This window comes from Zingiber officinale, chromosome 4A, assembly GCF_018446385.1.
Source record: "Zingiber officinale cultivar Zhangliang chromosome 4A, Zo_v1.1, whole genome shotgun sequence".
Lineage (NCBI taxonomy): Eukaryota > Viridiplantae > Streptophyta > Magnoliopsida > Zingiberales > Zingiberaceae > Zingiber > Zingiber officinale.
In genome coordinates, this window is record NC_055992.1 from 106717130 (window position 1) to 106789218 (window position 72089).

The following is a 72089-nucleotide window of genomic DNA, read 5'->3' on the forward strand; positions in this document are numbered from 1 at the left end:
ATGGATTAGGAAAAAGTAATAATGAATCATTATGGTTACAAAATGAGTGGAATGTGCTATTGACTTAGGTGAATCGAGGTTCATAGTTGAATTAGAGTTTTTTCCTAATTAAGTTAGGTTTCGGTTTAGCTAGTGTCGTTTATGAAATTAGCTAAATTGTACATTATGTAATTTACAGGACTGTAATTCGAGACGAGTACTTCGACGTGGAGATTGTTTAGCTCAGTCTACAGTTAAGGCGGGTATTTCTTACTTTGTCTCCTTAGTTCTTTGAACTTAGTGCATGAGCTATTTTTGGATAAGGATTGTTACCTTGACTCCACTCTTGTTTTCTTGCGCTTGATACTTCCACACAAATCTTTGAGTTATTCGTTTCCATATCTATACAGTCTCTTGTTGTTGTCCATGATCAGTAGCAGATACTAGATACCATATTTGTATGTTTTGACTGTTGCTTATTTATGTACTATATTGAGCATGCTGGCTTCATGTAGCATACCTGTTTCTGTTTATATATATATGATGACTGTTGCATTGTTCGCATCATGTCATTGCATGCATCACCGATCCTCGGCACCCTAGTGGTGAGACGGTGATGGCTTGGGCCGCACGCTCGCACTCGGTCATTCGTGTGAGTGGTAGCTGGAGTACGAGCAACAGGGACCCGTCGCAGATGTAGCTAGTTAGCTACTATGCAACTGTCCCCTCGGCCACTTGTGTGAGTGGTAGCTGGAGTGGTGTACAGTCTGTCACTGACCCGGCCTCTCGACCATACAGGGGTCATGGTGCAGGGAGGTGGGCGGGAGTGACCATCTGTGCATACGCTGTTGTTATTATATTTGTTTTGGCTGCTGTTGTTTATACTTGCTGTTATTGTTGCTTATTTATGCTGCTGTTAGTAGCTTACGCTGTCGTTGCTAGTTTATACTGCGGTTGTATCCTATGCTGACATGCTTTCTTATGATGAGATATATATTCGTTGTAGGAGTTTAGACACTGGTTATTTATTGGTAATTTGGATATACCTTACCTATTACCTTGTAGTTAATAGCAGTACAGTAGCAGATCTGCGCTACTTTAACTTTCTATTGTTAGCCTAGGATATGGCTTCAGGTATGAACATTTATGTGAACATCTTGGTAGAATCTGCTATTTCTTTTATGAGACTGTATACTCTTGGCTCACTTTCTAGTTACATGTTATGATCATGCACTATCCCTTTCCTTACCCGCTGAGTTCCAATACTCACCACCCCGCAAAATGGTTTTCTTTCGTAGGTAGATGAGTCATGGATGCTTGGAGAGATGCCGGCTGCCAGTCCTGGGTCCTACGTCACACTCGAGGATTGATTTTGGTTTATTCCTCCTTACTTGCATTTCATATTCGATGAATTTGGTATTGTGAGAATTATGTTTTGATACTTGTTTGTGGACTTGGTATTTGTGATATTTTGGTAACTTTGCAATTTGTGGGTTTTTCTTCGTTTTCTTTCCGCTGTGCTTATTTTATTTTTTTGTTTCAGCCGTGTGGGCTGTTGTATTATGCTATATGTTTTATTCATTTATGTCCAGCCGGGTAGGCTGTGTATATCAACTGCGTGGTTATGTTATTTCTATTTTGCATATATATTCCAGCTTAGTGTTGCTGATGTATATTTTGTATGTAGTAATGTTTCATATTGTCCGCCGTACAGGGGAGGTGCTGTCGAAATTTCTTCGGACAGGGACTCCTCTGGGGCATGACAATTCAGTGGTATCAGAGCCCAGGTTGCGAAGCCTATTTATATGTTTCAGATTTTTGCGATTTGTTTGTCGCATTGTGGATTTTCAAGTTAATCTGATACCAATTTAGTGGTGTCAGAGCCGGTTTCGTGATCTGGATTTTCGACGTTGGGTTGTGTGTTTTTGGAATTTCGATCTGGTTCGTTCTATGATGTTCGGTTTTACGATTGTTTGTTTTTCCTTGTAAGTTGATCCCACGATGGGACTCTCGAGTTGTGGGACCAGGCAGCGGCAGATATCTCCGAGCTATAGGATGTAAGTGGTATATTGCTAAAACATTTTCCTTACATACTTATTATTAACAGGAATGGCACGAAAAGGGTCGACTGCTATGAATCACCGTGGACAAGGTCGACCACGAAAACAACCCACGGTATCGATGGGTCCCGAACCTGCTGGCCAAGAGACGGAGGTTACAGGAAACCCGAATGAGGTTGATTCAGGTAGCAGTGATCGGAATCCTCCCACCTCTACTAGGGAGCATGAGTTACGGACGCCGGGAGCACCACCTTCTATACCTGCTCCAGACACTACTGGTTGGGTGATGGATAGAGCCCGAATACCCTTGTTGGCGAAGTCTGTGAAGGATCGAACTACGCTGTTCCATGGGGGTGCCGACCCTTGGGCGGCTCGTAGCTGGTTGAAGAACTTGGAGGGTACATTTTGGTACATGAAGTGTACAGATGAAGAGAAGGTGGAGTTGGCTGCATATCATCTCCGGGATCAAGCCGTCACTTGGTGGGACATGCAGAAGTCGATCTTTGGGGAACAACGTATCACGTGGCAGATGTACCGGGAGGCATTTGAGAGACAGTATTTTCCGGTTACATTTTGTCTAGCCCGTCGTCAAGAGTTTCTGAACCTCAAGCAAGGTGACCGTTCTGTGATGGAGTATAATGCAGAATTCAGTAGACTGGCTGAGTTCTGTCCTCATCTGGTGGCTCAGGATTATGATCGGATGCATCAGTTTACTCAAGGACTTGCGGCATACATACGACTCAAGATGTCCGGATTTCCCGGTAGTTCTTATCGAGAGGTTTTAGATCGGGCGTTATTCATTGAGATGACTCAGCAACAGGTGAATCTGGAAAAAGGTAATAATAAACAAGTGACACAGAAGAAGGAGAAAAGAGGACAGAGCTCACAGGTTACTTCAGGAGGGTCCTCTCCACCTCAGAAGACAAGGCGAACCTCGGATGGGGGTTCTCGTTCCTCTCAACGAGACCGGAAGAACAACTTCGGAGGGATCACGTGTTTTCAGTGTGGCTCCAAAAGTCATACCAGGAATGATTGCCCGTTGGATCACGCTATATGCTTCTATTGTAAGCTTCCAGGGCACGAGAGTCGGGGTTGCCCTATGAAGGCTCAGTTAGAGACGACTAAAGATACCACTCAGGGAGGGCGATCCACCCAGCCACGACAGCAGAAAGGACCTCCAAGGACTCAGAACGCTTCATATCAGCCGCAACTGCCGGGACCCCAGGGAAAAGTATACCATATCCAGAGTCAGGAGTATCCAGTGATGCCAACGACCACGCAGTACTCGACCGCGGCGTCCCCTTATCAGACGTATCCGATACAGCAAGATCCTGCACTTCCATTTCAGCCTTATTCGGCATTCCAGCCACAGACTCAGCCTCAGTACCCGCAGCAGCAGCAGGGTGACGCTCCTCCGATTCCACGTCAGCCTACTTTAAGGATGCCACCATCGAGTGCAGAGGTGGGACGAGGTTATGCCGTCACACGGGAGGAGGCACAGCGGGCTGAGGGATTGGACTTCCGAGGTATTAACCACTTTAAACATGTTGTGTAGATCTATTGATAGATACTGGTAGTTCTCATTCGTTCATCTCTCGGGTATCTTTGGATAAGATTAGGGGTCCCCTACACGCTAGACACATGAGTTGACAGTATCTGTACCATCTAAAGGGGTACTTATTAGTAGTCAAGAAGTCAAAGAATGTTCTGTGGACTTAGTTGGTCAGACACTGGTGATGGATCTATAGGTGGGGTTTGACCTCATACTAAGCTTAGAGTGGATGGCTATAAAACATGTCATTTGTGGTTTAACGTGGTTAGGTAGTAAATTTGGGGACCAAATTTTTATTAGTGGGGGAGAATGTAAAATACGGTGCCTAAATAATAATTAAATAATAAGGTTTAATGGATGAATAATTTTAACAGAATTATTAGGAATTTTTAAAAATTTTCTGGGATTTAATTGGAGCTCGTATGGCGTAATCAAAGGGGATACATTACTGGGCTCGAGAAAAGTCCGTTTAGAATACCCAGAGCTGGGAGTTAATTGAGAAACAGGTCTAGGACTTAATCAAATTTCCCTAAGTTATAAAAGGGAGAATTTCCCTTTGCCCTAAACCCCCCGACACGGCGCCAACTCCTTCCCGAGACTTCACCGCGCGACCTCCCTCACCCTCGAGCCTTCACCTTCGTCGACCTCTTCCTCTCTCAAGCCACAGCCGCCGATCTCTCCTCCTCACGCGATCTCCTCACCTCGCGACACCACAACCGACGATTTTCCCTCTCGAGCCACAGCTGCCTGCCCTAATCCTTTCCCCGCCGCCGACTTCTCCCGATTACCCTTGCGAGTTCCTGTGCACAGCCGGGACTTCTTCTTCCTCGAGCTATAGCCGCTGCTTCTCCGTGCACCAGCATCACGACACCAGCCGATCTCCCTCACGCGGGCACCACAGCTTGCGATCTCACCCTCAGCCGAAGTCGCGGCCGCCGATTCTCTCCAAGTCGTGCCCTAACCAAACCAGCAAGTAGATTCCCTTCGTAAGTATGATCCTTTAACATACTTTTGTTGGCATTTCTGTTGGGGTTTGGATTGGATGTTGTTCTTGCTTTGTAATGGTTCCGGATTCCAGTGTAGAATTGAAGGAGGTGATTGAGAATTGACTTTGGGTTCTTGACTGGTGATGGTCTCGGGTTACAGGGCAATTTTGGTGAATTGATGATTGGGCTCTTGTTCGGAGGATTGTGATGCAGTTTGTGTTGCTGGTTTTTCTGTGTTTACAGATTTCGGACAGAATTTGTTAGGTGGGTTGTGGTTTTGCTGCTGTGTAGGTTCTTTGATTATGCAGGGAAATGGATTAGGAAAAAGTAATAATGAATCATTATGGTTACAAAATGAGTGGAATGTGCTATTGACTTAGGTGAATCGAGGTTCATAGTTGAATTAGAGTTTTTTCCTAATTAAGTTAGGTTTCGGTTTAGCTAGTGTCGTTTATGAAATTAGCTAAATTGTACATTATGTAATTTACAGGACTGTAATTCGAGACGAGTACTTCGACGTGGAGATTGTTTAGCTCAGTCTACAGTTAAGGCGGGTATTTCTTACTTTGTCTCCTTAGTTCTTTGAACTTAGTGCATGAGCTATTTTTGGATAAGGATTGTTACCTTGACTCCACTCTTGTTTTCTTGCGCTTGATACTTCCACACAAATCTTTGAGTTATTCGTTTCCATATCTATACAGTCTCTTGTTGTTGTCCATGATCAGTAGCAGATACTAGATACCATATTTGTATGTTTTGACTGTTGCTTATTTATGTACTATATTGAGCATGCTGGCTTCATGTAGCATACCTGTTTCTGTTTATATATATATGATGACTGTTGCATTGTTCGCATCATGTCATTGCATGCATGCCGCATCCTCGGCCACTCGAGAGAGTGGTAGCTGGAGTTGATGCCGCTTGTCCTGTCGTGCCGCACTCGGCCACTCGTGTGAGTGGTAGCTGGAGTACGAGCAGCAGGGACCCCGTCGCAGATGTAGCTAGTTAGCTACTATGCAACTGTCCCCTCGGCCACTCGTGTGAGTGGTAGCTGGAGTGGTGTACAGTCTGTCACTGACCCGGCCTCTCGACCATACAGGGGTCATGGTGCAGAGAGGTGGGCGGGAGTGACCATCCGTGCATACGCTGTTGTTATTATATTTGTTTTGGCTGCTGCTGTCTATATATGCTGTTATTGCTTGCTTATTTATGCTGCTGTTAGTAGCTTACGCTGTCGTTGCTAGTTTATACTGCGGTTGTATCCTATGCTGACATGCTTTCTTATGATGAGATATATATTCGTTGTAGGAGTTTAGACACTGGTTATTTATTGGTAATTTGGATATACCTTACCTATTACCTTGTAGTTAATAGCAGTACAGTAGCAGATCTGCGCTACTTTAACTTTCTATTGTTAGCCTAGGATATGGCTTCAGGTATGAACATTTATGTGAACATCTTGGTAGAATCTGCTATTTCTTTTATGAGACTGTATACTCTTGGCTCACTTTCTAGTTACATGTTATGATCATGCACTATCCCTTTCCTTACCCGCTGAGTTCCAATACTCACCACCCCGCAAAATGGTTTTCTTTCGCCAGGTAACAGGTAGATGAGTCATGGATGCTTGGAGAGATGCCGGCTGCCAGTCCTGGGTCCTACGTCACACTCGAGGATTGATTTTGGTTTATTCCTCCTTACTTGCATTTCATATTCGATGAATTTGGTATTGTGAGAATTATGTTTTGATACTTGTTTGTGGACTTGGTATTTGTGATATTTTGGTAACTTTGCAATTTGTGGGTTTTTCTTCGTTTTCTTTCCGCTGTGCTTATTTTATTTTTTTGTTTCAGCCGTGTGGGCTGTTGTATTATGCTATATGTTTTATTCATTTATGTCCAGCCGGGTAGGCTGTGTATATCAACTGCGTGGTTATGTTATTTCTATTTTGCATATATATTCCAGCTTAGTGTTGCTGATGTATATTTTGTATGTAGTAATGTTTCATATTGTCCGCCGTACAGGGGAGGTGCTGTCGAAATTTCTTCGGACAGGGACTCCTCTGGGGCATGACACTCTCCCCCCTCCGCTGATAGCTAAAATGTCTGAGCCACCCTATCTGTCATTTGTTGCTATATAAAAATATAATATCCAATTTGATTAGTATTACTAAATACTAATCAAGATAGAAATGAACAAATGTAATAAAGTTAATTTTACATGTAGAGTCTGAGATCGAGAATCAACAAATGATTCATCTTTCTTCTTATAGGTCTTGAGAAAGACCTCCATACATATAGGCTGTCGACCAAGCTCGCGTTCCTACATACAAAATAATTTGGGATAAAATTATACAAGTTTGGTAATAAATATAAAATTTGTTATAAAATATAACTTTAAATTATACTCACCAGATCCATGGCATGCTCAACAATGGATCTGGAGCCTGATGTATATTGAACGATTTCGGTGCTTGGGTCATCTGGCTCTATATTTTTATTTGTTTTTGCCTTTTCAGTATTTGTTTGCCACCTTTCCATGCACTCCATATTACCTCAGAAACATATATAGGCCTAGTGCCATTCTTTCTCATATAGTACATATGATCTCTGTAAAGTTTGACACAGTAAGTATTCCATGTAGTTTTAAATTATTTTTCTTGCTTGTCCACTTATATATATCTTTTCTGTAATTATAAGTTAAACATTTAGTTTAAGGATAACTATATTATAGAATACCAAATATATAAAATTTATTTATCACAAATTTATTATAATAAAACAGCTCCATCTCCTAGTCTACATGCCTCAATGTAGTACTAGAAGCGCATACACGTTCCTTGAATTTTTCCATGATATAGGTGGCAACTTGGTGGTCATCTAGAGTGAACTTGCATGAAATAATATTAAGGTATGAGAAATATATTATAAATGAAGTCATATATGAACTTGAATTATTAATAAGAAAAACTACTTACTAGTCCTCAACAACTCGAAGAATCTTATAGCCACGGGGTGCTACAGCCTATTGTTCTACCATAATGATATATACAAAATAACATTACAACACATAATAATAAAGTTTAAAAACCTGATAATATAAATATAAAATAATATGGAAGCATAACTTACTTGATGAACAATAATAATAATATTTACTCATCAATAACATTTGACTAATCAATATTAACAGTTTCTATGTCATCATCGCTAGATGAGCTTAGTTCAACTTCATCCTCATTGTTGGACATCTCTCCATCATATATCTCTTTGTAAGTGACATTAACATCTACAAGTAATTGAGAAATAGATTGAAATTGTAAATCAACTGAATGTCTCTCCACTTTATCATTCTGAAAATGCATCATGATTTTGAGCAATGATTGTATTCGGTATATCTATGGTCGAGCAAGGCTTGATTTGACAAACAGACAACCATTCACTATATCTTCTTCTCTTCGTAGGATATTCAAGATAGAAAACTTGACCCACTTGTACCCTGAAAATGAAAGGTTCAAACTTATTAAATCTTTGATTTGCATTAACCTCAACTAATTTATAATTTGGATATATTTTGGTACCTAGTCTTGGGGTCGGATCATACCATGAACATTTGAACAACACATACCTCTTTAAAGGTAATGCAGGATATTTAATCTCTATAATTTTGTTAAGTCTATCATAGTAATCAAACTCAGTGTTATTGTTGTCTATAGATCCTTTGACGTAAACACTAGACTTATAGGTTAATCTCTGTGAATCTCATTGTGTCACGTGGAATTTAAGGTCATTAATATAGTAACCAGAGTACACCTTTATTTTACAAAGGGATCTTGATGCAATATTCATTATCCTATCATCTTGCACATTTGATATTCTATGGTCTTTCAGCTATAAAAATAGTTATGATATAAATTAGGACACTTCTTAATAGACATAAACTAAAAAATTTCATAAATTCTCTAACTTATATATATTTGAAAACATAATGTAAATTTGGTCTCTAACTTTGCAGTTACCTTACTTGCACCAATTGATGGATTTTGTAGATATAGTTGTTGTCCGTACAAGATGGGAAAAAAGGTAATTATATAAAAATTGGGATATCAAACAAAATAATTAAATGGAGGATAAATGTTTGATTAGAGAAGTTAACTTCTTTATGTATGGTTTGACCTCTTCCCAGTTTAAGAGTATGTATGTTTTTGCGGCATGATATTCTTCTTCGATTAACTATCTACAAAGCGATGCACCCATTGACTTACCAGGAAACCTGAAAATAGAAAACATCGATGGATCTATCAGCTAAGGAGCATCATCAAAATTTCTAGAACACTTGTGATGTCTTGTTTGCACACTATCATCAAAATAATAGGAGCAAAAAGAAGATGCTTCTTCAACCGGATAAGTATTACATATTGACCCCACAACTCTTGCTTTATTGTGAATATTATTTTTTTATTTTCTCAAAAATCATTTGAATGGATACATCCATTTGTACTGCACAGGACCTGCTATTTGTGCCTCGTATTGTAAATATATTGGTAGATGTCCATTGAATAAAAAAAATTAGGTAGAAATATGCACTCCAGCTTACATAATATGAGAGAAATGTCTGTTTCCAGCGGAAGCATATCATCCATTATAATATACCTCACTGTCAAATCTCTAAAAAATAAATTCAATTCAGTGAGTGCTTGCCAAACCTTTTAAGGAAGTAAGTCATGGAAAGCTATTGAAATAGATCTTTGTATGAATATATGACAGTCATTGACTTTTCATTCGAAATATCTTTAATCTATTCATATCCACATATCGTGCCATATTTGAGGCATACCCATATGGAAATTTGATTTCTTTCAACCAATTACATAAAGTTTGCTTACCATCTTTGTCCAATGTATAACAAACCTTTGAAAATCTATTGGTTGTTTTATCCTGATGCAACTCTGGTCTATTGACTAGTTCTTTTAATTCTTCACATGATTTTGTAGTGTCTTTAGTTCTTCCAGGTACGTTCATCACAATGTTAAAAATATTATCGAAGAAATTTTTCTCAATATGTATGACATCTAAATTATGTCGAATAAGTATATACTTCCAATACGGCAACTCCTAAAAAAAAAATTCTCCTTTTCTTCCAATCACACTTGCACATCTTAACAATATATTTATTTATCTCATTGAAACCTGATTGAGATATTGGTAGAAATCCATAACTATCTATTTACTCAATGATTTCTTCACCTGAAGCATGGACCGGTGGAGGTTTTCTGACTACAACATTTTTTTTAAAAAAAAAATTCTTAGTTTGCCTAAAAGGTGGTCAAGTGGTAAATATTTACGGTGATTATCAAATCAAGATACCTTCTCACTGTAAGGTAATAAAAATGCATCAGACTCTGTCATGTAGTGTGGACATGCTAATTTACCAATCGTGCTCCATGCCAATAATATTGAGTAGGCTAGAAAATCACTGATAGTCCATAATAATACAACATGCAATCTAAAATTAGTTTTACTTGCAATATCATAAGTCACTGACCCTATATTCTATAATTCATTCAACTCGGCAATCAGAGGTTGCAAGAAAATATCTATCTTCTCTTTGGGATTGGTTGAACCAGGAATAAGTACTGTAAGAAACATAAATTTATATTTTATGCACATCTGTGGCGGTAAATTGTACGATGTTAATATAACTAGCCAAGATAAATATTATTGCCTCGACTAACCAACTACCTGAAATCCATTTGTAGAAAGTCTAATCTTATTACGCGGTTCCATTGTAAAAGAGGGAAATACAATATCAAGATGTTTCCATGCAGAGGAATCACGAAGATGACACATTATACCTCCATCATGCTCATGCACATGATGCCACATCATGTAGGAAGCTATAGCAGTAGATGCATACAAATGTTGAAGTCTAGCAGTTAACGATAAATAATACATTACTTTCCAAGTTATTTTTTTCTTCTTCTGCCTTGGTATACGGTACCATGCTTATAATGAGGGTGTGTATAGATTTTTCATTCACTTAGAACATTGTCTTCATTTCAAAATATCATACAGTTGTTTATACAACAATCAATCTTCTCTACAGGAAAACCTAATCCTCTAACCAATTTCCTTGTACTGTAAAAGCTATCAGTCATTATGTTATCAGCAGGAAGCAATTCTAACATCAATTGACATATGTCATCATAACATCTTTTTGAAAAATGATGTTCTACTTTCATATTCAATAACCTTGCAGTAGCTGATAGTTGGGAATGACCAGAGGAAATGTCTTCCCACACTTCTCTTTCACTAGCCTTTAACATTTCATATAGTTGCTAATATTCATGTGTTGGTGTTTCATCTACATTGGAATAATCAACTGCAGCATTCTTGGCATTGTGAACCATTGATTGTATTACAATATCATTAGTTGATGATTCAGGCACAGTAAAAGTTGTGGCAAATAGTGAACCATCAGAAGGCTCAATTGGTTCATACAAATAAGGCTCTCCGTGACAGTACCAATTGTAGTAATTTGGCACAAAACTATTTCTACATATATGTGCTTTAACGACATCCTCATCATGGAAGGCTTTATTCCTATATTTTGAATGATTACATGGACACCGTAACTCAATATCATTCATACATTCTAGATAACTTTCAGCAAAGTTCACAAACTCTTCAACTTCAGTAATAAAATCATTTCTAATAAATTCATTTTCTAATTGATTATACATTCAAGTTTTATTCATAGACATTTTCACCTAAAACTATTAAATTAAGAATTAAAAATTTGTTTAGACTATAAACTAACACAAAACAAATAAAATGACTATATTATGTTATAGATTAACATACTAACCTGACATATATCTAAACTGAATCATATAAAATAACATAAAGTACAATTTACTAAATTATATCCGAAGATGTGTAGATCAACCATAGAAGCGTTGCAAATGCTATCTGTTTATAAAATAAAAATAATTTAACTCAAATTCATCACAAAAAATGAAAAGTTTAAAGCATAAATTGTTGCTGCCAGCCAACACAATCGGCAACACAGTAGGTGCTAGTGACTGGCATAGCTACCAGCAGCTGGCACAGCTACCACCTCAACAAGTGCTACTGGTTGGCATAGCCGCCAGCAAGTTGCAAGCGGCTGGCACAACCGCTAGTAGGCAGATGGTGGCTGCCACAGCCACCAACAGGCAGCTGACAGCTGGCCCAGCCACCAGCTGCCTGCTAGTAGCAATCTTGGCCTGGCGGCCGCCACAGCCTACAACAGGTAGCTAGTGGTAGGCACAGCCCCCCCCCCCCCCGCATCGAAAAGAGAGAGAGAGAAAGGTGGGGAGAGGTGTTTACCGGCGATCGAGAAAAACAAGATCGGAGAGAAGTCGTCGCGTGTGGAAAAAATACGAAGAGACTAGGGTTGCTTTTTGAGCCAGCATTACCGATAGGATCTTTATTCTGTCAAAAATCACCGACGAAATTTAGATTCCGTCAGAAATCACCGACAGAATTATAATTCTGTCGATAACCCTAGGACTAAAACCTTAAAATGTAGGTTTACCTTGATGGTTTTCCAACTGATATGAATGTTTTCGTCAAAAAATATCGGTGGAATTAGAATTCCGTCGGTAACCCCAGAAATAAAACCCTAAAAAAGTTGGTATTCTGATGGAATTCTAATTCTGTTGGTATTTTCTGAAGGAAACATTCATCCGTCAGAAAACAAAAAGTATTGCCGACAGAATATATATTCTGTCATTATTCCCATTGGTATTCATGATTTTTTTTGTGGTGAACTTAAAGGTGTTAAAAATTAAAATATATTTATAGAACTAGAGTAACTTTGTCAAACAAACACAGTAGTAGATTGCAAGTGCATGCAATGCAAATCATTTGTTGGATATATGTGAATGGAGAAGAGGTGGAAGAGGCATGGAGCTCCATTGTGAATGAGACTTTAGTCCCACATTGGGAGCTTCAAGGTATATTAGTTAGTTTATATTGATTCACATGTATTGATGATGTGAATAAATGCATGGGGTGAGGCTCTTTCTCTTGTGTGGATTCGCAGGGGGAGGTGCAAATCCAGGGCCTTGATTGCACTGAACCAAGTTGGCTTGTATGCGAGCACGACCTATGCGCGCTAAATGCTGGACCGGTCGGGGCAAAATTTTCCCAAGTAGAATAACCAACATTTTTCCACGTACAACTTTTTGCTACTTATTTAAGTGTGTAACGGATGCATTAAATGTAGAATTTAAACGGTTAAGTTAAATGTTGGTGTTTCATATCTCGGAGAGTAATAATCATTAATCGGTCATCGACGTTGCCATCTGAGCTCCTATATAAGGAGGTTATGATCATGGGAAAAAAGACTAACGTACACACAAGTAGAAGCTCTCCACCTTTGTTTCCATCCCTTCTTTATCGTGCATCTCTTGCTCGGCGGATTACCCGTGGTAGCAGTCAGGTATCTCTCAGTTCCCCATGACCTCCAGTGCTTGGTGTGCATCACGGTTAACTATTGTATCTTGGGAAACAGACAATCCGAGAAAACCTTGAAGCACAGCCGGAGGTGGGCGAATTTGTTTCAAGGAAACTGCATCATCACAAGCCTTGGCCCGTTCGCCTACTCGGCCTCTTCATCTGCTTGGCTGCACACCAATCCGGCCATGAGCTCACTCGACCCCTTCATCCGCTCGGCTGCACGCCCATCCAACTGCAAGCTCGCTCGACCTCTTTATTTGTTCAGTTGCTTGCTCGTCCGACCACCTCAGCCTCTTCATCTGCTCAGCTGCTCGCTTGTCCGGCCGTAAGTTTGCTCAACCTCTTCATTTGCTCGGCTACACACTCATCCAGCTGCAAGCTCGCTAGCCTCTTCATTCGCTCGGCTACACGCCCATTTGGTAGCAAGCTCGCTCGGCCGCTTACTTGCTCAGACTCTTCGTTCGCTTGGCTGTTCACTCGCTGGACCTCTTTATCCGCTAGGCTGATCTGCCTGCTCGACCGCACTACATGATCGACTATTCTACTGGTCGGTCACTTAACCTGATTGATCAATTCTGCTGCTTTGCTTGCTCGACCGCACTATTTGGTAGGCCGCTTTGCCCGTTCGACCTTCTCCACCGCTCGACCTCTAAGCCACCTAGATGTTGGGCCTGCTCTGCCGATCTGCCAACTTTGCCAATTTGGAGTTTGCATTCAACACTTGGCAGAAATCCAACCTTCACTGGGAGTCTAAGATTATCAGCTCAAGTCATTTCGATAGATAAGTTAAATTTAATTTAGTGTAATTTAAATTCAACTAAATCCCAAATATCTCTGGTAGATTGTCGAACAATCTTAAAACAGACTCGGTTCTATTGAGATGACCATAGAATAAAGTGTTGTGGCGCAACAGACTCAACACATGAAAGCTCCCTCTGCCCCATTTGGAACTGTGCCCATCAACCATGGGGAAAGGCTAGAGAAGTTCTTTGGAGTGAACTTCAAGAGGTGGTAGCAGAAGATGTTCTTCTACTTTATCACACTCAATCTGGCTTAGTTCTTGACCGAGGACACTCTCAAGCATGCTGAGGATGCTGATACGTTGACCATCATGAACTCATTTTGAGTTTCTTTACCAAAACTACATCCTCAACTGTCTTGTCGACTCGTTGTATGTTGTGTATAATATGAAGAGAACGACTAAGGAGTTGTGAGAGTTCTTGGACAAGAAGCACAAGACGGAGGATGCAGGGGCCAAGAAGTTCATCGTGGGCCAATTCTTGGACTACAAGATGGTTGATTCCAAGATAGTGATCAGCCAAGTCCAGGAACTTCAGTTGATCTTGCATGAGATCCACTCAGAAGGGATGGTTCTGAGTGAAAACTTTCAGGTGACTACTATCATTGAGAAACTGCCCCCCGGCTGGAAGGACTTCAAAAACTACCTAAAGAACAAGCAGAGGGAGATAAATGTGGAGGAACTCATTGTTAGACTTCGCATTAAAGAAGATAACAAGAGTTCAGAGAGAAAGTTATTCTCTTAGGCTACTGTGAAAGCCAACGAGGTCAAGCACGTTCAAAACTCGAAACAGAAAATCCCAAGTCTTCCAAGATGGGACCCAGAGGAGGCATCAACAAGAAGAAGTTCTCTAGGAAGTGCTTCAACTGTGACCAAGTCTTCGAAGGGTAGAAAGCCGAAGAAGAAGCAAGAGACCAACTTGAACGAGGGACCAGAAATGAACGACCTCTGCGCTGTGGTCTCTGAGTTAAACCTGGTGGGTTCAAACCCACAACAATGGTGGATCAATACTGGAGCCACCAGATATGACCAACTTTGAAGAAGTCAATGGAGACAAATTATTCATGGGGAACTCAACAACCTCGGGCATCATGGGCCAAGGAAAAGTGGTGCTGAAGATGACCTCGGGCAAGAACTTTACTCTAAACAATGTGTTGTATGTTCTAGAGATTTGAAAGAATCAAGTATCCAGATCACTGTTAAGTAGCATGACTTTTACATTGTCTTTGAGTCAGATAGAGTTATACTATTTAAGAATGGAATGTTTGTAGGAAAAGTCTATGTATCTGATAGGCTATTTAAGCTCAATGTAATGGTCATTAGGTCTAACATAAATGAAAATGAAAGATCTTTTACTTATATGCTTAAGTCTTTTTGTTTGTGGTATAATAGACTAAGACATGTTAACTACAATGTGTTCTATGGATTAATAAATATGCAAAGCATTCCTACATTCCACATTGACTTAAAACACAAGTGTGAGATTTGTGTTAAACAAAAATGACAAGGTCATCCTTTCAATATGTTGAAAGAAGCAACGAACCACTTGAGTTAATTCACATCGATGTGTACGACTTTAAAGGTACACCAATACATGGTGAGAATAAATACTTCATCATTTTTATAGATGATAACACAAAATATTGTTATGTATATCTTCGCAAAAGTAAGGATAAAACTATAGAGAAATTTGTTCTCTATAAGAATGAAGTTGAAAACTAACTTAATAGAAAGATTAATGTGGTTCGAAGTGAACGAACCACTCTAGCTAATTCACATCGATGTGTACGACCTCAAAGGTACACGAATACATGGTGAGAATAAATATTTTATCATTTTTATAGATGATAACACAAAATATTGTTATGTATATCTTCTCAAAAGTAAGGATACAACTATATAGAAATTTGTTCTCTATAAGAATGAAGTTTAAAACTAACTTAATAGAAAGATTAATGTGGTTCGAAGTGACTAAGGCGGTGAATATGTATCACTATTCACTGAGTTATGTGTTGAACATGGGATCAGACACGAAATAATAGCTCCTTATACTTCTTAGCAAAATAGAGTTGCTGAGCAAAAGAATTAAATTCTAAAGGAGATGATGAATGCTCTTCTATTGAACTCTATACTGCCAGAATTCATGTGGGGGGAAGTTGTGTTACCAGCAAATTACCTTTTAAATAAGGTGTTCCAGAAGAAAATAGATAAGAGTCCTTATGAGTTATGGAATGGAAGACAACCGTCCTATAAATATTTACGAATATGGGGGTCTCTTACTAAAGTTTTGGTGCCTGATCTGAAAAGAATTAAGATATGACCAAAAACTATAGACTACATATTTATTAGATATGCACATAACAACAGTGCGTATCGATTTTTTTGTATATGAGTCATAAATACTGGATATACATCAGAACTCAATAATAGAATTTAAAAAACTCCTTGTTCTTGAACATGTGTTTCTATATAAGACCCGAGAGGAAGCTAGCTCCTCTAAATAGGCATATGAAACACAAGGTGAAGAAGATGATGATAAATTGGTTGAGCTTAGACGCAGCAAAAGAGCTCAGGTAGAAAAATCTTATAGATCATATTTTATCACTTTCACGTTGGAAAGTGAGTCCTGAAGTTACTCAGAAGTAGTAAGCTCTTTTGATGGACCTCATCAGAGAGAAGCAATTGCATTTGAGATAAAATCTATCTTGCAAAATCACACTTAGAAACTTGTGGATCTTCCTTCAGGAAGTAAACCACTAGGTTGCAAGTGGATCTTCAAGAAGAAAATAAAATTAGATGAAATAATTGATAAATACAAGGCCAGATTGGTAATCAAAGGATACCAACAACAAGAAGGCCTTGATTACTTTGATATGTATTCTCTAGTATCGAGAATAACTTCCATAAGAGTATTATTAGCTATAACTGCTCCATAGAATCTTGAATTATATCAGATGGATGTAAAGACAACCTTTCTAAATAGGAATTTAAAAGTGGAAATCTACATGGAGCAACCTAAAGGGTTTTCTATGTTAGGACAGAAAAATAATGTTTATAGATTGGTGAAGTCGTTATACGGCTTAAAACAAGTACTAAAGCAATGGCATGAGAAATTTGACAATGTAATGAAGGAATATGGATTTAAGATTAATAAGTGTGATAAATATGTCTATATGAAAGCCACAGAGAATGACTACGTCATCTTGTACCTACGTTATCTTGTGCCTATAATACAATCCACTAAAGATATGTTGAACTGAATATTTGACATAAAAGACATGAGCCTAGCTGATGTGATTCTAGGAATCAAAATTCTTAGAATAATAGAAGGACTTGTTATTAGTCAGTTTCATTGCGTGGATAAGATTCTTGAGAAATTCACTAAGGGTGATACTGCATTGGCATAAACATCAATAGATACGAGTCAACATCTATCAAAAAATTGAGGTGAAAGTATCTTTCAGATAGAGTATTCTCGAGTGATTGAAAGTTTAATGTACCTGATGAGTTATACTCGACCAGATTTAGCCTACACAATAAGAAAACTGAGTAGATAGATGAGTAATCCTGGCATTGAGCATTGGAAAGGAATAAAAAGAGTACTGAGGTACTTGAGGTATACTCATGTATATGGACTGCACTATATGAGATATCCTGCTGTGATTGAAGGATACAGTGATGTGAGTTGGATATCTGACATAAAAGACTCAGTCTACAAGTGGATATGTCTTCACTCTTGAAGGTGCAATCATTTCCTAAAAATCTTCTAAACAAATTGTAATAACCAGATTCATGATGGAACATGAGTTTGTAGCTCTTGACAAATATGGTGAAGAGGCTAAATGGTTACGACAATTCTTAGAAGATATTCTAAGATGGCCGAAACCTGTACCGATAATTTGCATACATTGCGATAGTCAATCAACAATCAGTCGAGCATAGAGCCATCTGTATAATGGTAAGTCTAGACATATATGTCATAGGCATAATATCATTAGAAAATTACTCTTAACGGGAGTTATCACTGTTGACTATGTGAAGTTAAAGGATAACCTAGCGAATCCGCTAACCAAGGGGTTAAATAGAGAGTTAATTGTAATCTCATCGCGAGGGATAGGCTTGTTGCCGAGGAGAAATGTTGGTGTAAAGGAAACCCAACCTATGCAGACTAAAGATATCAAGAACTAGGTTCAAATGGTCAACCTAATTGTACCGACAAAGTTGCTCACTGTGGAGGAACGATCTAATGGATCAGTGAAGGATGGAGGTTGAGCACATAGCTTTTAATGATCCAAGTAGAGTAATATGGAATATTCTTAAAAGATCACCTATGTGAGAAAAATGTGGGGTGACTTTGAAAAGAATTGGAGGCACAATTCTTAGAACTTATCACAGAAATAGGCGTGTTCATGGCCAAGAATGAATACACTTATGAGAACTGAGTTGTATCTGAAGGACCGAAAAGAATTTAGATATCTCCACAATGACATGATATTGACTACTTTGAGCCTAAGCCCTCATGGTTTTGCTCTTGGTCTCTACCCAAAAGGCCTAATGCCAATAGAAATATCTTTTTCTTATAAACCCATGATCTTTTCCATGTGTTTTCAATGTGGGACTATGTTTGTAACCTTGCAACCCCAACAATCCCCCCTCAAACAAAGAGCCACAGGGTCCCCCTCAAGTATCGGGCCACTCTTGACCTACTCAAGGTCTCCCCTCGAGCATCGGGTCACCTTGACCTGCTTAGGGCCTCCCTTACTTTGTTCAAGGTTTCACCCACATGGTTAGATCTTGGATCATAACTCTGGCTTATGCTTCTTCCGGTGGTTAGTCCGGTGAAGAGCAACCTAGCTCTGATACCAATTGAAGGATAAAAAAGAATTTAAATATCTCCATAATGACATGATATTATGTACTTTGAGCCTAAATCCTCATGGTTTTACTCTTGGGCTCTACCCAAAAGGTCTCATGCCAATGGAGATATCTTTTTCTTATAAACCCGTGATCTTTCCCATGTGTTTTCAATGTGAGACTATGTTTGCAACCTTACAACCCCAACAATATTAGGGAGAGTCCAGGGTGAGATATGTTAATGCTTACACATTCAAGGACATCAAGTTTACTATTAGCCAGTAAGTAAACAGATATTTACAAAGGAAGGTTCAAAGGGTAAAACCTACCTATCCTATACTGGACACAACTGTCGAATGCTATCACATACCTTATTTCCATTCATGTGGGCAGATTATTGAATATATATGAATGAAGAAGAGGTGGAAGAGGCATGAAGCTCCATTAAGAATGAGACTTTAGTCCCACATTGGAGATTTTAAGGCATATTAGTTAGTTTATATTGATTCACTTGTATTGATAATGTGAAGAAATGCATGGGGAGAGACTCTCTCTCACGCGTGAGTGTGCAGGGGGTGCAAATTCAGGGCACGGATTGCACTGAACTAAGTTGACTCGTGTGTGAGCATGACCAGCGTACGCCGAATATCAGACCGATCGGGGTAAAATTTGCCCAAGTAGAATAACTAACATTTTGCCATGTACAGCTTTTTGCTGCTTATTTAAGTGTGTAACGGATACATTAAATGCAAAATTTAAACAACCGAGTGAAACATTGGCATTTCATATCTCAGTGAGTAATGATCATTAATCGATCATTGACGTTGTCATTGATCTAAGCTCCTATATAAGGAGGCTGCGATCGTGGGCAAAACGACTGACGTACACACAAGTAGAAGCTCTCCACCTCCGTTTCCCTCCCTCCGCTGTCATGCATCTCTTGCTCAGTGGATTACCTGTGGTAGCAGTTGGGTACCTCTTAGTTCGTCGTGACCTCTAGTGTTGATACAGGAAATATCCGATGATCAAACCTGAGTTTTAATAATGGGAAAGGGTTCAAAGTTAAAGTTATTTGTTATCTATCAAGGTTCATTAAACTTGAAGGAAAGTCCTAAGTTGTCTTACGAAAAAATCCTAGTGAATTCAAGGCAGTTGGAAAATCCTAGGGGTGGTAACCCTAGGTCCTAGGGTGCGATAACCCTAGGTGGTGGAAAGTCCTAGCTGCAGTTAGGCAGGAGGAAAACCCTAGGCGGTGGTAATCCTAGGTCCTAGGGGGTGGTAACCCTAGTCTAAGGAAAACCCTAGGGGGTGGTAACCCTAGGTAGAAAGTCCAGTCAGTCTAGAGGACCGATTTGGCAACAGGTAAACTCTCCTGAGAGGAGTAGGTGAGGATGCGTTCCTTGGAGAGAGAACAGTAGGCGTCGATTCAACCTAGGATTTTTGAGAAATCTGAAGTCAGAACCGGACAGTCTGAAAACTGTCAAATGCTTTATTTTTCATGTTTATACTATGTTAAATTTGTGTTACAGGGTATGGTTGGTTTCTTGGACTAAGATATTTTGCAGGAAGATAATTGAGCACTTTTGTCTCGGATGAACAATGCTCAAGGCGCCTCTGTGGGGCTGGAAGGCACATTGAGCACGCTGGTCAAAGGATCCACGCAGTAGCGAACGAAGGAGCCTTCAAAGGAGTTGAATGCGCCTTGGACGGCTGATGGAAGACACCTTCCATGGAGCTTGAAGGTGCCTTTGGGTGGATAATCAGCGACCACAGCGGATCTTATCGACGACCGAGATTCAAGGGATAAGACTTCGCTAAAGGTGCCTTCTATGGAGGCTGAAGGCGCCTTTAACAGGCTATTTAAGCCAATTTCGGGCAGCAGCTAGGAGATCAAGAAATCGCAATCTTTCCTTTTGTGTGTTGCTCAAAAGACAATCCATTGAAGTTCTAACATTGCTCTGACAATGAAGAGCTCGAATTTCAGATATTTTATTGTCGGTATAATTTTGATTACTACATCCAATCTGTTGGTTGCTATTCGGAAAACTTAATGGTTCCACTGTACAAAAATTTTATACAAAGGTCTGAACCTTTTCCTAACTACCATGTGTTCTTTTAAATTAAACTTGGATCGCCTACGAAACTTAACACGTTTGATCCAAAGTTTAATCTATTTGTTCTTTTAAGTTTAGACTTGGATCTCCTGCGGAATTTAACACTTTCGATCCAAACCACCTAGGTTATTAATTCTATTAAATATTAATTTCCAAAATTGGCTTCCAGTTCTGACGTGGCGAGGCACATGGCCTTCTTGGATATGGGAGCAACCACCACCGACTAGACAAAACCTTTTAAGGAAAACTAATATTTAATTACCTTAAATAACTTTAGGTCAACCGAAAAGAACAATCAAATCACAAGGAAAAAGAAAAACAAAAGAACACAACATCGAAAATAAATTCGAAATACTAGAATCGCATGCCTCTTGTATTTGGTATTATTTCCAAAAATAACTAGTATGATGCGGAAAAGAAAAATATTAGTTATACCTTTTAGAAAGACCTCTTGATCTTCTACCGTATTCCTCTTCTAACCTCGAACGTTGTATGGGCAACGATCTTCCAAGATGAGGACCACCTAGCACCTTCTTCTTCTTCCTTCAAATTTCAGCCAAGCACCAAAAATCCAAGGATGAAGAACTTTTTCCACCAACTAAGCTCCAAGGGATGCAAGCTTTCTCTCCTTCTTCTTCTTCTTCTCCAAGTAGTATCCGGCCACCACAAGAGCTCCAAGCAAAGAAGGGTTTCGGCCACCACAAAGAGAAAGAGAGGGAGAGAGGATGGCCGGCCACAACACCAAGGAAAAGAGGGAGAGAATAATAGAGGTTGTGTCTTGTGAAGGCACCCCAACCCCCTCTTTTATATTCCTTAGCTTTAGTAAATAAGGAAATTTAATTACAATAAAATTTCCTTAACTTTCCTTGATAACAATTAATTAAGAAAAATTAAATAAAATTTCCTAATCAATTGTATATGGTCGGCCACCTCATGGAGAGCAAATAAGATAATTTTTAATCAATAATTAAAAATTCCTTATTTGTCTTTGGAAATTTTAAAAAATAAAATTTCTCTTTACAATCCCTTCATGGTTGATAAAAAGAAATTTCTATAATTTTAATTTTTCTACATGTGAATAATTTATAAAGAAGAAAAAATAAAATATCTTTCCAATCTACAAATAAGGAAAGAGATCTAATCTCTTTCTTTAATCTTTTGTAGATCCTTTTAAAAGAGATATTTTAATTTTAAATCTCTCCAATAAATTATATCTTTCACATAAGAAAAATTTAAAATTGAAATTCTTGTTAATTTAATGGGGGCCGACCACCTAAGCTTGGGTTCAAGCTAGGGCCGGCCACCCATGAACCAAGGCTTGGCCGGCCCTAGCTTGAACCACAAGCTAGCTTGACCGACCCCTACATCATGGGTACGAAGGTGGGTATAGGTGGGTATAGTACTCTATAAATAAGAGGCTACGATAGGGACCGAGAGGAGGAATTGGTTTTGGTCTCCCGATAAAATTAAGCATCCCGTGTTCGCCCCGAACACACAACTTAATTTTATCAATAATAATTCATTCCACTAGAGAACTATTATTGAACTACCGCACCAATCCCAAATTATATTTTTGGGCTCCTTCTTATTATGAGTGTGTTAGTCTCCCTGTGTTTAAGATGTCGAATGTCCACTAATTAAGTGAGTTACTGACAACTCATTTAATTAATATCTTAATTCAAGAATAGTACCACTCAACTTTATCGTCATGTCGGACTGAGTCCACCTGCAGGGTTTAACATGACAATCCTTATGAGCTCATCTTGGGGACATTATCAACCTAGATTTCTAGGACACAGTTTCCTTCTATAATCAACAACACACATTATAAGTGATATCATTTCCCAACTTATTGGGCTTATTGATTTATCGAACTAAATCTCACCCATTGATAAATTAAAGAAATAAATATCAAATATATGTGCTTGTTATTATATTAGGATTAAGAGCACACACTTACATAAAAACTGAGGTCTTTGCTCCTTTATAAAGTCAGTATAAAAGAAACGACCTCTAATAGTCCTACTCAATACACTCTAAGTGTACTAGTGTAATTATATAGTCAAGATAAACTAATTCCTAATTACACTACGACCTTCCAATGTTTTGTTCCTTTCCATTTTGGTCGTGAGCTACTGTTTATAATTTATAAGGTACTGATAACATCATCTTCTGTATGTGGCACCACATACTATGCTATCTACAATATAAATTAATTGAACAACTACAACTAAATGTAGACAATTTGACCAAATGTGATTCTTTTTTCAAAATAAATATTTACAAAAGCTTAGGCTTTCAGTATACACTCTAACACAATCAACTATACTCTTTTGTAATATTTCGAATTTATAGTGATTGCCCATTGAAAGCACTCTTACATGCAGGTCTTAGAGTAGGAGCCACCACAAACTCCGAACCAAGTAAATCTTGGTGTTTTTCGTTTGTATTGTTTTTATTTCCACCGCATATTTACTCAAAATGTAAGTGAAAGCCATGAGCACTATTCACACCCACCTCGTCTAGCACTTTTTGATCCTACTATTGGTATCAGAGCGAGGTCGCTTCGAATCGGTGAAATCATCATTCAAGTAATTTTTTTGTGGTAGTTTTTACTTTTTTAGAGTCAATCGGAATCGGTAAAATTGTCGCCTTCCGATCTATTTTTTCGACCGAGTTCCTTCATTTCTCAAAGTTGGTGCAACACCACTTGAGCTTGCCTTTTTCATTATCCCACACTACTAATCCAAGACCAAGTCTTGGAACAAATTTTCTTATTTTTCTGTTGCGCTAGATTTTTTTAATGGCCTACCAAGAAGGCTACAACACAGCTCACTCGCCTCTATTTTTTGACAAAGATTTTGGCTACTGGAAGGAGCAAATGGAGTACTACCTTCAAACCCAACTTGAGATGCGGATGATCATCAAAATCAGCATCTCACTCCCACTTGATGGCACTGGAAAACTAGTATCTTGTGAGAACTAGGACGCAAGTTTGATGAAGAAGGTAGAGGCCAACGCTAAAGTGACATGTACTCTTCAATGTGGTTTAACAAAGGAGGAACTAAACCGAGTAGGCCTATTCTCAAGCGCCAAAGATTTATGGGAGAAGGTAATCGAGTTGCATGAAGGGACCTCCGATATTAAGGTAAGTAAAAGAGACTTAATTTTAAATAAGTTATATAATATAAAAATACAGGACGGTGAATCTGCAAGTCAACTACACACACGCATCCATGACCTTCTCAACAGTCTCCACGCAATCAGACAAAAGGTAGAAAATTACGACATCATCAGGTATGCATTAAATGTATTTCCTAGGAACACCTTGTGGGCATCAATGGTAGATGCGTACAAGGTCTCTAAGGACCTTTCCTCCATTAGATTAGATGAATTATTTTTAGAGTTTGAATAACATGAACAGACTAATACACCTATGGCTGAGAAAGGTATTGCTTTAATTGTAGGTATGAGCAGAACACGGGAAACAAAAGCAAAGCACAGAACTGAACCCGAGTCTGAAGAAGAACCGGACTCAGATGAAGATAACGATGAAATCACAGCCGAGATGGTGAATCTGGTACAAAAACTCTACAAGAAAAGGAAGGGATTCACCAAGAAGGACATCAAGAAGGTGATTCAGTCCAAGACGGTGCAAGCAAGTCCAAAAATGAAGATTGAGGTAACCTACTACGGCTGCAACAAGAAGGGACATATCAAAGCCAACTGTCTGAATCAAAAGGAAGCGAAGAAGAAAAAGAAGAAGAAAGCACTGTAGGTGACGTGGGATGAGTCTTCCTCCGAAGATTCTGATGAAGAGCTCGAACAAACGAGTTTCCTCGTGCTCACGGCCTGGAAACAAGTCGACGAATCAAAAATCGAGAGCGTGTCGGAAACAGATTCTGAGAGAAGCTACGGATCTGTATCCATTTCTGAAGGGCCTAACCCCACTGTAAGTACTTCTCAAATAACTAAACTACATAACCTAGTTAATTATCTTATGTGTAAGTTAGCCAAATCCAATGTCCGGGTCAAGTCACTCCAAAAGGAGGTAACACTCCTTAAGGAGGAGACTAAACTAAATTCTTTGACTGAGCTGGTTCAAAATGGAAGTTCAACTCAAGTCCAACAACTTGAGGAATAAAATTCCAATTTGAAAACTCAAGTCAAAGAACTTAAGGACACATTGGAATGGTTTATCTTGGGTTCTAAGAATCTTGATCTGATTCTTGGAAAATAAAGAGTCGTATACAACAGATCCGGACTTGGATTTAAGGTTAAACGAAAATACAAGTCTTACTTATCACTTGTAAATAGAACTAATAGAAAAATAGTCCAAGCATGGGTGCCCAAGTTAAACTTGATTAATCAAGTTAGAATTAGTCAATATTGGATTCCCAAGGATCAGATCTATTACCTTGATAGACCCTATCAAGGCTATGATATAGGGGGAGCCAATAGAAAGACCATCTTTATCGATAAATAAATTTATTTAATGCTTATTTTTTTCCGCTTTATTATACATGCTTAGACTAGGCTAGATATATATAAGGACCTAGGCGTTATTTACACTTGACTAATTAAACCTAGGGGTTTTAAAAAGGAAATTAAATATCCAATTTCTTTGAAAAACTTTGTCTAGAAGTGCTGGATGATCTCATACCCAAGGAGGCCTAGTGCCTCGCCACAGCTTGGAAGCCAATCTTTGAAATGAATATTTAATTGACTAATTGTAAAACCTGGGTCTAACTCAAATATAAATCAATCCCTAGATGATAATCTAAATCAAAGATAAAATTAATCATCTCACAAAAACCTATAAGGTTCCCTGATTGATAATTTAGAAAAGGGTGAGATAGACTTAGGTAAAATTTAGAATTAATTTAAATTCTAATAAATCTTAATAAATCTAATCTAATTTTAATAAATTTAATTTAATCCTAATAAATCTTAATAAATCTAATTTAATAAATAAATCTAATCTAATTTTAATAAATCTAATTTAATCCTAATAAATCTTAATAAATCTAATCTAATTTTAATAAATCTAATTTAATAAATAAATCTAATCTAATTTTAATAAATCTAATTTAATAAATAAATCTAATCTAATTTTAATAAATCTAATTTAAGCCTAATAAATCTTAATAAATCTAATCTAATTTAATCCTAACAAATCTTAATCAATTAATAAATCTATAAATCTTAATAAATATTTATTAATAAATTTTATTCAATAAGTCTAATCAATTCATAACTTAACTTAATTTAATAAATTCAATTAAACACAAAACCATCTAACAAACACCCATAGGAATAACATGTTTGACAATCTAGACTGGATGAGATGGAATATTAAGGAGCTAATTTTAATCAAACTATCTTTTGATCCATTAAATTGAACCAAATCAAATACTTTATGTGTAGGAACATAAAGATTTGGATCAATGAATGTTAGATAGTGGATACTCCAGACATATGACTGGAGACAGATTGAAATTCACTAAGCTACAATTCAAGAATTTAGGGTCAGTTGCGTTCAGTAATGATGAAAAACTTAGGATAATCGGAACATGTAATATCAAACTGAGTTCTAATTTTATTATTCAAAAAGTACTATTGGTTGATAAATTAAATTTTAACTTACTTAGCATTAGTTAGTTATGTGACTCTGGGTACATAGTCACATTTTCAAAATCAAAAGTGTTTAATTAAAAATGTTAAAAATCCTGAAATTTCACTTAAGGGAATTAGAAAACAAAACATTTATACAATTGACCTACCAACCTCCTCACTAAAGTGTCTCCTGACACAACAAGAGGAAACTAAGTTGTGGCACAAAAGACTGGGTCACACTCATACCAGACTCATTTCAAAAATGAGTCAAAATGGCTTAGTTAGAGGTTTACCTAAATTAAAAATTATAGAAAATACAATTTGTAATGCTTACCAACAGGATAAATAAACCAAGTCAATCCACAAGTTAACCAATTTAAATAGAACTAACTCGATACTTGAGCTCCTACACTTAGACCTGTTTGATTTGCATGGAGCCAAGTCACTAAACAAAAACCAATATTGCTTAGTTAAAATTGATGACTATTCAAGATTTACATGGGTAAAATTTCTAAAAACTAAAGATGAAACTTATGAAATATTTAAAACCTTTTGTAAGTTGATAGAAAATGAAAAAGATACTAAAATTAAAAGAATTAGAAGTGATCATGGAGGGGAATTTGAAACCCATAAATTTACTGAATTTTATGAAATTAAGGGATACAAACATGAGTACTCATGCCATAGAACTCCCCAACAAAATGATCTAGTAGAACGGAAAAATAGAACCCTACAAGAAGCCGCTAGAACCATATTAAATGAATATAACATAAATAGTCAATTCTGGGCTAAGGCAATAAATACTGCTTGTTACATTCAAAATAAAATCTTAATCAATAAATTGTAGAATAAAACTCGATATGAATTATACTATAATAAAATTCCTAATTTAAATTATTTAAAAGTATTTGGATATAAAGTCCACATTCTAAATACTAAAGATTACTTAGGAAAATTTACATCAAAGAATCGTTTTAGGATACTCCACAACTAGTAGAGCTTATAGAGTCTATAATAAAAATACCCTAAAAGTTGAAGAAACAACCAATGTGATTTTTGATGAAGAAAATAACTTAACTAATTTAACAAATAAAAATATAAATCAAAATACAGAAAAGATTAATATAAGAAATATAGACAACGATGAAAGTTTTCAAATTAAATCTAGTAAATCACAGGAACCAATTGTTGACACTAATATAAGACCATCCAGAATAAGTACCAATCACCCATCTAACCAAATTTTGGGTGATCCAACTCTAGGAGTTCGAAATAGATCATCTTATAGAAATTTAAGTAAGATAGTCCTTATTTCTAAAATTGAACCCAAGACTATAGAAGAAGCCCTACCTGATCTAGACTGGGTCTTAGCAGTGCAAGAGGAGTTAGCTCAATTTAAAAGAAATCAAGTCTGGGAACTTGTACCTAAACCCAAAAGTAAAATCATAGTTGATACCAAATGGGTATTTAGAAACAAATTGGATGATAAGGGTGAAATAGTAAGAAAAAAGCTAGACTAGTAGAAAAAGGGTTCAGCCAAATAGAAGGGTTAGACTATGATGAAACCTATGCACCTGTAGCTAGACTTGAATCCATAAGGATGCTGCTAGCCTATGCAGCACATAAAAGATTCAAGTTATACCACATAGATATAAAATCTGCATTCTTAAATGAGTTCATCAAGGAAGAGGTGCATGTAAGTCAACCCCCAGGATTTGAGGATTTGGACCACCCAAACCATGTCTTTAGGTTAAAGAAAGTCCTATATGGACTAAAACAAGTACCTAAGGCTTGGTATGAACACCTATTAACTTATCTAATATCTAAAGGGTTTAAATAAGGTCAAATAAATCAAACCCTATTTGTAAAAACCTTAGAAAAAGATATCTTTATAGCCTAAATTTACGTAGATGATATAATTTTTGGCTCAGCCGATATTAAATTTCTAAAATAATTTACCAAATTAATGGAAAGTGAATTTGAAATGAGCTTAGTTGGGGAATTTAACTTTTTCTTAGGCTTACAAATTAAACAAACCAAAGAAGGAATATACATTTTTTCAAATAAAATATGCTAAGGAAATAATTAGAAAGTTTGACATGGAAATTCTAAAAACATCAATACCCCAATGACAACTAATGTAAAAATTGACTCTGACTTAGAAGGAAAATCAGTAGACTTAAATATTACCAAAGTGCTATAGGAAGTCTCTTATACCTAACTACAAGTCGACCTGATATTTTATTTGTAGTAGGTATGTATGCTAGGTACCAATATTGTGTAAAAGAATCACACCTAACAAATGTTAAAAAGAATACTTAGATACATTAAGGGAATCTTAAATGTAGGACTTTGGTACCCTAGGACTAGCACCTTTAACCTAATTGGCAATTCTAGCTCATACTATGCCCGGTGCAAACTAGATAGAAAAAATATAAGTGGGAGTTGTCAATTTCTAGGTTAGTTCCTAGTAAGTTGGTCAAGTAGAAAGTAACACTGTGTTGCTTTATCCACTACTGAAATTGAGTACATAGCCATGGGGGAATGTGCATCTTAACTATTATGGATGATGCATACCTTATAGAACTATCAATTAGAATATAAAAATATAAAAATTTCAAATGATAACATAAGTTTTATTAACTTAACTAAAAATCCTATCCAACACTCAAGCACTAAACACATAGAAGTAAAGCATCACTTTGTAAGGAATCATGTAACTAAGGGTGACATTGTACTTAACTATGTTGAGACCAAGTCAAACCTGAATGATGTTTTCACAAAATTCTTACCTGAACTTGAGCTTAGTGCACTTAGAAGACAAATAGGAATATGCTTAGTAGAATAAAGCTTATTTTTGAAAATACTCCTGTAAAATATCGGAAATAGACGAATATTAATAAGGGAATTTTCCGGAATTTTTAGAAATTTTTCGGGAATTTTTCGGAGCTCGTACGGACGAGTTGACGGGGATAAAAACGGGATCCGAAAAATCCTGTTTAGGCTACCCCAATTAAGTGAGGAAATGTTTATATTTATATTATCTTTTTATTTTTCCTTATTTTTATTTCCCATTTCTTTTTCCTCTCCCGCGAGCCCGAGCCTTTCCCCGACGCCGATTTCCTCTCAGCCTTTCTTCTTGCCCTAACCGCTGGCGGCGGTTTCTTCCTCGCCGAAGTTTTAAAACTCTCGGCCAAGCTCGCTTCCTTCTTCCTCTCCTCTGCCTCCCGTTTCCTTTCTCTCCTTCTCCATAGCAGCGACGCCGACTCCAAAGCATTAGCGCCGACCACCGCGAGCCCTAGCCTCGCCGATCTCCTCACGCGAGCCACCACCACCGTTCCTCCCCGCTGCACACCACGAGCCCGACTCCTCTGTGCCCTTCTTCCTCTCTGTCGCGTCTCGGCACAGCGCCGACGCTGACCGTCTCGCCGGTGTGTCTTTGCTTAGGATTGGGTCCGGACAGGAGTAAACAGAGCCGACCATCGCTGGAGATTGCTTGCTTCCGTGCCCTAGCCTTGGTCCACTGCTACCTCTGTACAGGTTAGTTTGGACAGGAGCAACAGTGTCGAGTCCTGTTTGTGTTTGCTCGACAGTGTCGAAGATGACACAGAGTTGTGCCCTAGTCAGATCTTGGAGGTAAATTTGGTTGTTGATTAGAATTTGTTGCTTGATTTGCTGTCGATCTTGATTTCATCAAATCCGAACAGTGAAGAATTCCAGCAACTCTTGGATTTCAGTATAAACCAGTGGCTTTGAATCAAGGTAAGAAGTAGAGTAATTGTTACATGTTGATGAGTTAGATTCATGTATTGGATTAGGAATATGTTGGATTTATCCATGTTTAGGTATGTTCTTGATACCTATTGATAATTTATTCATCATTAGGTTGTGTAGAATAATTAGGTTATATGGATTTAAGTTTTGGATTTTTATCAAAAAGGTTGTTTGGGGTTAAGGTAATTAACCCTAATTAACCGCTAGAAAGGTCGAGGGAAATGGTTTAGGGTTTATCCCTAAATTTCTATTTAGGATTTACTTAGTTGTTTGTTTGTATTCTAGCTAAATAAAAGTAAATGTATTTTTGTTTACACAGGACTTTGACGCGAGATGAGTATCTCGGAGTCAGATTGGACCTTTCTATTTTCGGAGGCGGGTACTTTTGACTTATTGTCTTTGATATGCATAGTAGTGAAATTAACAAGTTGCATTAATTATGTTCCTCATTTGTTTCGGTTAATCACTACCCGATTACCTGTTGTCTGCTTGATTGATTGTTTGTTTGCATCTCGTATTGATACTTATCTGATTTCACATGCTCATGGGTAGTGATATAACCATGTTTTTACCATGTCAGGACCTAGGTTTGATACCTTATTTGATCAGTATACCTTGATATGATTTATTCACTATGGTGCCCATTGTTATATGTCCAGAGGTTGGTTTAGTATATTACCATGCTTAGTGACATGCACCATTTGCATGATCGCATGCTGTGCGATAGATTGCTCCATTATTGTTGAGCACTTTGCCAGTTTTCATCACTGTTCGGTGTTCCGTTGTGACGCTCATGGGTAGCGTGACACAGCGTGGTAGCACGTCAGTTTGGCTCTTCCGGTGCTCCGTTGGTCCGCTCATGGGTAGTGTGACGCAGCGTGTAGCACGTTAGAGATCCCTCCCCGTCATAGCGTACCGGGAGATGAGAGCATTGCGCTCCCCCATTTATGATTTGGGGTAGGAGTACGTGTGTACTCCGACAGCATCCCGTCCACTCGGTCACTCATCAGGGGTAGTGATGCAGAGTGCACGGTCGTCACAGCCCTACCCACTCGGTCCCACTTTTGTTGTGAGTTGGCTGACTGGCGTCAGGGGTGACCATGACATTGGCATCATATGCATGATGCGTTTATTGATTGTGTTTGTGTTTGCTGCATTTATATGCTGCATATTGTTTGGATACCTATGTTTGACATGCATACAGGATTTCCCTATCACTTGGACTGTTTGTCCTTATACCCAGGTCCTGGTTAGTACAGTTTCTCTCCTGTTTTACTTCGGTTTGCATTTACCTTTATTTTATCAGGAGACTGTACGCATGATTAGTGCTAGGTGTTATTTCTTTACTTTGCATATCAATTGTACCTGCTGAGTGTTGGACTCACCCCGCCTCCATTGTTGTTATATTTCAGGATGATGTTGTCAGGAGAGAGTTCTAGTTGCTGGTCCCCTGAAGCCCCGAAGACTTACGGATCTACTGGTTTTGTTTGTTTTCTTTTTGACGATGTTATAGACTTGGTTTGTTTGGATACTTGGACTTTGTATGGATTTTGAGATGTTGATGGATTTTTGGTATGATTTGGATTTTATTCTACTACATGCCTGCCTGGACGGCAGAAGAGGTGAGTTCGTCGGATTTGAGCTTTACGAGTGTAGTGGAGTAGGGTGGATTTCGAGTCAGGGTATTATCTTTCTGTTTACTTATATAAACTGCGTGGTGATGGTTTATTTTGTTGTTATTATTCCAGCCGCATGTGGCTGAGGTATTTAGTGCTTGTAGAAAGTTTCAGATTGTCCACCGTACAGGGGAGATGCTGCCGAAATTTTCTCGGACAGGGACTCCTCTTTATTATTTTAAAAATAGCTTAGTTTTAAACTTCTAGGAAAAATATTTTCAAAATCTCAATTTTATTAGTCTTTCAAAATTTGGACTTAGCCTAGGTATTTACCGCCTAGAAAGCATGTTCCCCTAGGTCTCAGCCAGAGTATCTTACAAGCACACCAGGATTACCTTGCTTGTGTATGAAAAACACTTAGAATGATGTGAGATGCATAAGGTACTGCCTGGACTTCAGAATGCTTATAACTATGCATCAACATAAGTCTGGGCAATGAATACTAAATTCAAATTAATCAAATTAAGTTATCTATGCTTAGTTAAACTAACTGGAACCCTTACTTAATTTGATTAACCATGTGAAAGTTATTACCTCATGATAAATAACTAGTAGCTAACGGTTAGATATTTGTTTAAAAGTAGATGTTTATGCTTGAAAATAAATTGTTACTCATGCTTGGACTCTAGGACTTTAAAAGTTTTTTGCATTAATCAAGGGGGAGTGAAGTTAGATATATTTGAAAGTTAAAATATTTTTAACTTCATTTTTTAAAAAAAAATTCAGTGTTTTCTCTTTGTGTTTAAACAAAATTACTTTTAAGCTAAAAGTCTTTTTATCCAAAGGGCCTTTAAAGCTAAATACTTAACTAAAGTTTTTATCAATTTTTTTGTACAAGAAATTCATTTTAAAATTAAATGTTTTATCAAATTCATTTTCAAACCTAAATTCCTTTTAAGCTACAAATATTTTTTTTTTTATCAAAAGCTAAGTTCTTATCAACTTCTTTTGAAACCTAAGTACTTGACTAAGTCTTTTTCAAAAGCTTTATAATGCTAAGCTAAGTTCTTATCAAAGTTAAGTACTTAACTTAGTTTTTATCAATTTTTTTTTTAAAACTAAAACTTTAATCAAAATCATTTTTAAGCTGAGTACTTTGAACTAAGATAGCTTCAAAACCTAAGACTAACTAAGTTTTTTTTGTACTAAGTAATTTTCAAACCTAATATTTAGGTAAGTTAGTTTTGAAAAAGCTAAATTTTTTCAAAGCATTTCTAAATTAGCTTTTTCAAAAGCACCTTCAAACGCTTAAAAATTAGCTAAGTTTTTTAAATACTACCTTTCAAGGGGGAGCTAAAATTTTTTTCTCTCTATTTAGTATTTTTTGATATATGACAAAGAGGGAGAGAAAAGTGAAAGTTTAGTAATTAAAAAAAAACGAATAAGTGATTAAGGGGGAGCTACAACAAGTGTTCTAAGTTGTTATAAATATTGCATTTTTTTAAATAACGCTTGATATTGCATCCTTTTAACTTGTACGCATTTATGTTCTTATAATTGAATTATATTTTACTTAACTTTGAATCTGATTGCCATAATAAAAAAGGGGGAGATTGTTGATGCGGGAAGCATCCGACGATCGAACCTGAGTTTTGATAATGGCAAAGAGTTCAAAGTTAAGGTTATTTTTATCTAACAAGTTTCATTAAGCTTGCAGGAAAGTCCTAAGTTGTCTTAGGTAAGAGTCCTAATGGATTCTAGGTAGGTGGAAAACCCTAGGGGGTGGTAACCCTAGGTCCTAGGGGGCGGTAACCCTAGGTGGTGGAAAGTCCTAGCTGTTGTTAGGCAGGAGGAAAATCCTAGGGGGTGGTAACCCTAGGTCCTAGGGGGTGGTAACCCTAGGCTGAGGAAAACCCTAAGGGGTGGTAACCCTAAGTCCTAGGGGGTAATAACCCTACGAAGAAAGTCCAGTCGGTCTGGAGGGCTGATCTTGCAACAGGTAAACTCTCCTAAGAAGAGTAGGTGAGGACGCGTTCCTGTTAAGGGAACAGTAGGCGTTGGTTCAACTTAGGGTTTCTGGGAAATCTGAAGTCAGAACCAGACAAATGCTTTATTTTTCATATCTATACTGTGCTAACTTTATTTTGCAGGGTATGATTGGTTTCTTGGACTAACGTATTTTGCAGGAAGAGAATTGAGCACTTTTGTCTCGGATGAACAATGCTCAAGGCGCCTCCGTGGGGCTGGAAGGTGCCTTGAGCACGCTGGTCAAAGGATCGACGCGACAACAAACAAAGGTGCCTTCAAAGGAGTTTAAAGCGCCTTAGACAGCTGATAGAAGGCGTCTTCCATGGATCTTGAAGGCGCCTTTGGGTGGATAATCAATGACCACAATGGAGCTTATCGATGACCGAGATTCAAGTGATAAGACTTCGCTGAAGGCGCCTTCTATGGAGGCGGAAGGCGCCTTCAGCAGGCTATTTAAGCCAGTCTCAGGCAACAGTTAGGAGATCAAGAAATTGCAATCCTTCCTTCTGTGTGCTACTCAACAGACAATCCAGTGAAGTTCTAACATTGCTCTGACAACCAAGAGCTCGAATTTCAGATATTATGTTGTTGGTATAATTTCGATTATTGCATCAAATCAACTGTACTCTTTTGTAATATTTCGAATTTATAGTGATTTCCCATTGAAAACACTCTTACGTGCGGGCCTTAGAGTAGGAGTCGCCACAAGCTCTGAACCAAGTAAATCTTGATGTTTTCTTTTGTATTATTTTTATTTCCGTTGCATATTTACTTGAAACGTAAGTGAAAGCCACGAGCGCTATTCACCCCCCTCTAGCGCTTTTCGATCCTACATCTAGTGCTTGGTTCGTATTGTGGTTAACCGTTGTATCTTGGGAAACAAATGAGCCGAGAAAACCTCAAAGCACAGTTGGAAGTGGGTGAATCTGTTTTAAGGAAACTACATCATCGCAGGCCTCGGCTCGTTCGCCCGCTCGGCCTCTTTATCTACTTGGTTGCACGCTCGCTTGACCTCTTCATCCGCTCAGCTGCACGCCCGTCCGGCCTCAAGCTCGCTCGGCCTCTTCATCCGCTCAGTTGCTCGCACATTTGGCCGCAAGCTCGCTCGGCCTCTTCATCCGCTCAGCTACTCTCCGTCCAGCCGCAAGCTTGCTTCGCCTCTTCATCAGCTCGGTTGCACGCCCATCAACCATAAGCTCGCTCATCCACTCACCTGCTCAGACTCTTCGTTCGCTCGGTCGCTCACTCCCTTGACCTCTTCGTCCGTTAGGCTGATCTGCCTATTCAACCACACTACTTGGCCAACTATTCTGTTGGTCGACCACTTAACCTGATTGGTCAATTCTGGTGCTATGCTCGCTTGACCGCACTATTCGATCAGTCACTTCGCCTGTTCGACTACCTCGACTGCTTGACATCTAAGCCACATAGACGTTGGGCTCGCTCTGCCGATATGCCCATTCTGTCAATTTGTGGTTTACGTTCATCACTTGTCAGAAAACCAGCCTTCGCTGACAGTCTGAGATTATCAGCTTAAGTCATCTCGACAGATAAGTTGAATTTAATTTACTATAAATTCAGCTATGTCCCAAATATCTCCGGTAGATTGTCGAACATCATTAAACTTCCATGGCCAAGATGCAGCTCTTTCTTTTCTAGTTGCTGGAAATTATAGCAGCAACAGCTTAGGTTGTTCTTCGTCAGTCTTCATCTGGTATGTATCGAAAAGAAATCTTAATTAATCTATAATTAAACTATAAAAATGATAGGATCTTTCTAGCTTGCCATTTTCATTTACTTGGTTGGAGTCATTCAACACAATCTAGTTATTAGAACTTTAAATAAAGAATAGATTAGATAATTTCTTGTTAAAGCTACAAAACTAGTATTCTTTATCATGATTAATCAAGTGCATTACTCAATCAAAGGTAGCTGATCACTTCACTGATAGCCTTCCAAAGTGGCTTCTCCTCCTTCAGACATGACCTTACCTGCCTTTGAGGTGGAGATCATGTATAAAATAGGGTTAATCTTTCTTATTGGTTGGTTCCTTAACATTGAGAATATTTTTGGTCGACTCCTTAGCTAACTGATGTGTCCTTGTACTAGATTCTGATACAATCTAGGCATTTTAATGCTGACATTTGATCCTCAATTAATTTAAGCAAAATAGTTTCTTTTGGCCTTTTAACTACGAATCACTATCTAAACTAGATCAAATACAAATTAGAATAAACCTGAAACTAAACATTCAGTTAAACTTTACATAAATAAGAATAAACTTGAAACATAATATTGACAATTCAATCAAGACTCAGTTTTATATATATGAACATGAAGTGAACTTTCCTACTATCTAGGCTCCAACACAGATATTGAGACATTATTTTCAGAAATTTTTATTAGAATTCCCTTGCTTCCGTTGGAATTCTCTCTCCTTGGAACGCCATTTGATTCAATGGTGGTATTACAGTTACTGAGAAATGCTGGTGCTAAAGGTGTGGGAAGGCTGACAAAGTGATTGTTGAGCATAAGCACAACATTGGCCATGGTGGGTCTTTGAATTGGATCATCTTGCACGCATAGTAATCCTATATGTATGCACCTTAATATTTGTTGAGCTTGACAATATTGTTCAACTAGATCTTGATCAACCACTTGCAAGGCACTTCCTTGGGTCCAATGGCGCCAGACCACCTAAAATGAGATGATAGCATGTGTAGTTAAGAACTTCATTTGAATAAATTATGTATCAAATTCATATCACTCAATCAAAAAGTTGCAGCAATACTTACATGAGTAACAGGTTCAATTGGATATTCAGATCCTCGGTAACCACTATTCTTCTGACCAATTAGGATCTCCAAGAGTAACACACCATAGCTATACACATCTGATTTAACTGAGAATAACCCATGAATAACATATTCCGGTGCCATATATCCACTGTCATTAACAAGAAAAACACATTGAGACTTTCTCTATTCTAAGAAACTTTCTGTTTATTTGAAGTGTTAAATTTGGTCCACAATAATAAATAGAGTGTTGACGTACAATGTTCCAGCAATTCTTTTAGTATTTCCATGGGTTTCATCTGCACCAAAAAGCTTCGCAAGACCAAAATCTGAAATTTTAGGATCCATATTTGCATCTAACAATATGTTACTAGCTTTTAAGTCCCGATGAATAATCTTCACCGGCGAATCTTCATGAAGATAAAGAAGTCCTCGACTGATGCCCTCAATGATCTTAAACCTTTTTGCCCAATCCAACTGTTCTCTCTTTGAATTATCTGCACCATTTGTATGTAATATTTGGTTACTAATTTCAACTATCATGGTGTGTGTAATGAAGGATAAACTATTCATGTAATCTTAACCAATTGTATATAACACAATCAATCTCAGAACATGTATTAGATAATGGAATTGAATAATACGGCATTAGATTACCAAACTCTTAGATAACCATCAATTGAGGATATTTGTCATGCAAAAACAAAGACTGAAACTATACCAAACAAAAACTTGTCAAGACTTGTATTAGCAAGATAATTGTAAACGAGTAGTTTCTCCTCTGATTCCAAGCAACAACCCAACAGTCTCACAAGGTTTTTGTGCCGAAGTTTGGATACCAAAAACACTTCATTTTTTAATTCATCCAGTCCTTGTCCTGAGGTGCTTGAAAGTCTTTTTACGGCTACATCCTCTCCGTTCTCCAGTGTTCCCTGTTTTCAAGTGTCACCAAAATTATTACTCATTTATCAAGTCGAAGAATCATTCACAGTTATATGTAACATTCCTCAGATCTTAAGATTGACCTTATAAACAGGCCCAAATCCTCCTTCTCCTAGTTTGTTTCTATCAGAGAAGTTGTCCGTAGCTATCCTAATAGCCTCCAGATCAAACAATAGAGATTCTGCTCCTCTTATTTCATCTTGATCTTTTTGGTCTGTTCAAAAGATATTTTTCATAGTAAAGAATAAGCAGGTATATTTGTTCAAATTAAACACCATATAATAATAGTTCAGTAGCCATACTGAATGTTTTTGCAAGTCGTTTCCGTCTCTGTGTTGTTGATTTTAGTCTTTGACGGTAAATAAAAATGACACAAAGGAATAACAGTGTTGCAGCAATAGAGATGATAATAAATAGAATTCTTCTCCCTGTGCTGTTTTTTCCTAAGCAAACATGAAAAATAGATACAAATTTCATTGGAGGTCTCAAAGAGAAATTGTAACATGGTACGAGTAAATAGCAGATAATAAAGCAAATTTCTTTCTTATTTGATTTGTATTGCAAAAGAAAAAAAAACTGACTGCTAAGTGCTAAAGGGTTAGTGAATAAATAAGTTAATGGATAAAGTAGTGAAAAAAGACAGATGTTTGATTATTATTCGTACTTGGGTGATCCAATTCTCCTGCGAGCCGAACGTATAAATCATCTCCTTCATCGACCAATGTTCTGAGATCCAACAGATCACCAGGCCAAGTTATGCATCCATAAGACCCACTGATCACCGCATATGCCATGCAGGAGCAATCATTCAAGCACAAATTCTTGCAGTCATCGTGACTCATGTTTCCTCGTGGTGTAGCGTTCTCAGTGTCGGGCACCTTCACGTTCTGCACCTTGGAAAATTGGTTCGACGAGCAATTCAAAGGCTTCTTCCTCTCGCATCCAACCTCGCTTCCGTTCTCCGTAATATTTACAAACTCGTCCAAGCACTGGCACTCGACAGCAACGTATATCTTGGTGCACACTTTGTTGCGGCCGCAGCGATTGTACTCATCGCACTCGTCCTCCGGAGTCGACGACAGAAATTGCCACTCTCTCTTGCTACTGTCAAGAAACCATCGCTGGAAGGTTCCATTGGCCCACAACATTGAGCGTATCAGCACCGGCGTCGGCGAGGTTTTGTATTTAGTCATAAAATAGCTCTCATTATCGTTGGATACAAACGTGAGATTTACTGAGTTGGCCACCGGGCTGATTGCCGTCAATGGATGGCCGACGAACCAATATCCGTTCCATAGGCCGAAGCGATGGTATTTGGCGGATCCCTTCAACGTGACCAAATCCGGTATAGGTAGAGAACGAATCATTTGGATGTAGTCTCCCGGAGAAGGATCCATGGAGTTCTTCCATGACACTTGCCGCCATGAAGTGTTGGCCCGGTTGTCATATCCGAGCTTCATGCCAGGGAGATACGTGTCGCTGTCGTTCGAGTCCTCAAAGCTCTGCCATAGAATCGAGTTGTTGTCGTTCAGCACGAGGTTGCCAGAATCTAAAAGCTGCAAGCGTGCAGAATTGAGTTCAGTGGATCTTGTTCCCGTCGACCAAACGATTTTGTCCTCCTCAAATAAGATTAGATTTCCATCGGAAGTGAGGTTGAAGGATGCTATGGATGTGTCGATAGAGTTATTCCGATTGGCGATCCATACTACAGTGCCTTCTTGCGGTGTGAGATTGCAGTACCAGATTCCCAAGTATCCCTTCGCTGAACTATTATTATCTAGTCTGAAGAAGCTCAGTTGAAACAAGTCTCCTGTCGATGTTAAGGTCTGTCCATATATAAGTGAGCTGTTCTGATTCATAGTATCTCCTGTACCAACATCGTGAATAAATAAATAAATAAATATCTAAAGACATATTTCTCATATAACATTCTTATTATTTTTATTTTTTTAAAAAATCTCCATCGGCCACGTTGATTAGTTCTAGTTATTGTCCGTCCAAACCTACTGTCCGTTGACTAGTTGAAAATTGATTTAAAAACAGTTTTCTATTTTACAATCTTAAAAATTATAATTTTATATCAAATAAATATTATTGTATTTTAAATTTATTTTCTTTTATTTTGAAATTTACAGTAGTGAGACAAACTAATAGTGTTCTCTAAATTTGTCTATAATTAATTTTCATTATTTTGTATACTTTTGAGGAATAATATTATCCAAAAATATTATTTGACCTAAAGATCTTAAATTTATATCAAATATTTTTATTTTTTTCTTGAGTTTTGATAAATAAACCTCATTGCACGCATAATATTCCCGAGTTATAAATACCTTTCACATAAAAATATTTAAAGGTTTTTAATAGAATAATGTCTAATTGATTATAGATTATTAAATATTTTTAATAAGCAGTATTGGATGTCAGAAGTTTCAAATTTATTTTAAGTATGGTTTACCCATTTCTCCATAATATATTTAAAATTTAAAATAAATCATCCATTTTATTAAATTTAGATAATTATTTTTCACTACATATTATATTAATTATCCTAAAATTTTCATTATCTTTATTTTTTTTTATCATTTTCTTCTCTCTTTCGTTTTGTTATTATTTTCTCTATATTTACTTTTCATTACCCAATTTATTTTTTTAATTTTTTCTCTCTCCTAAATTAAATAATATTTTAATATTTTAAAAATAAATTTTATTTCCTAAATTTGGAAAAGTACGGTTAATAAAATATAAATTTAGTAAATGCATAAGTTAGCTAATCATCTAAAAGTTTAATATATGGAAAAATTAAAGGGATGCATATTTGGTGAAATAAGTTGATTTTTAATATTTAGTAAAATTAAATGTGATAGATTAATAAAATAAATTAATAAAATCCATAATACTGGACTAGGATTAATTCTTTCTTAAACGTACCAGAAGATGAGGATTGGTTGACGACGAAGAAAGTTACTGCTACTGTTTTCAGGAGCGAAAGAAAGAGCTGCATCTGTCCAGTGGAAGCTTATGCCCTTAATAATCCTGCGTTGCTTCCATCTGCAATCTAATCTGTTGTATTTCCTTTTAGAGTTGTTATAAGTCCTAACAAAAGCTCTCAATTTAACGCCTTAAATTTCAAATTTTGATTAAGTCTAGTCAATTGAGTTGCCTAAGTTTGGAAATAATTGTGTGTATGCAACAAGTCAACAATTTGACAAAGATCAGTTTGAAAATTAACAACATGGAGTCACTGTCAAAAGACTTATAATATTTCAACTATATCGAACTTAATAACACCATAATTTACCCAACATAAAAGATTTATAATATTTCAACTATTTTTTGTTGCATTCTTAAGAGTTCCTTCCCCTTCAAATATCCTTACAGAATCTTTAATTTTGATGCAGATATAGAAATCCTCAAGTAATTCCAACTATATTATTGAGACGTTTTTGCCAATTTTTAGCAATGAACTTTTAGTTTTTGCTTGATTAGAGGAATATATACTTTGATTAGGTATAAACATTTATGAAGGCCGTCAAATTATAAATTTAGACATCAAGCCACTTATTTTCAATGTATTCGAAAAAAAAAATTAGTTGCTCGTCATCGCCTTCAAATTAACAAGAACATTTCTCAACTTAGTTTGATGCATGATCCTAGAAGACTAACAAGATTTCCTTATCGAAACCTTTCGTATAAGCTGATACGGGTTATAGCGTGTGCATTCAAAAGATGACATGATAGTCAAAGTTAAGATATTGTGGCGGTCAAAGTCAGGATAGAGGAACATTCCACACTTAGTTATGTTAATCGCATAGTTTCAAAGTTCGCGAGTCCTGCACGGGGCCCTAAAGTAGAACGCTCGTATAAGGCCAACCGGTTGTAAAACCAGTTGGATATAAGGATTCTAGGACTATTACGATTGAAACTAAAAAAATAATACGCTCGGTCAATAAATAGCCAACCGGGTTCAAAGGAGCCTGGTCAGATGAAAAGACGTCCAGGCTCTAGGCACTTAAGCCCCACCAAGATCTTAATATATGATTGACCAGATAAAAGCCAGTCAAACATAAGACTCCGTATACACTTGGCCGGGCAAAGTCCAACCAGGTCCAAAAATAGCCTTGCCAAGATCTTAATATATAATCGGTCAGATAAAGACCGATCAAACATAAGGTTCTCTGTACGCTCGGCCGGGCAAAGTCCGGTCGAACCCATAGTCAGCCTCATAGAGATCTTAATATACAATCCGTCAAATAAAGGCCGATCGAACATAAGGCTCTCTGTACGCCCAGCCGACCAAAGTCTGGCCGGGCCTAAAGACAGCCTCACAGAGATTTAATATACGATCAACTGGATAAAAGTCGGTTGAACATAAGGCTCTTTGTACACCCGCCTGGGCAAAGTCCAACCGGGCCCAAAGACAACTTCATAGAGATCTTAATATATGATAGACTTGATAAAGGCCGGTCGAACATAAGGCTCTTTGTACGCCCGACCAGGCAAAGTTCGCTCGGGCCCAAAGACAACCTCATTGAGAACTTAATATATGATCGACCAGATAAAGACCGATTAAACATAAGGCTCTTAATTTGCACCCCCGGCCAGGCAAAGTCTGGTCTGGCCCAAAGGCAACCTTACAAGGATCTTAATATACGAGCGGCAGAATAAAGGCCGGTCAAACATAAGGCTTTTTATGTATGCTTGGTCGGGCAAAGACTGGGTGAGCTTAAAGACACTCATCCATAGAAAACTCCACATATACAATCGACCCGGCAAAGGTCAACAAGGTTTAAGTTACTTGATGTCATATTATCCCTAAAATAAAGCTCTAACATCCATGATTTATCATATGACTCCTTAAATGGATCTTTAGTATATTGTGGGTACTATATTAGCCTTTGAACAGATCTTGGCAGTATTTAACATATGATATAGTAGATTGATACTACAACCGACCTTAAGGATTGACCGAGATATATTCAGCAAACAAGCAACAGACAACATTATAGCAATCTATCAGAACTTGTCGGGGAATATTCCTTTGAGGCATTCTTCGAAGGTTATTATGTCTCTCATAAACTAGTTAATCGTGGCAGCATATTCTCTTAACCGCCTCAATAATGGTGTGAAACATAAACGACAAAAGATGTACATCTGTGGGTAGGAAAAAGATTTCTCGGACTATCATTATGAAATACCCAGGTTGTACTTTTTCCATCACCTAATAAATTCCGATGGAAGAGGCCACTTCACCATCACGGGGGTTGTGACAGGTGGTATAAAAAAGGGGGATCTTCTCCGTTAGCAAGGTACACAATTAGCATCATCCAAGCCTTACTCTCACGCATATGCTCTACTATTCTTCTTCTTCTTCGCCCACTCGTCGGAAAGTGTACTGACTTAAGCGTCAAAGGGCCTTGCCTGTGACCCCTTACCTGGTCTTGGGCCACTAATGCTTTGTTGGATTATTAGATTATGCGTAGGATCATTGAGGAGCTCCATCAACAGTTAAAGAAGTCTTCTGCTTGTCAACAAACTATCCACCTAAGCCAGTGCACCATCTTCTTAGCCTTTAGACAGGATTAAATTTGGCAGTGTCTGTGAAAATCTTCGTCTGAATCTGAAGCTTCAAGACTGTAAAAGGAAAACCTCGAGTTTTGATTTTTTTTAGTGTAAGCAAATAGGTAAAGGTTGCGAGGAGTGGGAGGAATCCCGAATAGACGAAACAACATAAACATCCTGCATGTGTAGTACTGGAAAGCGTTTGGCACAAACTGTTGCGATGGGATGCGAAAATATTGATTTACTGTTGACAAAAAAGAATGAATCGAGGAACAAACCAGCCACTACTTAATCAAAAAAGAAAATGATATGATTATTAGGGGTAAGGTGAGGATGATCATTTGGGGAAGGAAAGATGAATACGAAAATTGTGAGGGATTTCATATCTAGAGTAGAGGTAAGCCCGATCAGCGACATCAAAACTCGAAGAGGTCGAGGTGTACCAAGGAGCAAAAAATTCCTGAGCCATGATAGATCGAAACTTAGACAAAGGATGCGTAACTTACTAGGTTATGTGGGATTTGAGAAAAAAGGGATGCAGAGGAAGGAAGGCCACTAGAGAGAATAGATGGAAGAAGAAAGGTTGTCGGAGAAAATGAGCCCGAAAAGATGAAGGACGAAGTGCGAAGAACCCACTACGTCTAGGGTTTTATAAAAGACAATTTAATTGACACCATTAGATTCAAACAGCAGAACTAAGGAGGTTCATTGATTTGCAAAGTGGGATGTACCATTATATTATGCGAAGTGGAGAGTGTCAGAAGGCGTTGCAGAGAACGAGTAGTGATACCACGTGGCACTCACCCATAAATGGACATTTATGATGGACATGACAAATGATGCATTTTGTATCCAAAAATACCTTTTTTCATGTCCTCAGTACTAGCCCTAGTAGAGGGTAGATCATTTTTGAAAAAAACATCAAGTACCTAAGGCACGATCAAGAGCATGAGTCTTGAAAATCACCAAGTATAGAAGGTGAGTGAACAAGACTAAAACTCGAGTCTAGTTAGTCGCCTACATCTCCTTCGACTAGACATAAAGGGGAAGCTAGTGATACAGGATATAACATGCGAATCCAGAAGATAACGTGGTAGTCAAAGTCAAGGTGATGTGGCGGTCAAAACCAGGTTAGAGGAACATTCCACACTTGATTCTATTGATCGCCCAGTTTCAAAGTTCGCAGGTGCTACACACATAGCCCTAAAGTAGGGCGCTCGTATAAGGTCGACCGGTTGTAAAATCGATCAGATATAAAGACTCTAAGACTATTATGATTGAAACTAAAGAAATAATACGCTCGGTCAATAAATGACCGACTGAGTTTAAAGGAGCCCGGTCGAATGAAAGGTCGTCCGGGCTCTAGGAACTTAAGCCCCACCAAGATCTTAATATATGATCAACCAAATAAAAGACTGGTCGAATATAAGGCTCCTATACACCCGGTCGGGCAAAGTCCATCCGGGCCCAAAAATATTCTCGCCAAGATCTTAATATATGATCAACCAGATAAAAGACAGCCAAACATAAGACTCTCTGTATGCTCGACCGGGCAAAGTTCGGTTGAGCCCAAAGTCAACCTCACAGAGATCTTAATATATGATCGACCAGATAAACGTCGGTCGAACATAAGGCTCTCTATACGTCCGGCCAGACCCAAAGATATCCTCACAGAGATCTTAATATATGATCAACAGGATAAAGACCGATTGAATATAAGACTCTTTGTACGCCTGGCCGAGCAAAGTCCAGTCGGGCCCAAAGATAGCCTCACAGAGATCTTAATATACGATAGGCTGGATAAAGGCTAGTCAAATATAAGGCTCTCTATATTCCCAGCCAGGCAAAGTCCAACTGGGCCCAAAGGCAGCCTTATAGAGATCTTAATATGCGATCATACGGATAAATGCCAGTCGAACATAAGGCTCTTTACACACCCAACAGGGCAGAGTCCGGCCGAGCCCAAAGACAGCCTCACAAGGATCTTAATATACGGGCGGCTGGATAAAGGTCAGTCAAACATAAGACTCTTTATGTACACTCGGTCGAGCAAAGATCGGACAGACATAAAGATACTCATTCGTAGAAAACTCTGCATATACGGTCGGTCAGACAAAGGTCGACCAGGTTTAAGTTACTTAATGTTATATTGTCCCTAAAATAAGGCTTTAACATCCATAATTTATCATATGACTCCTTAAATGGATCTTTGGCATACTGTGAGTACAATATTAGCCTCTGAACAGATCTTGACAGTATTTAACAATGACAGAGCAGATTGATACTACAGTCAATCTTAGGGATCGACCGAGATATATTTAGCAGACAAGTAACAGACAACATTATAACAACCTGCCAGAACTTGTCGGAGAATATTCCTTTGAGACCTTCTTCGAAAGTTATTATGTCTCTTATAAGCCAATTAATCACGACAGCATATTCTCTTAACCGCCTCAATAATGGCGAAGTATAAACGACAAAATAGGTACATTTATGAGTAGGACAAAGATCCTCGAACTATCATTATGGAACACCCAGGTTATATTTTTTTCCATCACTAAACAAATTCTGACGCAAAGGGTCATCTCACGATCATGGAGGTTGTAAGAGGTGGTATATAAAGGGAGATCCTCTCCATTAACAAGGTACGTAATTAGCATCATCCAAGTCTTATTATCATGCATATCCTCTACTGTTCTTCTTCTTTGCCCACTCATCGGAAATTGTACTGAGTTGAGTGTCGAAAAACCTCTTGTTAGGGACCCCTTCCCTAATCTTGAGTCACTAATACTTTATTGGATTGCCAAATTATACGTAGAATGATTGAGGAACTCTATTGTCAATTAAAAAGTCTTCCATTGATCAACAAACTATTCATCTAAACCAACACTCCATCTTTTTAAACTTCAGACATGTTTTATTCAAACTCTTGAATTAATTGAGAGATATTTTCAATCTTACTTACTGGGAGACTTCACACTAGTCGACGGATTTGACTGCGTTTGGAAGTTTGAGCGAATTGTGTGTGCGTGATTAATTTGGAGCGTTGAGATTGACTGAGTAATTAAATAAATTGTCAACATCCGATTAGAAAAAAAAAATAAATGGAAGCAATATGGAATCGACGACCCAGACGTCGATGAGAATAATAACTGATTTGATTAAAATATTTTTATGGAGAAAAACACCTTTTTTTTAAAAAAAAAATCTTTTCGTCAGCCAACCCTTCACCTACTTCTGCGAAAGTACCCTTATTCTTTTAAATCAAATTATTAAATTTATTTTTCTTTTATCTCTTAACACTCTATTTTAGATAAAATTATTAAATTTTTTTCTTGCAGCTCTTCTTCTTTATCTCTTTAAAGGTTTTCGAGAACACGTATTGCCACAAAGCATCAATTCCTCGCTTCCGTGAAACTAATGTTAAGTTGCATTTGAAAGCCAAATGAAAATCAAATCAAAATTTGTTTATACTGGTTAAAAATGTTAATCGAAAACGTGGTGCAAACGAAGAAAACTTGATTGAGTGCTGACGATGGCTAAATAATTATAAAAGTCATCTGAGTAAAAGACTAAAAGGTGATATTGTACACTCCAAATGACTTAGTATCGTCACAGGAATATTTATCATAACACAATGACTTTTTACATGGAGGAGGTCAGACATCAATGAGACATTTTATACCCATTGGGAGATCCATAAGACCTATTAGAGCAAACATTAGTATCGAAGTCAAAGTTAAGTTAAGGGAGTGGTCAAAGTCAAGATGATATGACAATCAGTTAATAGAAAGGATAACATCCCCTCATCTGGCCTTGATTAATCGTTTAGTGATAAGGTTCTTTAATTTAACTAGATCGGGTCGTAACCCGATTGGATGAAGATAGTCAGTCCTTAAGCCGAGAGAATTGAGCAGTTGGACGTTTAAGGACGACTAGATCTTAAGGTGACCAAGATTAAGGCCGATCGATCTTATGGGCCGACCGGAATGACTATCTCACTCCACAATAGATCAACCGTAGGGGACATGTATATCTATCCAGTCACAGAGTCAGACAAGTTTATATGCTCTGACTATACAAAAATATGGCTAGGATAAATATAGCCCAACCTAATATATCAACCAAACCTCTTAGAACAGAGCGGGGTTTCTCTGGGAGGCCCATTATATGACTGGTTAGGTAAAAGGATGATCGAGCCTATAGTACTTATTCTCATATTGCCGCCTGGATAGAATTTCATCGAAACATAGATTATCAAAAAGATTTCCACGGGGCATGATGTACTATACTATTTCTCGAACGGATTTCTAATATGATCAACACACTACATCATCCTAATAGGGCGGCCAACTCAAGAATCGACCGAATTATGCTCAACAAACAACATCATCCTAACAAGTCGGCTGGCTCAAGGATCGACCGAATTATCATCATCTAACAACATCATCGTAACAAGGAGGCTGGCTCAAGGACCGACCGAATTATCATCATCTAACAACATCATCCTAACAAGGCGGCTGGCTCAAGGACCGCCCGAATTATGCTCAGCCAACAACATCATCCTAACAGGGCAGTGGACTCAAGGACATGCCAAATTATGTTAAGCTAACAACATCATCCTAACAGGGCGGCCGACTCAAGGACTGGCCGGATTACGCTCTGTCGGCAACATCATCCTAATATGGCGGCTACCTTACGGACAGGTCGAATTTGTTGGGGCCGAAATGTAGCTAGAGGGAGGGGGGATGAATAGCTTGTCGTGATCGTCGTGCTCGTCGTTGCTCACTTCTTGGGATGATGTGCAGCGGAAATACAAGAAACACAAACAACAACGCTAACTCTAGGGATTTACTTGGTATCCACCTCAAGAAGAGGTGACTAGTCCAAGGATCCACACACTCACGCACCCTCCACTATAAAAACACTCCTTCTTGGTAACTACCGAAGGCGGAGAAGCCTTACAACCTCACAATACAACAATGAGAAAGAAAGAAGCAAAATACAAATGAATTTTACAAGATTACAATGAAAACCCTAGCTTTTTCTTCTTATTGCAACTCGCCTCTTGACTTGGATGAGTCTCCAAGAACCTTCAAGAATTGGCGGTGAGGAAGAAAAGATCGCTGTGGAGAGCTGCAGTGATCACCTGTGGAGAAGAATCGAAGAAGTACGCAGAAAAACGCTCGCCAACGGCTTTATCTGCGCCAACTGTCGAATCTCAATCGATTGGATTTCTCCCAATCGATTGGGGAGGCTTTGGATCGATCGGTTGATCGATCTAGAGCGCCTCTGTGCTCTTGGAAAACACTTGAATCGATTGCCCAATCAATTCAACGTGTCTCGCGCGATTTCCAGAGCTATCACGTGATTTTCCAGCCTCCCAATCGATTACCTGATCGATTGGAGGTTTCAATCGATCAATGGATCGATTCAGAAGCTCACTATTCGCTCAAAAACTCTTCCAATCGATTGACCAATCGATTGGGGAAGTTTCAATCGATTACCCAATCGATTCAGCCCATTTCTGCACGAATTCGCGTCAACCAATCGATTAACCAATTGATTGAACCCCCCCCCCCCCAATTGATTGGAAAGTAGAAAATTGGATAGAGCTTGAAATTAGCTTCGTTTCGCATCTGAGATCACCTTATTCTGATATACGAGTCAAAAGTTATGGCCTTCGGAAGTTTACTACGTCCGAACTTCCTAGTTCCATGCCAACTCCCTATTGGATTTACGACCGCTAAGAATTGAGTCAACTTTTGACCCATATGGACTTTCTCTTTGCCATCTTCTCGTTGGACTTGTGATCACCAAGTATGGTCCTCCTTGACCCACTTAGATTTACCGTCTCATGCCAAGTGTCCGGTCCTCCATAACCCACTTAGACTTTCACTAGATGTCCAATCACCCTTGGATAGGATCAAAAGGAAGCTTTTTTGTGGTGCAAAAGCTTCTCTATTAGTTAACTACTAATCCACTGTACCCGATGTGTCATCTCTGCAGCTTTCAGACAGGATCAAATTTGGCGTTGTTTGTCGAAACTTTCTCTTGAATCTGAAAATTAGAGATAGAGGAAGCTGGAAGACTCACTACCGTTACGTTAATGCAAGAGGACCTGCAGCTACTCATCAATGCCCGAGTCCATAGATCACTGCAATAGCAACAACAACAACAAGGAGCCATTGGCGGTACTCTACCACCACCTAATCCTGTCGCATCTACAACGACTCATCAGAGGGAGAGAGTGGCCATGGAGGAAGGCATGGTTCACTTGGTGCGAGCATCTCACTCATCGACTCCCCGCCACCAAGCTCTTTTTCGCACATCGCCTAAGCATTTAGAGCAAGAAGGATTACATTGGGAGTCTTCTGGGGAAGCACCTGTCCAGGTTAGGCGAAGGGGAAAGGCTCCGGTACGTTACAGTTCCCCTGCAGAAATTAGCACCCCATTCGCTTAAAAGTTGCTAGAAGATAAGTTGCCAAAGCATTATCAGACCCTGGCAATAGGGGAATCTTCAGCGTTGAGTGACCTTGAGGATCATTTTGTTAAGTTTGAGCATGCTGCCCTCCTTCACCAATTACTGATGGGTCAAATGCTAGGTGTTCCTCACCACCTTCGGCGATTCTACGAAAAGGTGGAAAGCAACTACTAGCCAAATCTATTCGCTGTTTGAAGGATTTCTGCAGGGTTTTCCTTTCCTCTTCACCATTTCGCTAGCAATAGGTGCTACCAAAAAACTTCCCTAAGCCTCTTCTCGCATAGGCAAGGGTCCAAGGAGTCACCAAGAGCTTATATTAAAAAATTCAATCAAGTGTCTATGGATATCCCTTCAGCCACTACTGAGCTCCTGGTGAGTGTCTTCTCTCAAAGGCTTTCCAATATTGATTTCTTCAACTCCTTGGTCAAACGACCTCCAAGGAATGTCAATCATCTGCTCAACCGGGTGACCGAATTCATCAACATCGAAGAGGCGCAGTCCACCCAGAGGAAAGATACCACTGCACCGACACAGGCTCCAGCACCTGAGCATTAGGCATTGCTCGCTCCTCCACCTAGAGGACCCCGAGCTGCTCCTCAACCTCACCATCAAAAACCGCGACCACAGGCCATGCAGCATGTGGGGATTGAGCAAGAGAAGTGCCCTGAGCCTCCTCAAGAAGCTCCAAGACGATGGTGTACTCTCCATTGGCCGACTACCCATGACACGCAGGATTGCTACACTCTGGCCAATCGCCAGGGCGGCAATCAGAGATTTCTCTAGCGCACTCCGTCGCCCAACCGCCAACCCTACTGAAATCCGAATGGCTCACCCAGAAGAAATCAATGCGAGGCCGAGCGACATCAAAGGACGCCACCACCACCTATGGACCAGACGCCAACTTCCACTCAAAACCAATTGGAGCCTCCAACCTGGCAAGAGGAGGACCGCAATAATGTTGCTCGGGGCAACATCAATATGATAGCAAGGGGTCCGACTGATGGAGACTCCAACCAAGCTAGAAAGTCACATTCTTGACGGTTAGAGATTCATGCAGCCGGTTGTAGCACTGATCAGACGACCAGACCTGCAATCAGTTTTGGGCCCAAGGACCTAGAGGGGGAGGAAATATCCCATGATGATGCATTAATAATCAAGGTTGTTATAGCCAATTATAATATTTCTTGTACTTTTGTTGATACAGGTCGCTTTGTCAACTTCATTTTCAAACAAGCATTCGAGCAGTTGCAAATCAACCCGAGCGACCTCCAGCCTATGGTGACTCCTTTGTATGAATTCACGGATAACAAACTTCAACTACTTGGCCAAATAAAATTGGTCATATCTTTAGGGGAGGAGCCCCTAGTGAGGACGCACAGATCAAATTTCTCGGCTTATAATATCATTTTGGGCAACCCAACCCTAAATGAGTTTTGGGCAGTAGTCTCTACTTTCTGTCAAAAAACAAAATTCCCCATGGATCATTAAGTTGGAGAAGTTAGAGGAGATCAACTAATGACATGCAAGTGCTACGTTGATATCCGCACGGAAGATATAGCGGATGGAAGTCAACGCCATCCAAGAGGTTCTGCCTACCCTAGTCTATGAAGAAAAATAATAAATCTATATTCGAGCAGGCCGACCAAAGGTTGTTATGCAAGTGGCGGCCGACCTACCTAAAGAACTTAAAGAGGAGTTGGTTGTGTGTCTTACACGTAACAATGCCACTTTTGCCTGGGCGCTTGAAGAAGTAACCAGGGTATCACCAATAGTGATAGAGCATGTGCTTCATGTTTATCCAGACGCTTGACCAGTCAAGCAAAGAAAATGAGATTTTAGGGCTGAGCAGAATAAGATCATCAAGGATGAGGTGGACAAATTGCTAGAGGTAGGCTACATTCGCGAAGTTCAATTTCCAAGCTAGCTGGCCAATGTGGCCTTGTTGTCAAAGGCAGGAAATATATGGTGGGTCTACATCAATTTCAGAGATCTTAACAAGATTTATCTAAAAGATTATTATCCGCTCCCTTGCATCGATTAAGTGGTGGATTCCACTTTCGGGTGCGAGTTTATCTATATGCTAGATGAGTACTAGGGATATCACCAGGTTCCGCTCACCAAGGACAACCTGGAGAAGGTCAGTTTCATAACTTCTGAAGGTACTTATTATTATAATGTTATGTCGTTCAAACTAAAGAATACAGGGGCTACGTACCAACAACTCATGAACAAGGTCTTTCGGAAGTAGATCGGGCGGAATATGGAAGTATATGTGGATAACATCCTCATCAAGTCCCTTTGAGCCACCGATCTATGTGCAGACATGGAAGAAACTTGCAAAACTCTAAGGCAATATGGATTGAAGCTCAACCCCAATAAGTGCCTGTTTGGAGCCATGAGTGGGAAATTTCTGGGATATATTATGATCGAACAGGGGATTGAAGCGAATCCAAGTAAGGTGTGGGTGTTGCAAGACGTGGCTCTTCCATGCAATTTGAAGGAGGTGTAAATACTGATCGACCGAATTACTATTCTTTCTCTTTTCATCTCTCGGTCGGCCAATCGGAGCCTACCTTTTTTCAAGATACTTTGTCAAGCAACTAAATTCTAATGGGTTGTCAGCTGCGACAAAGCCTTCAAGGAGCTAAAGAATTATTTCTCCGCCCTGCTATACTTGCCAAACCAATAGTAGGTAAAATATTGTGGGTGTATTTATCAGCAAATGATCATGCAGTCGGATCAGTATTAGTAAGACAAGAGGAAAATGAACAAAAGTCTATATACTTTTTAAGTCATTTAATGAAAGGAACCGAGTGTCATTATACCACACTCAAGAAGTTAGCACACAAATTGGTTTTGGCAGCTTAGAGGTTACGCCCTTATTTCCTTTCTCATCCAATCCTAGTACTTACTAATAACACTTTAGGTCGAGTACTTGTCAACCCCAAAGCCTCTGGGAGATTGATCAAGTGAACTATTTAGCTCAGTGAGTATAACATACAATATCAATCCCAAGTAGTCATCAAGGTTCAATCTTTAGTAGATTTCTTATTGGAGATTCAAAATCCTAAGCTAGAGGAGACCTGGAAAATATATATGGATGGATCCTTCACTTGATAGGGTGGTGGGATAGGTATTCTTATGATATTCCCCTAAGAAGATAGAATGCAATTGTCCGTTTGACTGGATTACGGAGCCACCAATAATGAGGCCGAATATGAGGCATTAATAGTTGGCCTTCAGGCCACATGACATGTGGGTGCCACTCAAGTTTTAATTTACTCCAACTCCCTGCTAGCCACACAATAGTTATTAGGCAAGTTTGAGATTAACAATGAGTGGCACAAGCTCTATACAAAAGCCTTCGAAAAACTTAGAGCAGAGTTCCAGGAGCTAATTATCAAAAAGGTCCCCTGGTCAGAGAATTAAATGGAGAATGACCTGGCCAAGTTGGCTTCCACCATAGTTTCCTGGAACATATACAGGTCGGTAGAGCAGACACTGTTAGTAGGTTGCATTGAAAGAAAAGGCGACCTGGAGTTTTAAAATGACTGGAGAACACCCCCATATTTTATTTATACATCAAGGTAGGTTGCCAGTCGACAGCGGGCAAGCACGTTTGATTAAGAAGAGAGCCAGTCAGTTCACTTTGATTGGTGATCAGCTTTATAAGCGAGCTTTCTCATGTCCTTTGGTCAAGTGCATCGGGCTGAACAACATACAATACATTTTATAAGAAATGCATTAGGGTTCCTTGTGGCAACATATTATTTGCAGGTTCAGAATTCTACACAAATTAGTTTTAGATAACCGAAAGCAATTCCAGGGTAGGAGGATCATATAATGGTATTTAGGATATAGTATCACACAGGCCTTTACATTTGTGACATACCGTTAGAGTAATGGCCAAGCAGAGATAATCATTCGGTCAGGTTATAAGCGAGCATGCTCTCACGACTCAGAGAAATCCATAGATTATAGCCTCCAACTTAAAAACTAGGCTGGTCCCAGACTCCCGAACCGTTAAGTCGGGTTATAAGGGAGCATGCACTTGCAGCTCAGAAAAATCTAGAGATTATAACCCTCGTCTTATAGATCGGGCTAGTCCCAAACTCTTGAACTATTCGGTCGGGTTATAAGCAAGCATTCTCTCCTGACAAAGAAATCCAGAGATTATAGCCCCCGGCTTAAAGACCTGGCTGGTCCTAGACTCCTGAACTGTTTGGTCGGGTTATATGTGAGCATGCTCTAGCGGCTCAGAGAAACTCAGAGATTATAGCTCCCGACTTAAAGATCAAGTTAGTCCCAAACTCCCAAGCCACCGACTAGGTTATAAGTAAGCATGCTCTCGCATTTCCATATTTTAGATTCTTGAATTCCCGTTCGGTATTAGTATCTTGCTCATTATTATAATTTGGTATAATAAGCGAGGAGGAAAATTATTTGTTCTTATATCTTAAGTTCCTGAGTCGTTGGGTGGGATATAAGCGAGCATATGTTCTAGATGGATTTCAAGTGTAAGGGTTTCATTACATTATCTGACATGATTATTTTTATCAGTGTAATTAAGTCATCCGGTATATTATTCAGCTCAAAAGTGCATTATGAAAAATCATTTAGTGCCTTGCCTGACTTATTATGCTAACCAATATGAAACGCACACGGGAGTTTATTCTGCAAGGAGTACTGGTGGTTCTGAAGATATGTAATAAAAATAAGTGCTATTTAACCTTATTTAAGGTATATCTTAACACAACTTAAATTCACATTTTAGCATATCTTAGCGGTTAATTTTGGTTCCTTCCAATAATTGCATACAATTACATACTAGGGAGCATAACATGAAAAGTATCAGTCAAATTTGCTAAAAAATCTATCGGAAGCTCATTAGGAAGTCGATGTTGGTATATAAATAATCTAGAAGGTTCTATTGATAGATAACCACCCTCCTGTAGTTGTTGAACAATTCCTTCAATTGCATGGTTGAGCGTGCCTGAAAGTCACTTGGCTAATTTCCTTTTAAACCCAACAAAATCTAGATATGCTCTCCTTCCAACTTCAAGGAGGTCAACTTCCCCTACCATGTAGTTGGCCAGCTCGGTTTGTATGGAGTTTAGTTGAGCTTGTAGGGATCCTATCTAGGTTTCTTGCATGTCTAGTTCCCCTTGCTGCTCTAGTATCAACAAGTTCTTCAAGGATAGCTCCTAGATCAATTCCTCTAATTTGTAGTTGGCTAGTTCAGTTTTTGCAGAGTTTAACTCAACCTATAGTGATCCTATTTGGGCTTCTCATGCACTTAGATCCCCTTATTGCTCTAGTATCAACAAGGGATCTAGACGTGAGTGAAAGTGTCAATTCCTCTAGTAGAGTAGTTTTTGAGCCAGGTCAGAAAGGGCTTTGGCTTTTAGTGAGCTCTCTACTTGAAGACTAGACTCACTGGACTGCAATAGGAGTTCCAGTTTTTTTCTTATCTAGCTATTGAGAATCTACTAATTGTTAGGACTCCTTCAAAGTCTGTCCTACAAGTTGATCATTGCAGTATTAGGAATGGAGGTGGTTGCCTCTAATTCCTTTACTCGTCCTTTTAGAATCTTGCTCGCTCTACGTCTATGACTAGTTGGCCTAAATGCAGTCCAAAAGCGTAGAACTAAATGGAATAACGATAAAATTATAATTCACAAAGGTAATTTAAAAAAGAAGACTTAATCACGGACTCACCGCAGTAGCATTTCAGGTGTGCTTGTCAACACACTTGATATTATGGTACCTTGTATTTGTACATGTGCTTGCACCCACGACTCTACTAATGAAACCTTCAACTTAAGTATCCCATAGGGTGGGGAAGAATTTGTATCCAACCCTTGTTGGGATGATAACCCATAGGACTACTTGAAAAGACATCGGGAAATGGTTGGAGAAGTTGGCCTCAAGGAAAGAGCTCAAGAATGCTCGGGGAGCTTTTCAATTAACCCAGAGGACCGCTCAGAATCACTAGTCATGCGTACAATACTGACCAACTATAGTCCAGTTGGTTTCGAATGGGACCGGGGATGCTTCGCAAGCCTTAAAAAGAGAGCTTCAGGCAAATTTAAATCCAAAGTCGTTGAACGGGAAGACCCAAAAATTGTATTGGCTGGTTTTGATAACAGTCCGATCGGCTCTAAGGACCACTCGCTTGCATGGGTCCAACGCTTGTGTTGCCCCACAAGGTACAAAGATAAGTTTTGTTGGCCGCATCATGCAATCTTGAAGTAGGTGGGGTATCGACAATGTACCGGGGATCTGGGCCCTTTTCCTTGAATAGAAGGATCCTTAATCAAATGCAGGGAAGCTTGACCAATCAGAGTGCACTATGGTAGCTCCAAAGTCATAGATTGGCGCCTCATGCACTTACACTTAATTATAAGAGGGGTACCCGAGTTTGAAGAACTTGAGGAGGAATTAGGGGAAGGTTCTACCGAAGGGCGGGGATCACCAGAGGCGGAGTCCTGCTCAAGCTGACGCCCTTTTCATAAGTTCTCGTCTATCCGGTTTAAAGCCTCTTTGGTTAGTCGAGTGATTTTGAAAAGAAAAGCAGGAGTAATGGCTTCTGCTGCAAAAATAAGTGAATGATTAGAAGCTTTTGTAACAAGTGATTAAGAGATAGAGAATAACTAAGGAGAAGATAAGAATTTCTTCTTACCAAAAGAGGCACTTAGCTCAAGGTCAATCGGAGTGAGCCCAAAAACATATAATAAACCTTCTATGGTCAACTCGGGAAGACTAAACTTTAAACCTCTTAGTTAATCTAGGGTTTGGTGAAGGATCAGATCTGTGCAAATATTACCTAAATTAAGGATAGGGGGAAGATTTGGTTGCTAGGTTACGAGACAGAGCAAAGAGTCTGGAAGGTGAATGAAAAAATATTTATCTCTCCACTCCTCCTAGGCTAGAACCTTGCTAAATAGAATCGCCTTAGGGCAGGCTTGAAAACGAAATAAACCATTTGCTATTTGTTGGAGAAAGAAATCATGGTGGAATAGACGAGGAGAAAGAGGGACATTAAACAAACGAAAAACAACAACATCACCACTTAAGATGTGAAAGGATTGAGGAATAAGTTGATGAACAAAATGCCAAAATATTGGCTAACGACAATAAAGAAACACAACAAAAAATCATAAATTTGGGGACAAATATTTGGAACGAAAATTATTCGTCCCAAAATTGCGACAAATTTAGGGTTGAAAACAAATTTCGACCCAAATAACCAACGAAAATTGCAACAAAAAAAATTTGTTTCAAATTTGCAACAAGAAAAAATTTCGTTGCTAAATTCGTCGCCAAATCTGGAACGAATTCAGAATTCGTCCCAGATTTTGAGACAAATACTGCATTCGTCCCAAATTTTGGGACAAATTCAGAATTCGTCCCAAAATCTGGGACGAATCCAGGATTCGTCCCAAAATCTGGGACGAATCCAGGATTTGTTCCAAAAATGGTATTATTTTTAAAAAAAAGACAATCAAATATCGAAGGCTTATATCTTGACCTAGAGACATCAAAATTTGATGAAACAAGTTTCTATGCATTCGTATCATTAACTTGATTGTAAATATGTCACCATCCATATTTTTTAAATAATATTTTAAGTGATTCAAATTTTTAAAATTAGGTCAAATTGGAATTAAAAATTCCAAAAATTAATATATTTGGTAAAAAATATTTTTATGGATATATTTATGATCAGGACAATGATACGAATGCATAGAAATTTGTTTTATCAAATTCCGATGTCTCAAGGTCAAGATATAAGCTTTCGATCTTTAATTTTATTTTTAAAATTATTTTTAGTTTTCGAATGGTTTACAGATAACAATTTAATTATAAAAACAAAACTATAAAAATCAAATCTTATTTAGATAAACATGGAAAATATGTGTTAGTATCATTGTCCTGATCATAAATATATCCATAAAAATATTTTTACCAAATATTTTTATTTTCAGAATTTTTAATTCTAATTTGACCTAATTTGGTAATAAAAATTTGAATCATTAAAATATTATTTAAAAATATGTTTTGTGATATATTTACGTTGCAACAATATTTAACTGATAGAATTATTTCATCAAATTCGATATCTCGGTCAAGATATAAGCTTTGGTCTTTGATTTAATTTATTTTAAATTAATTTAAGTTGGGACGAATCTGGATTCGTCCCAAAATTTAAATATCTTTAAAAAAAACAAAATGGTGGCTATATCAAGTAGACAGGTATAATTTGATGAAATAAATTTCATGATCGTAAATATATATATAAAAATATTTTTTACCAAATATTTTATTTTGGAATTTTTAATTCCAATTTGACCTAATTTGGTATTAAAATTTGAATCACTTAAAATATTATTTAAAAATATGTTTGGTGACATATTTAGGATCAGAGCAAATATGATACGAACGCATAGAAACTTGTTTCATCAAATTCATGTCTTTAGTTCAAGATATAAGCTTTCGGTCTTTGATTTAATTTTTTTTAATTTAAGTTTTGGATGAATCCTGGATTCGTCCCAAAATTTGGGATGAATCCAGAATTCATCCAAGTTTGGGACGAATCCTGGATTCGTCCCAAAATTTGAACGAATAAGATTCGTCCCAAAAATTTAAATATCTTAAAAAAAACAAAATGGACGCCTTATATACGGACCTAGAGACATCGAATTTGATGTAATATGTGTTCGTATCATTGTCCTTATCGTAAATATATCCATAAAATATTTTTACCAAATATTTTTATTTTGGAATTTTTAATTTGACCTAATTTGGTATTAAAATTTGAATCACTTAAAATATTATTTAAAAATATGTTTAGTGACATATATATAAGGCAATGATACGAACATAGAAACTTGTTTCATCAAATTCCGATGTCTATAGGTCAAGATATAAGCTCGGACATTAATTTACAATGTTCACTACACAACACCTTTTTAGCTAATAGAAACCTATATATGTATTAAAAATATCTACCTAGAGACATCGAATTTGATGCAACAAATTTCTAAGCATTCGTATCATTGATCATAAATATATCCATAAAAATATTTTTACCAAATATTTTTATTTTTGGAATTTTAATTCCAATTTAACCTAATTAGGTATTAAAAATTTGAATAACTTAAAATATTATTTAAAAATATATCATATGTTTTTGACATATTTATCCGATACACTAACTGTTTCATCAAATCATCTCTAAGATATAAGCCTTTTGATTTAATTTTTTAAATTATTTTAAGTTTTGGGACGAATCCTGATTCGTCAATCTATTGGGACGAATCAGATTCGTCCCAAAAATTTAAATATCTTTAAAAAAACAAAATGGGACGCTTACTCTTTGTAGCTGAAGTTTTCTAATTTTCATTAACTTCAACTTTAACAGGAGACCGCTGCAAGAAGAGCTGAAGCCTGGGCTGGCGTGGAAAATGCACTAAACTCTCGCTTGCAGGTTATCATTAAACATTTCTAATGCCTCCAACTTGAACTATGAATTTTTTTTAAAATTATTTTAGGGATTCTGAATACATGCTTTGGAAGGATTTCCTCCAATGAGATTGTACTACAGAACAGGAGGATATTAGAACAATACATCTTTGGTTTAAAATATAAGTTTTTAAGAACTTTTGGACCTAGAGACATCGGAATTTGATAAAATAAATTTCTATGCATTCGTATCATTGTCCTGATCGTAAATATATCCATAAAAATTATTTTTACCAAATATTTTTATTTTTGGAATTTTTTAATTCTAATTTGACCTAATTTGGTATTAAAAATTTGAATCACTTAAAATATTATTTAAAAAAATATGTTTGGTGACATATTTACGATCAGGGCAATGATACGAACGCATAGAAACTTGTTTCATCAAATTCTGATGTCTATAGGTCAAGATATAAGCTTTCAGACACTAATTTACAACCGTTCACTACACAACACCTTTTTAGTTAATAGCAACCTATATATGTATTAAAAAATATCTACCTAGAGACATCAGAATTTGATGAAACAAATTTCTATGCGTTCGTATCATTGTCCTGATCGTAAATATATCCACAAAAATATTTTTTACCAAATATTTTTATTTTTTTAATTTTTTAATTCCAATTTAACCTAATTTGGTATTAAAAATTTGAATCACTTAAAATATTATTTAAAAAATATGTTTTTTGACATATTTATGATCAGGGTAACGATACGAACGCATAGAAACTTGTTTCATCAAATTCCGATGTCTCTACGTCAAGATATAAGCTTTCGGTCTTTGATTTAATTTTTTTAAAATTATTTTAAGTTTTGGGACGAATCCTGGATTCGTCCCAAAATTTAGGACGAATCCAGTAATTCGTCCCAAAGTTTGGCACGAATCTCTGGATTCGTCCCAAAATTTGGGACGAATCCAGAGATTCGTCCCAAAAATTTAAATATCTTTAAAAAAAACAAAATTGGACGCCTTATATACGGACCTAGAGATATCGGAATTTGATGAAATAAATTTCTATGCATTCGTATCAGTGTCCTGATCGTAAATAAATCCATAAAAATAATTTTTACCAAATATTTTTATTTTTGGAATTTTTTAATTCCAATTTGACCTAATTTGGTATTAAAAATTTGAATCACTTAAAATATAATTTAAAAAATATGTTTTGTGATATATTTACGTTCAGGGCAACGATACGAACGCATAGAAACTTGTTTCATCAAATTCTGATGTCTCTAGGTCAAGATATAAGCTTTCGGTCTTTGATTTAATTTATTTTAAATTAATTTAAGTTTTGGGACGAATCCAGAGATTCGTCCCAAAAATTTAAATATCTTTAAAAAAAAACAAAATGGGGCGCCTTATATACAGACCTAGAGACATCGGAATTTGATGAAATAAATTTCTATGCGTTCATATCGTTGTCCTGATCGTAAATATATTCATAAAAATATTTTTTACCAAATATTTTTATTTTTGGAATTTTTTAATTCCAATTTGACCTAATTTGGTATTAAAAATTTGAATCACTTAAAATATTATTTAAAAAATATATTTCGTGACATATTTACGATCAAGGCAACGATACGAACGCATAGAAACTTGTTTCATCAAATTCCGATGTCTATAGGTTAAGATATAAGCTTTCGGTCTTTGATTTAATTTATTTTAAATTAATTTAAGTTTTGGGACGAATCCAGAGATTCGTCCCAAAAATTTAAATATCTTTAAAAAAAAAACAAAATGGGGCGCCTTATATACAGACCTAGAGACATCGGAATTTGATGAAATAAATTTCTATGCGTTCATATCTTTGTCCTGATCGTAAATATATCCATAAAAATATTTTTTACCAAATATTTTTATTTTTGTAATTTTTTAATTCCAATTTGACCTAATTTGGTATTAAAAATTTGAATCACTTAAAATATTATTTAAAATATATATTTGGTGACATATTTACAATCAGGGCAACGATACGAATGTATAGAAACTTGTTTCATCAAATTCCGATGTCTATAGGTCAAGATATAAGCTTTCAGACACTAATTTACAACCGTTCACTACACAACACCTTTTTAGTTAATAGCAACCTATATATGTATTAAAAATTATCTACCTAGAGACATCAGAATTTGATGAAATAAATTTCTATGCGTTCGTATCATTGTCCTGATCATAAATATATCCATAAAAATATTTTTTACCAAATATTTTTATTTTTGGAATTTTTTAATTCCAATTTGACCTAATTTGGTATTAAAAATTTGAATCACTTAAAATATTATTTAAAAAATATGTTTTGTGACATATTTAGGATCAGGGCAACGATACGAACGCATAGAAACTTATTTCAACAAATTCCGATGTCTCTTGGTCAAGATATAAGCTTTCGGTCTTTAATTTAATTTTTTTAAAATTATTTTAAGTTTTGGGACGAATCCTGGATTCGTCCCGAAATTTGGGACGAATCTAGGAATTCGTCCCAAAGTTTGGGACGAATCTCTGGATTCGTCCCAAAATTTGGGACGAATCCAGAGATTCGTCCCAAAAATTTAAATATCTTTTAAAAAAAACAAAATTGGACGCCTTATATACGGATCTAGAGACATCGGAATTTGATGAAATAAATTTCTATGCATTCGTATCATTGTTCTGATCGTAAATATATCCATAAAAATATTTTTTACCAAATATTTTTATTTTTAGAATTTTTTAATTCCAATTTGACCTAATTTGGTATTAAAAATTTGAATCACTTAAAATATTATTTAGAAAATATATTTGGTGACATATTTACGATCAGGGCAATGATACGAACGCATAGAAACTTGTTTCATCAAATTCCGATGTCTATAGGTCAAGATATAAGCTTTCGGTCTTTGATTTAATTTATTTTAAATTAATTTAAGTTATGGGACGAATCCTGGATTCGTCCCAAAATTTGGGACGAATCCAGAGATTCGTCCCAAAAATTTAAATATCTTTAAAAAAAAACAAAATGGGCCACCTTATATACAGACCTAGAGACTTCGGAATTTGATGAAATAAATTTCTATGCGTTCGTATCATTGTCCTGATCGTAAATATATCAATAAAAATATTTTTTACCAAATATTTTTATTTTTGTAATTTTTTAATTCCAATTTGTCCTAATTTGGTATTAAAAATTTGAATCACTTAAAATATTATTTAAAAAATATATTTGGTGGCATATTTACGATCAGGGCAATGATAGGAACACATAAAAACTTGTTTCATCAAATTTCGATGTCTATAGGTCAAGATATAAGCTTTCAGACACTAATTTACAACCGTTCACTACACAACACCTTTTTAGTTAATAGCAACCTATATATGTATTAAAAATTATCTACCTAGAGACATCAGAATTTGATGAAATAAATTTCTATGCGTTCGTATCATTGTCCTGATCGTAAATATATCCATAAAAATATTTTTTACCAAATATTTTTATTTTTGGAATTTTTTAATTCCAATTTGACCTAATTTGGTATTAAAAATTTGAATCACTTAAAATATTATTTAAAAAATATGTTTTGTGACATATTTATGATCAGGGCAATGACACGAACGCATAGAAACTTGTTTCATCAAATTCTGATGTCTCTAGGTCAAGATATAAGCTTTCGGTCTTTAATTTAATTTTTTTAAAATTATTTTAAGTTTTGGGACGAATCCTGGATTCGTCCCGAAATTTGGGACGAATCCAGGAATTCATCCCAAAGTTTGGGATGAATCTCTGGATTCGTCCCAAAATTTGGGACGGATCCAGAGATTTGTCCCAAAAATTTAAATATCTTTAAAAAAAACAAAATTGGACGCCATATATACGGATCTAGAGACATCGGAATTTGATGAAATAAATTTCTATGCGTTCGTATCGTTGTCCTGATCATAAATATATCCATAAAAATATTTTTTACCAAATATTTTTATTTTTGGAATTTTTTAATTCCAATTTGGCCTAATTTGGTATTAAAAATTTGAATCACTTAAAATATTATTTAAAAAATATATTTGGTGACATATTTACGATCAGGGCAACGATACAAACGCATAGATACTTGTTTCATCAAATTCTGATTTCTATAGGTCAAGATATAAGCTTTCGGTCTTTGATTTAATTTATTTTAAATTAATTTAAGTTTTGGGACGAATCCTGGATTCCTCCCAAAATTTGGGACGAATCCATAGATTCGTCCCAAAAATTTAAATATCTTTAAAAAAAACAAAATGGGGCGCCTTATATACCGACCTAGAGACATCAGAATTTGATGAAATAAATTTCTATGCATTCTGATCATAAATATATCCATAAAAATATTTTTTACCAAATATTTTTATTTTTGGAATTTTTTAATTCCAATTTGACCTAATTTGGTATTAAAAATTTGAATCACTTAAAATATTATTTAAAAAATATATTTGGTGACATATTTACGATCAGGGCAACGATACGAACGCATAGAAACTTGTTTCATCAAATTCCGATGTCTTTAGGTCAAGATATAAGCTTTCGGACACTAATTTACAACCGTTCACTACACAACACCTTTTTTGTTAATAGCAACCTATATATGTATTAAAAATTATCTACCTAGAGACATTAGAATTTGATGAAATAAATTTCTATGCGTTCGTATCACTGTCATGATCGTAAATATATCCATAAAAATATTTTTTACCAAATATTTTTATTTTTGGAATTTTTTATTTCCAATTTGACCTAATTTGGTATTAAAAATTTGAATCACTTAAAATATTATTTAAAAAATATGTTTTGTGACATATTTACGATCAGGGCAATGATACGAACGCATAGAAACTTGTTTCATCAAATTCCGATGTCTCTAGGTCAAGATATAAGCTTTCGGTCTTTAATTTAATTTTTTTTTAATTATTTTAAGTTTTGGGACGAATCATGGATTCGTCCCGAAATTTGGGATGAATCCAGGAATTCGTCCCAAAGTTTGGGACGAATCTCTGGATTCGTCCCAAAATTTGGGACGAATCCAGAGATTCGTCCCAAAAATTTAAATATCTTTAAAAAAAAACAAAATTGGACGCCTTATATACGGATCTAGAGACATCAGAATTTGATGAAATAAATTTCTATGCATTCATATCATTGTCCTGATCATAAATTTATCCATAAAAATAATTTTTACCAAATATTTTTATTTTTGGAATTTTTTAATTCCAATTTGACCTAATTTGGTATTAAAAATTTGAATCACTTAAAATATTATTTAAAAAATATATTTGGTGACATATTTATGATTAGGGCAACGATACGAACGCATAGAAACTTGTTTCATCAAATTCCGATGTCTATAGGTCAAGATATAAGCTTTCAGACACTAATTTACAACCGTTCACTACACAACACCTTTTTAGTTTATAGCAACCTATATATGTATTAAAAATTATCTACCTAGAGACATCAGAATTTGATGAAACAAATTTATATGCATTCGTATCATTGTCCTAATCGTAAATATATCCATAAAAATATTTTTTACCAAATATTTTTATTTTTGGAATTTTTTAATTTCAATTTGACCTAATTTGGTATTAAAAATTTGAATCACTTAAAATATTATTTAAAAAATATGTTTTGTGACATATTTACGATCAGGGCAATGATACGAACGCATAGAAACTTGTTTCATCAAATTCTGATGTCTCTAGGTCAAGATATAAGCTTTCGGTCTTTGATTTAATTTTTTTAAAATTATTTTAAGTTTTGGGACGAATCCTGGATTCGTCCCAAAAATTTAAATATCTTTAAAAAAAAAACAAAATTGGGCGCCTTATATGTAACGACCCAATTTTCCCTATTTTGAGTTCTAAATATCCTTAAAAATATTTGGAAATGCTTTTAAAATATTCTAGAGATTTTTAGGAATTTTTAGAGTATTTTTATGCAATTTTTGGAGTCTGTTTGGTATTTTTACCGAGAAAACTTGGACCCAAGCAAAACCGCCCAACCAATTGAGCTAACGATTTTTGTTAACCATATATTGTGAGAACTAAGTTTATAGCATAGTTAATGATTAGTGAATTAATTGGGAAAAAGTGTGGGGTGAGGGATTGAAGCCGAGACCTTTGGCTTGGGTCAAAACTCGGTGACCAGATTAAGAACGTGAAGGTTTAGGCTTGTGGATTGGACTCCTCGGCCTTATGATTTGAGTTTCATGTTTAGATAATTATCTGTTGTTACCTTAGTGGGCAGAATTGATTGGATCAACTTGTTGCCTTACAGGTTTCGGGTTTGTTTCATGCTACAGCAATTTCATGAGTAGGTGGCTGCAAAACCCTAGTTTCGGTTGTAATTAGATCAGCCTTTCTAGGGAGTTTTTCAGTTTTGTTTTTCTTGTAGTTTAACAAGCATGTACAGTTTTGGAACTTAGAGGTTTAATTTGAATTGTTTGTTGAATTTCCTGCTGTACAGTCAGCATGATCATGCTATATAATGTCATGGTAAGTTTAGATGTTTTCCTTGGAGTAGATAGCCTTCCTCAATGTGATACTAGCTTGGTCCCTGCACTCTCAATTCCATTGTGCATTCTGATCATGACCACCTGTACCATTGTGCACTCTTTTGTTGTTGTTTTAGGTGCAAGAACAATCTTTATTTAGTAGAATAAGTTTAGCATTATAGTTTTCTTGTCTTTGCACTTAAGGAGTAAGAACAGTCCTTAACATCAGTGTTTTGGTTTTGGGTACATTACATTTTTAACAAGCATGAACAGTTTGTGTCGGGTTTCAGATTTCTTTTGAAGTATAAAGTTATTCCAGTAAGCATGAGATTTTCTATTTGTTATTCCAGCAAGAATGAAGTTTTCATTGCAAGTTATTAAGCATGAACAGTCTCTAATTTCCAGAAAACAGTTTGTTTCTGTTTAATTACAATTAGTATATTTTGAGCATGCAATTATTAGTTTTTTTGCTATTTTATAAGCATGAGTTTCTGTCTTTGAGGAACTATAAGCAAGAAAGACCAATGTCTAGACTTGATTTCAATTCCAGAAAATTGAATATCAAAAGCGCACACAAGGTGTTTGCTTAAATGCCAAGTAAGGGCAAGTATAAAGAAGTTAAAAGAAAGTATTTTACTTTTAAAGGGCATGTCTGGGACACAAGGTCCAAGGGGCACAAGGCCTAGAAGTATCTTAGTAGTTTTGCTCGAATCTTATTAAGAATGCGCGCTAAGTGGTACAATGTCGGGCCCAAAAGAAGTTTATTATTATTTTGAAGTATTAAAGTATAAGTTTTGAAACAAATGAAACAAGCTTCAAACATGTTTAGAATTAGAAAGTTTAGTTCTTGTTGTTTGAAGCATTCAGTAGTAGTTTTATTTGTTTCTTGCTATTAAATTATTCACATATTCAGTAGTTTTACATGTTTAGTATCTTTACATGTTTAGCTTTACATGTTTATCTTTACATGTTTAGTAGTTTTACATGTTTAGTAGTTTTACATATTCAGTAGTTTTACATGTTTAGTATCTTTACATGTTTAGTATGCTTCTTTTATTAGTTTATGAGCATGATAAACTATACATGTTTAGTATTTCATTTAGCATGATTTCCTTTGCTATAGATGAGTATGAGTAGTTTTATATGTTAGCATTCAGATTTAGCATGTTCTTATTTATATACATGCATATCGAGTTTTTGTGAGTAGATAGCGCTCACTAAGCTTTATGCTATTATGAGTCAATATTGTATTTAAGTTTATTCCGCGTTTGTAGTTGGGTTCTATTGATGGAGTGATATTGATGTTTGCTATTGATAGGGTAGTTTCTTTCTTTTATTTGTGATATTATACTACGTGGTTGTGAAGATATATGTTCCAGCCGCCTGTGGCTGAGTATATTATGCTTGTATTATGGGAAATGGTCACCGGTACAGGGGAGACTCTGTGAAATTGTCATGGCTACCGCTGTGCACTATTTTGGCAGTTGGCTGGACTGTTTATGGCTGCCGTCGTGCACCATTTTATCAGTTGTTTAAGTTAATATTCAAATATTACTGTCTGAATTGATAATGTTCTTTTGTGCAGGTCTCATTTTGGCGTGATCTCAGTGTAGTTGAAGACATATTTGTTGACTTCTTTTCGGTATTCTTAAGTTCATTATTATGCATTTACTTTATATATAAAGTTAGCTTTAAATAATTTTATTATAGTTGATTAATTGCGTTCCGTCTTTTTGATTAGCTGTTGTTTTTTGTTTTGTCCTCAATGATAAGATTTATCTATAGTAACTTTTAATAATGTTTAACTAAACAGTTGAATTCAGGTAAAATGCAGAATGAGTGAAGTTGGATGTATAACAAAAATTTGCCTAATCGTCAGGGGTTAACTCCTGAGTTTATCACTGGACTGAGGTAATTTTTAAATTTTGCATCTACTCAAGTTATGTATATGGATGGCAAGAAGATAAGGTGCGCGTGTAGAAAATGTCACAATGGGAAATTTTTACCCACCGATATAGTTGAAGAACATCTTTGTAGATTTGGTTTTACTCCGAATTATTATAATTGGACAAGTCATGGCGAACCGTTCATATCTGATGAGGATTATGGACGGAATTTTCAAGCCTCTGCTAGTGGGGATCAGAGTTATTATGAACAATTCAATCCATATCAGAGGATGGTAATTGATGCAAGTTGTCAGAATTATATTCCCGAGACGCTTGGTGCAAGTTCTAGTTTTCCTCCAACAAGTGAACAAATGTTTGCCACTAATACATTGCCGGTGGAGGAGCCTGATGTACCATGTCTGGATGAAATATATTACAAATTTCAAGAAGTATTGAGTGCTGCAAATGAACCATTATATTCCGGTTGTGACAGTCAGACTAAATTATCTCTCACATCCAGATTATTAAATATAAAGGCAGATCATAATATGTCGCAAGATTGTTTTAATGATGTTGTTCAAGCGTTTAACGATACATTGCCACGTGATCACAGTTTGCCTCTTGATTTTTACAGTATGAAAAAACTGGTGAAAGATTTAGGTCTTCCAGTTGAAAGAATTGATGTTTGCAGAGATGGTTGTATGTTATATTGGGGAGATGATGCAGAAGTAGAGGTTTGTAAATTCTGTAATCAAGATAGGTATAAGACAACCAGGAGTCAACAACGACGTAAAGCATACAGCCAGTTGTTTTATTTACCTTTAACTCCTAGGTTACAAAGATTGTATGCATCAAAGGCAACTGCGGAACACATGACTTGGCATGCAACTCATCAAACAGAAGAGGGTTTAATGTGTCATCCATCAGATGCAGATGCTTGGAAAAGTTTTGATAGAACATATCCAGATTTTGCAAAGGAGACTAGAAATATTAGATTATGTCTCTGTGCTGATGGATTTGCTCCGTTTGGTAAATCAAGAAGAAATTATTCTTGTTGGCCAGTTATTTTAACGCCGTATAATCTTCCGCCTGGGATGTGCATGAAAACACCTTATATGTTTTTAACATTGGTTGTACCAGGTCCGCAAAATCCAAAAAGTTAATAGATATTTATATGCAACCTCTGATAGCAGAACTTAAACAACTATGGGATGAAGGTGTTCCTACATACGATGTTCATTCTAACCAGATGTTTATACTGAAGGCTGCTCTTCTTTGGACCATAAATGACTTTCCAGCTTATGGTATGCTATCAGGTTGGAGTACTGCTGGGATCTTGGGATGCCCAATATGTATGGAGAGATCAAAGTCATTCAGATTGAAACACGGAAAGAAACCAAGTTATTTTGATTGTCATAGGCAATTCTTACCAACAAATCATAAGTTCAGAAAGAATAAAGATGAATTCACTAAAAATAGGATCGAAAGAACACTTCCGCCATTGAGATTGACTGGTCAAGATATTTGGTACAGAGTGCATCACTTTCCCTCTGTTATTGAACAACCATATGGTACAAATTATGAATATGGGAGTACACATAAATGGACTAAACGAAGTATATTTTGGGATTTACCGTATTGGTTTAGTCATTTTATACATCATAATCTCGATGTAATGCATATTGAGAAGAATGTTTTTGATAATCTGATAAATATTGTGATGGATATCACCAGAAAAACAAAAGACAATCTCAATGCAAGAAAAGATATGCGACTCATATGTAAAAGACCCACTCTTGATGTCGATGAAAATAGTAGAGGACCAAAGCCAAAGGCAATTTATAACATTAAATAAGGATCAAAGACGTGTCCTATGTGAATGGTTGAAATCTTTGAAATTTCCAGATGGGTATGTCTCTAATCTTGGAAGATGTGTTGATATGAAAGAATGGAAGTTAATTGGTATGAAAAGTCATGATTGTCATATCATAATGCAAAGACTGATTCCTATTGCTTTTAAGGAACTCTTACCACAATTTGTATGGGGAGCGATTACGGAGTTAAGTATTTTCCTACATGATATTTGCTCAACAGTTTTGAAACGTTCACACATGGAGAAGTTAGAGAGAGATATTCCAATCATTTTGTGCAATTTGGAAAGAATATTTCCACCCTCTTTTTTTGACTCCATGGAGCATCTTTTGGTTCACTTGCCATATGAGGCCAAAGTTGGAGGACCCGTTCATTTTCGGTGGATGTATCCATTTGAAAGGTAGAGTGTCTTATTTGTATAATTCGAATGTTTGAATGAAAAAATATTTCTACTCCTGGATTATTTATATATATATATTTAATATAATTTTATATATCTTCAACAGATTCTTATATCATTTGAAGAAAAAGGTGAAAAATAAAGCACGAGTTGAAGCCTCTATTGTTAATGCATACATTGTGGAGGAAGTCACCACTTTTGCATCATATTATTTTGAACCTCATGTTCAATGCAAAAGGCGAAGAGCGGGCAGAAATGATGAGGGTCCTATTGATCCAAATGTTACCTCATTTTCAATTTTTAACTACCTTGGTCGACCAAGTGGACCATGTAAACAAAGATACTTAACTGGTAAAGAATGGCGGGCAGCCCAAACATATATTTTACTAAATTGTCCAGAAGTATCATCATATTACGAGTAAGTATATATTTTTATTTTTATTTCTTTATTTTTTCAATTATTTGTGTAACAATATGTTTTTTTGAGTAGGATATTTACCAACTTATATTCTGAATTATCGGCACAAGAGTTCGATCGATTTTGTGAAGAAGAATTTGCTGCATGGTTCAAATCATATGTAAGTAAAAAATCTATATTTGTGTGATACATATGCATACTTTTAACAATTTGTGTTTTGACCTTAGGTTCAAGCTAATCAATCTCACCTTGAACAAGAATGGCTAATCCATCTGTCATGGGGTCCAAATTCATGCGTACGCACTTGGCCAGCGTATTTCATAAATGGATATAATTTTCATACTCAAGACTATGGAATGGGCAAGAATACCATGAATAGTGGGGTGTGCGTATCGTCATCCAATGAAGGAGGTCCAATTAATGATTTTTATGGTTTGTTGGATGAAATTATAGAAGTAGAATACCCAGGACCACAAATGCAAGTTATATTATTTATGTGTTGCTGGTTTGACCCTGTTAGAGGGATGAAAGTGCATCCACATTATAATTTAGTTGAAATAAATCATAAGAGATTTTATAAGAGATATGAACCATTTGTGTTGGCACAACAAGCAATTCAAGTATTCTATTCTTCATATCCGAGTTTGAAACGCGATAAGATTGATTGGTGGGCTGTTTGTAAAACTAAAGCACGAAAAAAAATTGAGGCACGTTGGGAAAACATTACATATCAACAAGAGGAAGTTTCAAACACCTTTCAGACTGAGGAATATATTATTCCAACTTTACGAGATCCCAACGGTGTAGTAATCAACGTAGATAGAAGTGAAATTGATGATGATGATGATGAGGAGGAGGAGGAGGAGGAGGAGGAGGAGGAGGAGGAAGAGGAAGAGGAAGACGAGGAGGAAGAGGAAGAGGAGGATGAGGATGATAATGACAATGATGACTTTGATTTTTGATGATGGGTAAGTTTTGTTAGCTTATTTAAAGAAATTTCTCATATTTTATTGTATATACTGTCTCTTTTATAATTTGATTTACTTTATCTGTTAACACATTGTATTTATTCCTACAGGTCATCAGAGGTCACATTTCATAAATTTCCCCTCCATCCTTTTCCATAATCTTTACATAAAAATGGTAAGTTTTTAATTATCCTTTGTTATGTATTAGATCTGTAATTAACTTTATTAAATTGTTGAAATTTCCAGCATATATTTCGACGTGGTGGACGTAGACGGCGACCACAGGACCAGACACATCCATCACCTGCCAGTGAACCTAATCCACCCCCTACTCAAGCAGGCCCATCCCATGTGTCTTCTCCACCGGCATCATATTCTCCTGCCAGTGTACCTATGCCACCCCTTCATCAGCCGGGCCCTTCTCATGTACCTTCTGCACCGGTTTCATATTCGCCGCCACAAGTACCTTACCCAGAACAGTTACCTGTCCACTCAGATCCTCCTGACTCAGCAAGAAACTCATTTGCTGAGTTTAGGAATGATAGAGCTCCTTTAGTCCTCATCGGTGATTCGTAAGTACTATAAAATATTTTATTTGTTAGATCTATCTTAATTATATAATATCATTATTTTGTAATTTAATGCAGCTTTGAAAATTCGGTACAAGTTGTTCGAGAAATAAATAGGATCGTGAACAACCATTGGGGAGGGGATTCTTTGACATATTCAAGCACTCCACCAGCCACAAAACAACTTTGGTGGAGCGAGTTCAAAGTAAATTTTCTTAACTTTACTTCAATTTTACAGTGATTATATAATAAAATAAATTTCTATTTCAGCGCTTAAAT

The 72089-nt window shown here is 37.0% G+C and overlaps 1 protein-coding gene, 1 long non-coding RNA gene and 1 other non-coding gene across 3 annotated transcripts; 1 reads left to right on the plus strand and 2 right to left on the minus strand.

Annotated features, from left to right (window-relative positions):
• The first annotated feature begins 29556 nt into the window (after positions 1 to 29556).
• Positions 29557 to 30614, plus strand: LOC121973523. The gene is made up of 3 exons (XR_006109646.1): positions 29557 to 30100; positions 30172 to 30226; positions 30558 to 30614. It is a non-coding gene; the product is annotated as an uncharacterized LOC121973523 (long non-coding RNA).
• A 5620-nt stretch (positions 30615 to 36234) lies between these two features.
• LOC121972592 (G-type lectin S-receptor-like serine/threonine-protein kinase At4g27290) lies at positions 36235 to 39478 on the minus strand. Its single transcript, XM_042524245.1, has 6 exons — positions 38284 to 39478; positions 37703 to 37833; positions 37399 to 37609; positions 36937 to 37174; positions 36678 to 36828; positions 36235 to 36579 (listed from the first exon to the last, which is right to left on the minus strand). Exons 1-6 carry the CDS (start codon positions 39476 to 39478, stop codon positions 36235 to 36237), a joined length of 2271 nt encoding a protein of 756 aa, XP_042380179.1.
• Positions 39479 to 57048: 17570 nt separating this feature from the next.
• Positions 57049 to 57150, minus strand: LOC121974089. The gene has a single exon (XR_006109951.1). It is a non-coding gene; the product is annotated as a small nucleolar RNA SNORD90 (small nucleolar RNA).
• Positions 57151 to 72089: the final 14939 nt, after the last annotated feature.

What these genes read in the sequence shown, in the direction of transcription:
- LOC121972592 (XM_042524245.1), bottom strand. Translation starts at nt 39,478, where the DNA reads ATGAATCAGAACAGCTCACTTATATATGGACAGACCTTAACATCGACA. An exon ending in TCTTGACAAGTTTTTGTTTG is followed by an intron (nt 37,175 to 37,398) that starts GTATAGTTTCAG and finishes CAAATGGTGCAG; the next exon opens with ATAATTCAAAGAGAGAACAG. An exon ending in AAAAGAATTGCTGGAACATT is followed by an intron (nt 36,829 to 36,936) that starts GTACGTCAACAC and finishes TGTTAATGACAG; the next exon opens with TGGATATATGGCACCGGAAT.